The 72,089-nt window shown below is 38.6% G+C and overlaps 1 protein-coding gene and 1 non-coding gene across 2 annotated transcripts; one reads left to right on the top strand and one right to left on the bottom strand.

Annotated features, from left to right (window-relative positions):
* Positions 1-22,766: 22,766 nt before the first annotated feature.
* Positions 22,767-22,873, bottom strand: LOC141635186 (small nucleolar RNA R71). The gene has a single exon (XR_012539890.1). It is a non-coding gene; the product is annotated as a small nucleolar RNA R71 (small nucleolar RNA).
* Positions 22,874-24,396: 1,523 nt separating this feature from the next.
* Positions 24,397-43,131, top strand: LOC141631728 (uncharacterized). Its single transcript, XM_074444358.1, has 2 exons — positions 24,397-25,071; positions 42,787-43,131. The coding sequence occupies exons 1-2, from the start codon at positions 24,397-24,399 to the stop codon at positions 43,129-43,131; spliced, it is 1,020 nt and encodes a 339-aa protein (XP_074300459.1).
* The last annotated feature ends 28,958 nt before the right edge of the window (positions 43,132-72,089 follow it).

Here is a 72,089-nt window from a genome sequence, read left to right as displayed (position 1 = left end):
TATTAGTAGAATCGTATATGCATATCTACGAGTTTTCGTTAAATATTTGCTGAACGTGAGACTTGACTTTGAAAATTGGCAAACTACATCATATTTCAGAGATTTAGAGCCTATAACTGGTGACATCTATGACCAGTTTATCTAGGATGTGAGTAGTACTCCTTATGAGACATGTCAAATCAATTTGCATAAATATGAACTTGATCTGCTTAATACCTGTATGCATTCGGTTTGTGGTTTGTTGACACATGTGGTAGAGGTCCCCTTTTCTCATTTTACCCATGAGCCTCTCATAGCCAAATTTAGCCTTTTGTCCCTTAACTACATCCTATATTTAGCCTGCCATCGTCAAGCTAGTAGTATTAGTCTTTGGGAATGTGTTTGTTGCGGTTTGGTTATTATGCTCTTATTGAGATGATGTTGGATGAAAGAATGAAGGAGGAAAAGGATTTGAGAAAGTTGAAAAGAAAGAAAAAAAATAGAAAAGAAAAGAGAAGAAAAGAGAAGAAAAATGATTCGAAAAAAAAAAAGAGAAACAAGTTCGATACATGGTCGATCGACTGGACTCATTAGTCGATCGACTGAAGCCCGAGAAAAGAAAATAAATCACATGGTTGGAGTTTTGATTAGTTGGTGATTTTATTCCCATGCTTTATTATCATCATTTGGGGAATTACAATTATATCGGAGTTTGTGAGATTTGTGCTACATTTTGCACCGTTTCATCGATTTAATTTTGAGTAAGGAAGTGGATGTTGTCATATGGTTTTGTTTGGGTACTAGCTTGGCCGCCTATACCTCCACATTCTCATAATTGATTTGCCCTTCTTACCCATAGCCTCACAAATCCATATTTACCTCGGCATGTGTCATGGTCATTTGTTTGGTTGGAATGCATATGTACGGTTGTAGAGATCATTTTCATATTAGATTGCAGGCATGTTCTTATAGGTCGTAGTTAGGTGAGAGTCTTCACAAAATTACTTCTTTCTATCTTTACATATATTCACCTGTGCTTATTTGAGTGATTTGAGCGGCCCGTGAGAGTCCAATGTGATAAGTCACTATAGTTGACGGTTCAGCAGTTTTTTTAACGACTTCATAAGTCGTTTGCATGATTCATATGATAATTGATTGTTAGTTGTGCATTAAATTGGTTTAGGCTTTACTTATTGCATTTCGCTCTGAGATTGAACTCGTTCCATTAGGATTTAGGATCGAGTCTAGTTCTTGCTTGGGGACAAGCAAGGGTTTGGTTTGGGGAAGTTTGATGCGTGTATAATATATGATGTTTTACACCCTATTTTACACGCATTTCAAAGCTCAATTGATTAGTTTATGCTACTATTTCCCTTGTTTCGTGTATTTCTTCCTTTTCTTGTGATTTTGTAGGGATATGAAGATTTCAGCGGAAAATAAGCCAAATCCGTCCCTAAGTACTTAGCATTGCATTTGACATGGAGTATTGACTCGAGGAATGAGCTTGGTGCGCGTTTCAAGGCCTAAAGATAGCAAAAGTAAGGGTGCGTACGAGTTTAACAAGCAAAGAAGCATTTCACGATATTGCAGCCTCATTCAGATGGCTATATCTCGAGTTCTAGAGCAGATAATCGAGTGATTCCAATTGGCGGTGAAAGCTTATCCTCTTAGATTTCCAACGCCGCGTAGAACGCCTGATTTGACCAAGTAACGAAAAAATGGCAGCTGTTTTAAGATCGGTGCGCACTGTAGGAATCGTCAGAATGCAATTTTGTACAGCATCTTTGGTCGATCGACTGGCCTCATTGGTCGATCGACCACCACGCGAGCTGATACGCAAATTAAAAGTCGAGAATAGTTCAAGCCCATATTGTAATTAGGTTTTAGGAAGGAGTTACGTTATTTTCTTATATAACGTAACTTCAGTTTATCAGAGGGATTATCATCTAGTTCCTAACATACAGTAGCTATTTTCGTAGTTTAGAATTCTCAATAAAGTTCGCACCTTATTTCCGGATTCATCGCTTGTTCCTTAGCTTTGGTAATTCTAATCCTTTAATTTCAGTATTGTTATTTCGTTTCAGTAGTATTATTTCTTGCTAGATAGAATCCCAAACCCTAGTTATAATTTTATGCAAATTTATTCATCATTTATTTCAATTATGCAATTCTTTATGCCTATTATCAAATTAGTTCTTGTTATTTGCATAAGTATGAGTAGCTAAACACCCCTTGCTAGGATGTAGGGGATCTATGGCGTAAATGGCATTAGAATAGGTGACCCCGCATTAGGGCTTGGTCGATCGACTGGCTTAACTAGTCGATCGACTGAGCCGGTTAGTCGATCGACTGGGGTAGCTGGTCGATCGACTGACTTCGCATCTGGTTTTGCTTTGTTTGTTTCGTTAAGTGCTTTATCTTTCAATGAGACCGAGAGGAGACTTGATAGATGCTTAAACTTGACCATCCCGTAGATCGAGAGATAGGAATGGACAATAATTAACGAGTTAAAACGACTAAATTGCTAAGATCGAGAGATAATGTGATTTAGTTTGCATTAGGAATCATTAATCAAGAACGAGAGTTAGTATTAATGAGACTTAGGGATTATTAGCATAGGCCGAGAGGTAGCTACTATTTAACATGGACCGAGAGGACTTGTTTTCCCCATGCTTCGCGACTGTTTTTCGAAGTTACCTAGGATTATGTGCCATCGCAGCTATAGTGAACCGACCGTCTTAGCATTTCTTTTTTCATTGTTTACCGTCCATATTTACTTTTACTTGTTTATTTAGTTTATGTTATTATATTTAGTTATAATTTACATCAAAACCCCCCGTCGTTGTTACTGTTAGACTAAAATTAGAAACAACTATTATCTCCCTTCCTCCCTGCGGATCGACCCTTACTACCGCTTGCTAGTTGTAGTTTGGAAAATTATAAATATTATTTTTGGTACTCACTTCGACAGGTATCACATAGATTACAGGGAACTGAACCGAGTGACAGTGAAGAACAAGTATCCTTTGCCAAGGATAGATGACATGTTTGATCAGTTGAGTGGTGCATCAGTCTTTTCTAAGATTGATTTGAGATCGGGGTACCATCAAGTGAAGATTAGAGAGGTGGACATACCAAAGACAGCTTTCACGTCGAGGTATGGCCATTATGAGTATGTGGTGATGCCGTTTGGGTTATCTAATGCACCGGTAGTGTTTATGGATTTGATGAATAGGATCTTCAGACAGTTTTTGGATAAGTTTGTGGTGGTGTTTATCGATGATATCTTAGTCAACTCTAAGACTAAGGAGGAGCATGAGGAGCATCTGAGGATCGTGTTGTAAACTTTGAGGGAGCATGAGTTGTATGCTAAGCTGTCCAAGTGTGAGTTCTGGTTAGAGAAAGTTGCGTTTCTGGGGCATGTGATCTCTAAGGAGGGAGTAGCTGTGGATCCGGCGAAGATTGAGGCAGTGACAAAGTGGGAAGCACCAAAGAATGTTGCTGAGATTAGGAGTTTCTTGGGTTTAGCTGGATACTACAGACGGTTCGTGAAGGATTTCTCCAAGATAGCTAGACCTATGACAGCGTTGATGAGGAAAGAGAACAGGTTTTGTTGGGATGAGAGTTGTGAGACGGCGTTCCAAACATTAAAGGAGCGTTTGACCACAGCTCCTATCTTAGCATTGCCTGAAGGGATCGAGAACTTTAAGGTTTATACAGATGCCTCAAAGAATGGGTTGGGATGTGTGTTGATGCAGAACGGTAAAGTGATTGCCTATGCTTCTAAGCAATTGAAGCCTTATGAAGAGAACTACCCTACTCATGATCTGGAGTTGGGTGCAGTGGTGTTTGCTCTCAAGATATGGAGACATTACCTTTATGGAGCAATCTTTAAGGTATTTTTTTATCACAAGAGTCTCGAGTATATTTTCACTCAAAAGGAGTTGAACATGAGACAGAGGAGGTGGATGGAGCTGATTGGCGGTTATGACATGGAAATTATCTACCATGAAGGGAAGGCCAATGTAGTTGTTGATGCTTTAAGTAGGAAGAGTGTACATTCTCTGTGTAGAGCTCTATCTTTGATGAGGCTGAGAGATGAGGTAGCGAGGTTTGGGATACATATGATGCAGAAAGGAGATGCCATGGGTGATCTGACAGTGCAGCTTGAGTTTTATGATGACATTCGAGGTAAGCAGGCGTTGGATCCTAAGATAGTGGAGTGGAGAGCTGGAGTAGAGAAAGGGACAGTGTCGCGATTCTCCATTCACACAGATGGTAGTTTGAGGTTTGATGGTAGGTAGTGTGTTCCTAATGATGAGGAGTTGAAAAAGACTATCATGACAGAGGCACATTGCACACCGTATTCAGTACATCCAGGTGGTGACAAGCTATACAAGGATTTGAAGAACACGTTTTGGTGGCCTGAGATGAAGAAAGAAACAACAGAGTTTGTGGCCCATTGTTTGACATGCCAGAGAGTAAAAGGGGAACAGTGACGACCACAAGGTAAGATTCAGTCTTTAACGGTACCTGAGTGGAAGTGGGAATCCATTTCCATGGATTTTATCGTGGGTTTGCCAAAGAGTCAACAAGGTAACAACATGATTTGGGTGATAGTGGATCGACTAACCAAGTCAGCTCACTTTGTTCCAATGAAAGATACATGGACTAAAGCACAATTGGCTATGGCCTATCTAAAGAATGTGCTTAAGTTACATGGATTCCCTAAGGACATAGTGTCTGACAGAGATGCGAGATTTATATCAAGGTTTTGGAAAGAGTTGCAGGAATCGTTGGGAACAACTTTGAAGATGAGTACAGGATTTCATCCGGCGACAGACGGACAGACTGAGAGAACAATCAAAACACTTGAGGATATGTTGCGAGCTTGTGTGATGGACTTTGGTGGTAGCTGGGAACAGAGGTTGGATTTGATAGAGTTCTCTTACAACAACAGCTATCACACTAGTATTGGTATGACACCGTTTGAGGCTTTGTATGGGAGGAGATGTAGGAGTCCGATTTGTTGGGACGATAGTGCTGAGGCAGTGGTTTTAGGACCAGAGATGGTGCATGAGATGGTGGAACAGATTAAGATGATCAGGGAACGGATGAGAGCAGCTCAGGATAGGCAAAAGAGTTATGCAGATCTACATCGCCGGGACATAGAGTTTCAAGTTGGGGACAAGGTTCTTTTGAAAGTGTCTCCTATGCGTGGGGTTATGAGATTTGGGAAGAAAGGCAAGCTAAGTCAGAATTTTATTGGGCCTTATGAGATATTAGAGCGAGTTAGGGAAGTTGCATATCTTCTGGCTTTACCAGCTGCGCTAGAGAGAGTGCATAATGTGTTTTATGTATCGCAGCTGCGGAAGTATGTGAGTGACCCGTCACATGTGTTAGAGGCAGAGAGCTTAGAGCTAGATGAGTCCTTATCATATCTTGAGGTGCCTAAGCAGATTCTTGACCGAAAGGTCAGGAAGACTAGGAGTGGTGAGACAGTTTTGCTTAAGATCCTTTGGTCTAACCACGAGACTGAGGAAGCTACATGGGAGCCAGAGGAAGCTATGAAAGAGCGTTACCCTTTTCTTTTTGATCAGGTATGTATGGTTACGGGGACGTAACCTTGTTTCTTTTAGGGGGGTAGGAGATGATCGCGAAGAGTTTTTAAGAGTTTTATACCCTTTTGGTATGTCGTGTCGTTATGTTTGTCGGGATGAGTTGGGTTAGTAACATGTTTTATGTTGAGTTTCGTTTTGATTGTTGAGTCGGAGGTGTTGTGGGAGTACCTTTGTTTAGTTGTGGTTGGAACTTCGGGGACGAAGTTCTTTTTAAAGACGGAAGACTGTAATACTCCGTATTTATGAGTCTTTGGGTACTCTATCGAGTAGGCCTTAATCTGTCGAGTAAGGGTAAGTTGCGCTTTAAAATAGTTTCTGACCTGTTGGGTACTCGATCGAGTAGCTATGATACTCGATCGAGTAAGGGGGTACTCGATCGAGTACCTTAGATACTCGATCGAGTAGCCGGTTTACGGGGAGTTTTTCTTGGGTTTTGTTAATTATGCGATTAAGATATATAATCTTTTCCGTCATCATTCTAAACACTTTTGCAAAACCTAATTTACTGTCAAAGAGAGAAAGCAAGTACGTTCATCATCTTAATCGCATTGTTAGCAAATCTCGGAGTTTGGAAGGTCGGTTTTCATCGTTTGTTATACCGTTGAGATCCTTGCGTCAAGGGTAAGATCTATGTACCCTTTTTGTTGTCTTTCCTTTAAGTTAGTTAAACCCTAATCTAGGGATTTGGGGGTTTTTGAGTAGTTTGTGATTTGGTAGCATTTGTATGTTGTATGATAGGAGGAGGTTTCGTAGAAGAAGCTTTTTGATACAGCTGTAGAGACCGTCTGATAGTTGTGCTTTCCAGGTAGGATTTCCTACTCAGTATTAGTCCCATAATGGGATGATTGTTGATGTGTTATGGTTGATTGAATAATATAGTAATTGCATTGTGACGGTTTGTTGATTGTGATTGTTTATCTCTAGTTCTCGAGGCGTGTCCTCGGCTGAGTGGGGTCACTTGCGGGAGTGGCTTCACGCCCTAGTTTCGCCCTTCGTGGAACCCGCCACGGAAGGGGATGTGCACATTAATGGACAGGGTTATCGCTCACTATGAGGAGCGGGGCTTTGGTGGGTACGGCTGCGGTCCCCCACTGGCAGGGCTGGTTTAGTGGACAGTCGGTGATTGAGATTGTTGGGATTTGTGTGGTTGTGTGTGTGTGACGGTTAAGCTGTCTGTTTATCTTATTGTTGATATATTGAGTTGTGTGATTAGTACTGACCCCGGTTGTTGTTTTGTAAACCTGCGGTGATCCATTCGGGGATGGTGAGCAGTAATTGAGCAGTTTTGAGTTGAGTACAGGGATAGCTGGGATGTGCCACCGTCTGACGATAGAAGTCTTCTGCTATAGTCTTTTAGTTTTATCACATTTCAGTATTTCAGTAGACAATTGGTTTTAAGAACTTGTACCCGTATTTTGGGATTTGGTTTCAGTTGTACTTTTCACTAAAGTTATATCATTTAAGTTGTTTCATTATTGTCTTATGAATATCATGCCTCGGGTAACCGAGATGGTAATATCTTCATACCTGAGTGGTCCTGGTAAGGCACTTGGAGTATGGGGGTGTTACATCAACATTGTCTCAACAACCTATTTGGATATAACAAAGTAATAAAAAAAAGTTTTTAAATAAAACTCAAATGATAAATGTGATTATCATATATCAGTAATCAATACAATATTATTACTACACATCTTATAATCTAAAGCATATAAAATCTATGAAACTTCATGATGATTTCGTCAAGCTTGCAAAAATAATTTGTTTGGAAAGTACATCATCCATTCCAACTCCGAAAAACTATAATTTCCTTCTATCGATGTAATCTCGAATGAAATTTTCTAAGTACATATCTAGTCTTGTAACTAGACTTTAGATTCTTTAACTTGAAAGATACTCCCACTGTTATCACATAACTTATGATGGGATCTTTGGTGGAAAGACCTACTAATGGTTTCTTTATAAACCACTTTATCCTGATCACAATGTACTCAGACTCCATTCGTAAAATTTCAATGACTGACTCTTTAAGGTCTCTCTAGCTATTTGAACTTTTGATAATCATCAAAAAGTCCAGCCTGAGATCTCAAATCATCTCAATAAGTTTGGAAACTTAAGTTAGTGTATTCTTCAACACATAATTCAACATCTCTTCCAAACATAAGAATGAACCCTTAGTCCTCCTAGAGAACTCAAGGATGTCCTTGACGGCTATCTGATGATCTTCACTTGAATTGACTTGTTATTGACTTGCCATGCACTAGGCATACAATTCATCAAGTTGTGTGCACATATTATGGTATACATGATTAATCCAATAGCGGAAACATTAGAATTCAACTTCATGCGTCGATCAACTCTCAGGTTCAGTAGGTGATTTTACTACTAGCTCTAAGTAATCCCACTTTCATTAATATGAAAAACCTTCTTGATATGTTGATGTTTATGATATGAAAGATCTTATCATAAGGCTCTCGACTCTATGCCAATATTCTTTCAAATTTAACACATAGATTCGGAAATCTAGAATACATCGCACCTTTTCCTAGTCTCCCAATCACTCTTTCACAGGGGAGAGCATTGGTACATTATTCTCAATGAGTAATATGTTATCAACATATAAGACATGGGAAAAATAATTCTGGCTCCCACTTAACTTCATGTATAAACATGATTCTTCAACAATGTGAATGAAACCATTCTCAATTATTATATGAACGAAAAGTATGATTATTACAATCCTTTGATGCTTGCTTAAGACCATTCTAGGATCGCTTAAGTAAGCTTTGCATAATATGTTAGGATTCTTAGATCTTTATCTAAGGTTTTGTGTTCCGTACACATCATTCTCTAAATTCCCATTTTAGAAAAGTAAATTTTTAATATCATTTACCATTCTTTATCAAAATGAAATGTGGCAATTCCTAACATGATTTATCTTGATTAACATCTTCATGTCGATCTACGCTTTTAGGTACTCTAAAGCTCTATTTACTTTAAAGAGACCATCGCCTTAAAGTAAATCTACTCTTTAGTATAAATTTTTTTTTTTGAATTGTAATGCTATGGCTTTTATGCAACAAAGTCGATTTAGGACTACTCACAATTGATCATTCAATAGGTCATAATTCCATTACTTTCGAAAAGTAACATATTAACAATAAGACATGTGTACTTTACTCTCACTCTATCTCAATAGATTATAGTTCCATTACTTTCAAAAAGTAATACATTAACTATAAGACATGTTTGTGACGATGTACTCCCACTCTATCTCTTAGAAATACTTCTATCTTCTTAAGAGATAGCTTTGTGAGTTACAAACGTATATGGTGAAGTAATACAAGTTCGTCTAGACTGACGTGTTAGCTCATAAATAGACCAGCTCTATTATGGCAGTTTGATGTTGGAGCTTGTGTCCTCCACAAATTAGTGTGATAACATTTATAAATCTCTTATAGGTCCACAAGGGTATACTTCGTATTTTATCAGTTGATTAACGATTACCTAATAACGGTTGGCTTGCTAGAAAGTTTGACGTTATTATCATACTGATGGCGGTAATCAACTGGTCCCTAAAAGTCACACCTAAAGGATGTGTTTGAGAGATGTGATTATGGAAATGTAATCACATTGATGCCTAATTGAAAGAAATGTAGATCTTTATACATAAACATACTCATATATGTTATAAATTAATTTGTCATAAAATTAAATACGGATTTTATGCATGCAAACAAATAATAAAATAGAGGAGAAATCATGTTCTTACATTGGTGATTTCGGTTTTATTGGGCACAAAAGAAATCTCCTTTTCTTTTGTTCTTGAGCTTTCCTAAGATGGAAGAAACAAGATCCAAGTGTAGGATCTCTCCTTAGGATTAATACCCAAAGCTTACCCTTAATTAAGATTAATATTATGAGAACTAGTACAATATTAATCTAAGAAAAATGACCCAAAAAATATTATAATACACTTAATATTTTCGGTTTATAGAGAGAAGAAGAGGAGGATTATTATTCTCTCTAGAATTATATTTTGGATGAGTGAATGAATGAATTTTGTTACACAACATTTTGTATATTATTAGGTAAAAATATGAAAAAACCATGATGGTTTTTGCCTTCTCAAAACCGGGTGGAAGGGGGGCTCTTTGGGGAGCCAATGCATGCAATTGTTGCTCTTAACAATAAACATTAGGTTTGCATGGCTAAATAGTAGGTAATCATTGTGTTTCCATTATCTTAATCAAACACAATATTAGCCCATTTCTTCCCCTAATTTCGGCACACATGGATAACAAGTAATCCATTTTATTTTTGTCAATTGTAAATATGTCACATGTCATATGTGACATAAATTTGTTATGTATTTTTAACATATTAAAAAACAACGTATTATTAAAAATACGTCACATACAAAAATCGACTTAGTAATTTCATAATTACTTGTACCAAAATATTTTACCATTTATAAATCACAACAGATTGTATTTATAATAATTCATTCAATTCCGATTGTTTCTTTAAACAATAATTTCATCCGAGTAATGATACAATTCAATTACTCGCATCAGTATCTCATTTAATCACATTTTAATGTGATACGTAAATTTTACTTCCAAAATCGTCCGTCAATTTTTCAAGTAATTTAATTAACTCGTAACATTATACGATTAATTAAATAATCAATTAAGAGTGTTGCCCTATAGGTATGACCTAGGGGGTCAACTGATCACCACCGTCGTTGAGTAATGTCAAACTCTAGTCGACCCAATCATTACCGATATATGTTGACCGGTTTGACAAGTAACAATATTACTTCCCAATTGTATTCTTTATAATGAGATTTAAACATGTGATCATCATGATCAACAGTCGTGATCGCATTATTGTCGGAGGACACATATTCCAACACTAATATAACTAAACAGTTAGTCAACGTGTTGATGAGACGATTATTTAATGCCGATTAAATAATATTAGCTTAGACGAATTAACTGTCAATTCGTAAATTGAATATAATATGTTATATTTAATTATTGTATATAATGTTAAGCTTGGATGAATTAATATGTTAATTCGTAATTAAATGTAATCAGTTATATTTAATTAGCAAGTTAAAGTATATATTATACGATATTGTCACAGACCGGCATTAATAAATCCACTGCAAGTTGTTGTGTGTAGACTTATTAATACGGAATGATATAAATGACAATTTATAAATAATGCATTATCTACATGGTCGATCGACCGGGTGTGTCAGTCGATCGACTGATGTACCTGTTTCGGATTAATGGGCCGAAAATTTAAAAAAGAAAATCTACCCTAATCACTCTACTTACACGGTTTATAGGGTGATTAAGAGGTGTTTTTTTTCTGACCTAATTTTTCTAACTCATTCTTGCCTCTCATCTAAAAAACACAAAAACGAAAAACCCTAGCAATTTACAGAAAAGGGGATCGATTCTAGCAAAATCAAAAGGACATATCTCATATCATCTTGGGTGCAACTGATAGGAGAATATCATTGCGATATTGTTCTTAGGCCATATTTGCTAGGACCGAAGGTTATTTCCTTATTCTCTAATTTTGTTTATGCAATTTATTTTATGACTAGCTTTCATCATTATAAATTTCGTTATAATCCTTAATATTAAGGGAAGTATACAGATTATTTCCCACATTTGATTCATGTAATATGGAAGTCTGATCCATGTCATTTGTTAAATAGACTTGCTATTTTAGGTATCTCCAGGTTGACCTTTCGTTTAAAATAATGTGTCCGTTTTGGATTGCAAATTCCCAAAAGTGAGTTCGACAACTCAACCCGACTCATATTAGTTTGATATTATAGGTAGTGACACAAGGTCATAATCCATAAGTGAGAATCAAATTCATTACTTAGATATTCGCCACCACGATCGGATCGTAATGCTTTAATTTTCTTGTTCAATTGGTTCGTTACTTCCTTTTGAAATTCTTTAAATTTCTCAAAAGTTTCACTTTTATATTTGATTAAGTAAACATACCCATATCTACTTAAATCGTCGGTAAAAGTGACGAAGTAGTCATAATTTCCCCTAGCGGTGATACTCATTGGACCACATACATCGGTATGTATTAGTCCCAATAAATCACTTGCTCGTGTCCCTTTACCACTAAAGGGAGCACGAATCATTTTGCCAAGGAGACAAGATTCGCATATTCCATATGATTGAAAATAAAATGGCCCAATAATTTCAGTCGACACTAGCCTTTTGATGCGTTTCTCGTTTACGTGACCTAATCGACAATGCCAAATGTATGATTCATTTGGATCACTTGATTTTAGTCTTTTGGATTGTATGTTATAGATATCTTTGCTCGAGTTTAAAGTTTCAAGAACATAAATGCCATTAATTGCCTTGGCCTATGGCCAAGTTATTCTTAGAAATTTCATACCAATTATTCTTAATAGCAAAAGAAAATTCTTCCATGTCTAACATGGCAACGGAAACGATGTTCTTCGATAAAGAAGGTACAAAATAACAATTATGTAAGTACAACTCAACGCCATTGGCTAAAACAAGTTCATAAGTCCCTCTTGAAGTGGCGGCTACCCTAGCTCCATTTCCTAGTCGGAGATCTACATCACCCTTGTTTAGCTTTTCCACATTTCTAAGCCCCTGTAAATGATTACAAAGGTGAGAACCACAACCGGTATCCAATACCCACATTGAGGTGGAAGTATAATTTATATCAATAACAAATATTTCGGAAGAAATATTACCAAGTGGAGCGTCAAGTCCAACATTGATATCTCCCAAGTACTTGGGGCAATTTCGCTTTCAATGGCCCATGACATTACAATAATGACATTCATCGTAGGATTGGGCACCCTTCTTGGTTTTGGTTGTGGTAGTCTCACTATCCACTTCCAATCCATTATTGGGTTTGGGTTTCTTACCCTTCTTTGCCTTTCCTTTAATAATACCATTACTCCTTTCAGTTGCAAGGACATTTTTGCTAGAACTCCCACTCAATATAATATTTCTCCTTGCTTCTACAAACAAGGATGCCATGGAATTTGTGAGATTCTCCTCACAAGATTCTCTTACCAAAGAGATAGGCATGAATATGGGAGTGGGAGGTGTGGAAGTGGTAAGGTAGCAAAGATTTCTATCCTCACCAATGCCAAAGCGTAGTTCTCTAGTCGTATCATTATCATACAAGGAGCATTTTTCATTGAATGATTGGAGCCAGGAATAAATGGTGATCGGTGTAAGAGTATTAGATGAATCCATTGCGGAAAAATAACTACAAAAATGGAGATGAAGGAAACAATTAACATTTATCGTTATAATACTTGTAAATACAAGTATAGCATTTATATAGTGACCTCTACCCAACTATAATAAATGATTCGGAGATCCAAAATTCATATTAACTTGGATGTGAGCCAACTGGCCCTCTGCACCTTTACTAATGTAACTCGGTGGGTTAACCTTCTTAACCGATTCTACTGTTAGAACTCTCGGTCGATGAATTTACGTTAATATCATCTTTAGCCCGAACCTATTGCGGCTACGGTCGCAAAATACCTTCGTTGAGATCAACCAAAATTTCGAAGTGTAATAACTACTTATTACCCCACTTACCCAACGTAAATAGAAGCACCCCGAAAAATCGTATTGTACCCCTTATGAAATTGAGATTCATGGGCTCCTACTATTTGGTAAGGCTAAGTCTCAATGTTTTGAAAGTAAAGGTCTTGTCAATTTATTATCTATCAATTTTAAGTGAGCTAAAAGTCGAATTATCAATAATTATAATTAACATGGTCGAAGACTCGATATGATATGCATGTATTGTTATGGCGATTTGGCAATGCATGCAACATATTAAAAGAAATGCAAGGCAAATAATAAATTCCTAGTATGGCCATCCTAAAATAGAAAATCAAATAATCTATTACAAATTCGAAAACCAACTCCTTTGGTCCCTTGAATCTTCAAGTGTCACACCTCCCAAGAACACCGTCTTTGTCGGAACGCTTTTCCGAATGGCACCGTCTTGAAGGAACTCCGGAATTACAAATGATAATAAAATACATAGCTATTCCTATTATACATTTGTAATGTGGAAAAACTAGTAAAAAATAAAAGTGATACGAGATCACATTAAATTACAACCGAATCGATATTCCCATTCATTAATGGTAATTGTGGACATAGCCACCTACACGCCAAGCCAATCTGTGGATATGCAGCGGTCTGAAAGCCACGCTCGGTGGCGTAAAAATGCTTTCGACCGGATCACTTTAGATCGGTCGGTTTCGTCTCGGTAAAGGTCTCGAAACGATGCAGAGATGTTCAGAGTCGCCACCAAGCATTCGTGGGATGCTTGGAACCCGTTCGAATCCACTTTATACCTAGCTCAATCAAGGCAAAAAGCGGTGCTTGACACATGTACTAAAGATAAGGACTCGTCCCCCTTTTAGTATTCTATGCCTAAAATGACTCTCGTATGCCCTGGATAAGGCCATCCACTATCCAAAGGTTCTGAGTAAGGGGTAAGGGTACGTATTGGGAAGACCTTTAATCGGACACCCAATCCCGCCCGCGTTAGCGGCCTCTACTGATCGATCGTGGTTGTTTAAGTGCAAAAGTTGATAAAACGGTGTAAATGCATGAATGCACATCCAAAAGTTTTAACCTAACATGTGAGAATTTCCTAAGTCGGTTGTTTATGCATGTACCAAGAAATTGGTGTCAAGTTGGATTTAGATTGGTTTGCATGTGAAAACGGAAATTAAACATCCATTTACCAAATTCGGATTATGATGCTTAACACGATCCATTATTTGAAAAAGAGTGTCAAATGACAAAGTGTAAAAACGCAAACTTGTCAATCTAATCCGTCATGTATTCAGATTAACCGTAATCGGGATCGTCCTAGACAAATGCTAAAACGAAATAGAACAGTGCCAGGCAGCCCCCATTGGGGCGCGAGCCTATTGGCGACGGAAAGGACTCTGCCCAGGTTTATAAAGATGAAAACAGACGGCCTCTTGGAGCGCGAGTCATGAGCCGAACCAAGAGGCGTCTCCTGGTTGTTAAAATGGTTGTTTAAAACCGTATTTGTGAATAAATGATTTGCAAGTATTGTTTGCATGACTCGGAATAATTACTATTATGTTAGTAATATTCGTTGTCAGATTTGCATGTTTGAAAAGCATAAGTTACAAATAGAAATGTAAAATGTTTGATTTGAACTAAATATGTTAAGTTCATTTCTTTGTAATTAGTCAAGTTTGTCATCGTACTCGGATTAAACCGACATGGTATAAAGAACCAAGGATGATTATGAATTATGACTAATATATTTGCAAATGTAAGCAAATGAGAAAAATGGTAAATAAAATGAAAGGGGGTTAAAATACCCTTTAATTTGTAATTAACCAATAATATCATCGAGTCACGGAATAAACCGTCATGGTATAAACAACCAAGGATGATTTTTGTAATGGTCAAAATATGTTTATCATAAAAATGAATTAAAATGCTAAATAAAAGAAAAGGATTTCCTTTAAAATTTAATCAACCAATTAATATCACCGAGTCACGGATTAAACCGTCATGGTACATGGAACCAAGGGTGATTATAATTTATGGCTAAAGAGTTTGTCATAAAAATGATTTGAAACATTCGAAATGGTAAAAACCGATTGCAAATAAGAAATGAAATAAAGAGGAAAGACGAGAACAAACACATTTGAGTCTGACCTGGACACCCACAAGAGGCGCGAGCCTCCCTGCATAGCAAGGAGCTCCTGTCTCAGGCCAAAATTCGGTTTTGGATCGTCTAACCTATGTTTGAATCGTGTTATGCATTGTTCATGCATATAAACTCATAAAAACAGTAAAGACATGAAATAAATGAGTTGTTTACACCCTCAAACTTACATGTATTGATGTTTGCGACATAGACGACCTTAGAGATGGTTTTCTTGTAGCGACAACTCACGATCAAAGAAGTTTAAAAGAATGCCTTAAAAAAGGATTTTGTTTTGAAAATATGTTGAAAATATGCTAATTAAAACATGTTGATTGATGAATTGAGTTGGTCAAATGGGTCGGTCTAATGGACGGCGACGGTACCAAACAATATGTATAAGGCTTGTGTTTACGATCGGTAGGTCGTAAACACGTGTCAATTTTATGACTTAGGGAGTCGGGTCTAGAAGTTTAAGGGAGAAGGAGGGGGCGGACTCTCGCGTGAGGATTGTGTTGTGTGAAGGGTGGTATTTATAGATAAATATGGGGAGGTAGGTCGGTTGTGTTTGCTTAGAGGCTAAGCAGACACCCTAAAGAGGCGCGAGCTACCTTGAGATACAAGTGGGTATATTGTCCCTTTCAATTTGGACTTGGCCTTTGCTCCATCCATTGTTTGGTTTGTGGTATTGAAATGAGATGTCGTGTAACAATATGGGCATCTAATAAGAAGATTTTAGTGTTACTTGGGGTAGGTAATTTATGTGCTTGACTCGGGTTTGACCCATGTGAGTCGGGATTTGAATTTCGAGTCGGTTTTTGGCTCGGTGTCGGTTTTGACTCTAACTAGGGTCATTTTAATGGAAATGACATGATAAAGACATTCATGGCATTATTTTCAACATTCGAGATTTGGGTTGACTCGATTTGACTCAGGTTGACTCGAGTTGCGGGTTTCTGAGTCGGTTTTGGGTCCGAAGACGGTTTTAACTCTAAATAGTGTTATTTTAATGCAAATGAAGTTAGAAAACTTTTGAAATCATTTTTCATATTCGAGTAGTGCATTAAACCGTCTCATGTATAGCCAATTCACGCACGCATATCAAAAACACGTTATAGTCCGATCATCATCGGGTGGTTTTTGGAAGGTGCAGATACTGGGTATCTACAGTAATATCGATTAAAAACTAAGGTCATACTAAGATAAAATTACATAATTCAAAATTACATAAATAAAATATGACATTCAACAATGAAATATGCAGCATTATAATATGTGTCTATCATGCCAAATTATGTGCCAAATCGCCATATTTAACTTATATCGATCATATAACCCGGTTTTATGGAAATTCACGACCTTTAACTTATTAAAATCGTAAATTAATACTAAAATCTAATTTTAGTCCAAGTTAATTATCCTAACACTCTTAGGTCTCAAAAATTAGTCATTACTCAATTTTTGACAATAATTCAACTTGATATAATTTTATGCTCATTTTGACCCCAAAATCATAACATTTATGAAATAAATCCCAATTTAATTACAATAATTTCAAAATTTGAATTTTAAATTTTTGAACATTCTGGAATATATTCATGACACTCATAATGTCAAAAATCATGGTTAAAATTTTCGAATTTATTTCGAGAAAAATGTAGTCGAAATTTATCGGTTTTATCAAATAAAACATCTCAAGTATACAAAAATTAATCTAATCAATTTTAAAACTTTAGATATGATAATTGGGATATAAATTCAACCTAAAATAATTTTCTCATACCATGTAATTTGTTTTAGCTATTTTTTCTAAAATAGTCACTATTTATGTTATTTTTACTCCAAAAATTCATAAATCATGCAAAATGAATCAAGTTCATCTTAAATTTTACACATAGTGAATAACATATTCATGTGACAACATATTAAAATTTCATGGTCTGTTTCGAAGTTTAACTATTTTTAACCATTTTACTTCCATTTAATTCATTTTTATCTCATAAAAAACATAAATCATGCAAAATAAATCAAATTTAAACGAAATTTTACATACAATGATTAAAATATGCATGTGAGGTCATATAAAAATTCCAAGGTCAGAGACTATGTTTAACTAATTTTAGCATTTTAAATACCATTTTAATCATAAAAATGTAATAAAATTACTAAAAATCATTAAAATGAGCAATAAAATACCATAAATCATAAAAATGACCTAAATATATTTTAGGACCAGCATATATAACATACATTAATATTTCGTGGCTTTATCTAATAAATCACAATTTTTTAGTTTTAATTAAGTTACTAATAACTCGAAAAAACAATAAATCGATTATGCATGCAATATTCTATACTCTGATAACAATTGTTAGATTCATATACCTATTATTAGACATTTCTAATAGTGATTTAATCAATATATTAAATTTGTCATAGTGGATCTAGTGCATGCATAATAAAATGAAAGAATAAGGAAGGAAAAACAATGTTCCTTACATTGTTGTATGACACAAAATGGGCACAAGTAAGGTCTCCTACCTTCACTTGTTCTTGAGCTATGATAAGTATTAGGATGATCCTCCAAAACTCTATATTAGGAAACCTCCTTTTGATTCCACCCAAGATTTGACCCAAAATTACTACTAATATTAACTAGACATTAGGTAGTAATATTCCCTTAATATAACTAATATTACTACAGTAGTAATATTTGCTAAACATTAGTAAAATGAGTATATATGAGTTTAGAGGATTTGCATGTGTGATATTTTGAGATAAAGGTAGAGTAAAAATGAGAACAAGGATTATTCTCCTCTTGTTACATACATGTGCCATCCAAATGCTCCTTATGTAGAGCATTTTGGTTTTCTCATTTTGTCTTATGCAATATTCTTTATGTGTAGGTAGTAGGCTAGCATGAATAAAACATGTCATAAGAAGTTGGAGCATCTTTCCAACAACAAAATGACAAAACCAAAAACTCAAGCATGCTCACCATTTTGGACGGTGCATTTGAGAATATATGGGTCCATTTTTGTTTTATAATATTTGTTCCACAAATGATTAATAGTCTTATGTTTAATTATCTTACATAATCAAGTATTAATTTAATCACATAACAATTATGTGACAAATTAATAAACATATATCGGAACATATATTCACTCAACTTATTGAGTAATATTTTACTATTATATCAACATATAATGGGTCCCATAATAGCTAGTTAGTTAAATTTACAACCTCTTGTAAATGTAAATAACTAATTACCTCTACCTCGAAATATTTATAAAACCTCAACATAATTTAGTTATTTAATATATTAATCCACTAAATCGAATCTTATTTAATCACATTACAATAAGATACAAAATCCAACTCATATAAATAAGGGATTAATTAATCTGTATCGAATACAATTAATTAATTATTTATTTGGGTCTCATCCTTTAAGTGTGACCTTAAGGGATCAACTGATCACCACCGCCAACACCACAGTAACGTCAAACTCTAGTCAGCCAATCGTTACGATTAATGTTGATCAGTTGACTATACAATTTATCATCCCTTCCGTATTCTTATTATGAGATTTAATTAGGTGATCGCACTATTGTTGAGGACACATACTCCAACACTCAATACAAGATAATGCAACACCAACAAGTACTAAGTACCAAGAAACAATTAAGTCATGTTTTGAGTGCAAGAATCAAAATCATTCATTTTAAAATGAAATTTCAAAAGATTTGGACAACATTTTAAGATGAAATTTGATTCAAAGTAATACATGCCGTTACTAACAAAGAAAAGTCAAAACTTAATCGCGACAAGATTCCCGAGCCTCTTTGGTCAACTAAACTAGGTTTTTAACCACGAAAAATCAAAACTTACGCATGAACATTAAAGTTCAAAATTTTCAGGAGAAAATTTTCAAGACAAAATTTCTTACGTATGACAAGAGTTAGAAAAAGCAACCAAACTTTAGTCCTTGTTAAACAATTAACCATTCAACAAACACCAAATCAAATTATAGGCTCGAGAATACATATTTTCGGGTTCATAAATTTTTTGTGCAAAATTCAATATAAAATTTTATACTTGACATCATAAATGTTATGAAAAGGTGATTAATATCATGAATCAAACAAAACATGCAATTAATTGACAAAATTTGGAGGAATTAGCGTAGATTTAAACAAAATCAAATTGGAAAAAATTAAGAGCAAGGAGAAAACCACTCACATTGTTTGATTAGCAAGAGTTACGAGGATAAAATGGAGTATAAATGTTAAGTCCAAGCAAAAAAACATCAACAATGGAGTTTTGGAAAGAATTTAAAGAGATTTTGTTAACTTTTGTTATGAAAAATGATGAAGAAATGCAAGAGATAAGGTATTTATACAAATCTCGCGAAATTCACAACCCAGAAAATGGCACTTGGTCGAGTGCCCGTCCACTCGGTCGAGTGCCTTCTTCACTCGGTCGAGTGATCCACTTCTAGAAATTTTCAAGTTTCTGGAAAATGGTCCACTCGGTCGAGTGCTAGGGTTCACTCAGTCGAGTGACAGGTACTCGGCCGAGTATTAGCTCACACTCGGTTGGGTGCCTCTCTTTGGTTTGCAATTTCCGACTAAGGAATAATGTTCTTATATTAGCGACTATTCTACTAACAACTATTACCGATCACGCTCTAGCTATGGCAATAGGGAAAGCCAAACATATATGCGGTATTAAAATGCCAAAGGACAAGGCTAAGGCCCCTCACACACCAACACGTAACAATCATTCTCAAAACATGTCATACGTATCATTACTTTCATCCAACTTCTACATGTTATCACATACCATATGAACAATTATATCATGCAAGAAGCATATTAACTGGCTACAACACACATGATAATTATAGCTTTAAAACTCATCATATTCAAACACGCAACGCTCACACAAATAAATGCATTTCACATGAAACAATCCTCTAGTCATATCACATATACCTCACTCAGTGATATATGATTTATTTAGACCATTTCCCCGCCTTATTTTCATGTATTTCGACTCCGTTTGAGTCGGTTTTGTGTATCATACCTTGCATTTTGTACCCCGATTCCCTAGCCTACGATATCACGTCTGTCTTACAGGATTTGGGGCGGAAATAGAGGAATCGGAGCAAGGGAGGCTGTCCGAGAAGCTAAGCATGAAGAGAAGAGGATGGAAAGCTGAGAAGAGGTTCCCAGCCGGTAGGCCGGCAGCAAGTCAGCCGGCTGGGACTCCCCCCTTACACTTAGCCAAGAAAAAAGGTGGAAATGTTACAGCAAACTCCCAGCTGGGCAGGCCACCGACAGTCGGTCAGCCGGCTGGGAGTACAAGAAGAAGGAAGAAAAGAGCCAAAGGTTACAGAGAACTCCCAGCCGGGCAGCCTGTCGGCAGCCAGTCCACCGGCCAAGCACACATGCTGACCTGATTTCCCCTTAATTCTTACAAAGAACTCTCAACCGGGCAGACCACCGACGGCCGGTCCACCGGCTGGGACTCCCCTTCCGCATTTTGACTTGGCTTGTAATTTCCAACCTAATTTCGGTGTAAACTATAAATACCGCATCCCTTAATCATTTGTACACACAACCCTAGATCTGAAATTATTTCCCTAATTTTATGCAAACTCTCTTAAGCAAGCTTTAATCTTTCCTTAATCAAGCCTTAATTACTTGATAAATTAGCTTAGACTTAGTTGTTCTCAATTGTTTACATTTAGTATTGGGTTGTAAATTGAAGATTGGTGAAGATTATTCTTTTATTTAATCCAAGATTGCAACTTTGTCTTCCACATGGTATAATTCTTCTCTTATTATTGTTCATCTTCAATTGTTTATATTTCAAGTTGCTTGATTAGTTTATCTTATAAACATGATTTTCTCTACTTGTTTCATGCCAAAGTTTCCATCTTTTGTGTTAGTTATTACAAGTATGTGTGAGTAGTGCCTTACTAGGATGGAGAGGGATCTCTTGTAGAATTGTAGGGGAGGATTAAGGCATAGGAAGAATGAAACTATTGAGTTTATGCTTGTTGATTTTATCATGCACACAAGGTGTTTGTGAGAATGTTTAAGTGAGAATTTGAGCATTCAATCTATCTTTCAACTTGTTGGGTGAGAGCTTGACTAGTAATTAGGAAACACATATTAAAATCAAGGTTGGGTTAATTAGGTGAGAGCTTAATCAATCTTATATTAGGGGTTAGTCTCACATCGAAAGATCGAGTCTTCCTCTTGCATATGCTCTTGGTTTTACCCTTATATGTTCTTGTCCTCCCTTCCCTATATGAGTGAACCCGATATCCTAGTTCTCTTAACCATCGTATTTACCATCTTAAGCTTTTAGTCGTCTTTCTATTGTTTTAGTCTAGTTTCTTAGTTAGTTTAAATCAACCTACTTCCTATTATCGAACTAAACTAGTAGCTTAAACAAACAATCTTAGAGCCATAATTCCGTCCCTTGGGTTCGACCTTTGCAAGCAACATCATTCATTCGTACACTTGTGGAGCTATTACAAATAAAAAGCATAACAAGTTTTTGGCACCGTTGCTGGGGACGGCGATATTGGATAGGATTATTTGTTTTCATCGAGGCTTAGTTCTTTTATTTGTTGTTTGTTTTCTCCTTTTGTCCTAGTGAAATCTTTTCATTAGGACTATTTGATCTTTTGTTGAGTGCATGAATAGGTGTTGTATCGGACCTCTTCTCCCACTTGATCGTGTGATCGAGAAAATATTTCGGGCAAGAAGAAGACTAGCTCTATCGGCAATACGAGGATCTCCACCTTTTGCTAACCCACCAAACACTCAAACTTTCACAATTGAGCATCTAAATACACCACCCTCTTCCTCTACCCTATCACCTCTTCACATTCCACACAACTCTCCACCACACAATTCTCCAATCAACTCATCTCAAAATTCACCAACTCATTCACAACACTCCACCCATACCAATGATACCGAGTCTCCACGAAACAACCTAGTAAACGACAATATGGCGGATCAACCTATGGGATACTACAATAGGCCGGATCCCAACCGGGCTTGTTTGGCAATTGACTATGGAGCCCTTGCTCCCAACACTTTTGAGCTTCGACACCATGTGATAAATTACATACAACAAGATGTGTTCCATGGGATGAAAAGTGAGGATGCCTATCAACATCTCACAACATTCAAAGAGAAAGCGGGTTCTATCAAGCACAATGGTGTACCCGAAGAGCAAATACTCCTAATGCTCTTTCTTATCACCTTGAAAGACAATGCTAAGAAATGGTTGAATTCTCATGAGCCGAGTACATTTATCACTTGGGAGGCTTTATCCAAAGCTTTCATCAACAAGTTCTACCCAAAATCTAAAACCGCAAGAATTAGCCATGAGATTCAAACCTTCAAACAAAGACCCATGAAAACTCTAAGTGAAGCTTGGGAACGCTTTAAGGATCTTCTCACATATTGCCCACACCATGGTATCCCAAAATGGATGACCACCCAAACTTTTTCCAAACTCTTGAGCAAAGGTTCCGGGACATGATCGTGGCGGCATCCGGTGGCAATTTTGACAACATGAACAATGCTCAACTCACGGAAATGATCTAAAACATTTCCGAGATGGAGGGTAGCTATGCAAGAGATATGGAGTACACGAGTGAGGGGCCTTCTAGGATAGAAGTTGAGTACAAGGCTAAGTTGGATGACTTGACCAAGAAGTTTGAGGAGTTCAAGATGGAAAAGAAGCAAGGGGAATTAAAGCAAGTCCAAGAGGGCGGACATAGTCATTCCAAGGTCTACTATGTCCAAGAACCTAGGTCCCCTCCTAGACACTATCCACCCCAAATGAATTGTGACTATTGTGGCGGTGTGGGGCATACAATTGAGTATTGCTCATATATTCCACAAGATGACCACCAAGAATGTTTTGCTCTTCAAGGACAAGGTGCACCGAGGGTCTCTTACCAACGCCATGAGACCTTCTACCGTGCCTTCCCTAACCAAGATCCCAAACTTTCTTATGCGGGGCAACCATTGGACCCCAAGTATCAACAACCACAATACATGCCTCCACCAAAGCCCGATCATTCTAGACAATACAATCAAAACCAAGGCCAAGGTTCCAACTATCGGGGTAAAATACAACATGACAACACCAATTACATCCCACCTCATCAAAGAGACAATTACCGCAACCAACAACAAAACCCTCCATACCAACAACAAGGATACCAACAACAAGGGTACCACCAACAACAAAATCCACCATTTCAACAACCTTTCAACCAACAACAAGGGTATCAACAACAACAAAACTCTTACCTATCTCCACAAAACCAACAACAATACATTGAACCACAAAGCCCCAACTCCTCTCTTGAGAAATTGTTAAGGGAAATGGATGCAAAGGCCGAGAGAAGAGAGGCTTAAGTTGACCAACAATTCAAAACCTTGAAGACCGAGCTCTCAAAAGTCCAAGCACATAAAAGGACATTTGACTCATATATGGCCAACCAAAGCCCCTCTTCCTCACAAAGAGCTCCACATTCATTGCCTCCTCAAGGTTCTCATCCTAGGGATGGGCCACCACCACACCAACAAGTTCATGTGGTAAGCTTGAAGAGCGGGAAATATTTAGAGGATCCTTACAAGGATTATGAACCAAAGAGAAAGAGAGATGTGATGAAAGATGGTGAGGAGAGTCCACCTCCCTCACCCACAAGTAGAGTTGACAACACCAAGAGGGGGAAGGTGAGTAAATACCTTGAAGATGACGAGAACTTTGTGTTGGAGGAAATAGTGGTTGAAAGAGACCAAGGGAAAGCAAAAGAATCAAATGAAGTAGTTGACACCACGCAAGCCTCAACCTCCGAAAAGACCAACAACCCTCCAATACCATTCCCTAATAGGAGTAGAGTAATGGATGAGGAGAGGAAATTCTCCAAATTCTTGGATATTTGAAGAAACTTGAAGTTTCTTTACCTTTCACCGAGGTAGTGACACAAATGCCACTCTACACCAAATTCTTTAAGGATGTGTTGACAAAGAAGTGGAGTATTGGAGGAGATGGTCTAGTGGCCCTTAGAGGCCAATGTAGCGCGGTCTTACTCAATCCCATGCTAGAAAAACTACAAGATCCGGGTAGTTTTTATATTCCATGCATGGTGGATAATGTGAGTATCAAGAAGGCACTTTGTGATCTTGGTGCTAGTGCTAGCATACTTCCGCTCCCTATTGTAAGAAAAGTTGGTTTACATGACATGATTCCTACTTCTATGACCGTGCAACTAGCCGATAGATTGGTACAAAGACCAATGGGTGTTATTGAAGATGTTCCGGTTAAAGTGTGCAATTTCTATATTCCGGCGGACTTTGTGGTTCTAAACATTCCGGAAGACCAACAAATTCCTATTATCCTTGGGAGACCCTTCTTGGCAATCGGAGATGTCAACATAAGTGTCAAGGAAAGGAAGCTCACTTTCAAGGTGAGGGGAAATGTGGTTGAATTCTCTTTGACCGGAGCAATATCACAACGAATGTTTGAGAGTGTCTATTCCATAGACATGTTAGAAGAAGCAATTAAAGATGCAAAGGATAAATGCCCGGGGGAGCATTTGGAGGAAGATTATGAAGCTTTACCACCAATTCTTGATGAAGATGAGGGTAAGAACCCTCCAAAGGTAAATATTAAACCTTTTACCCCCCCCCCCCCCCCCTTGAGTATGCCTACCTTGATGAGGCAAACTCCTTCCCCGTTATCATCAATGCAACCCTAATGACATCTCAAAAGGAAAAACTTTTAAATGTCCTTGATGTGACCATAATTAGAGCATATTTAGTCCCCGAATTAGCCTTGTTCCCATGCTTTTTAGTGCATATTTGGGTCATTTATTATCTTTAGTCCTTTGTTTTGCATATTCTTTGAGGTTTTGTGTCCTTGGCAGGAAAGGACTGCAAACCTTGCATTTTCATGGCAAAATGAAGCTAAATTGATTGAATTCAATGACCAAGCATCAAAGAGAAGACAAGATTAGAAGGCCTTTGTACATACTATAGTAGATGGGCAATGATGAGAAAAGATCCTTGCATCCCTGAGGAAATCCCCAAGGATTTTATGAAGAAAAAGGAAGAAAAGAAGAAAGAAAGAAGCTGTAAGACAATCCGAGCGGATTGTCCACAAGACGCCCGTCTAGCAACCACAATCCGAGCGTCTTCCCCCTGCGGACGCCCGTCCAAAACACCCCAAATCAGCCCGTCTTCCTCATCTGGACGCCAGTCCAGAATCACCAGAATCCGCCCGTCCCGTGCCCTGGACGCTCGGATTCTCCAACAGCTATTTCGTCTTCTACAAGCTTCGAGGAAGGATGCGCATATTTTTCTAAGACCGGCAAAAAGGAGACCGGAGTCTCCCTAGACCGGCGATTCCTCAAGGACTTAATCGTCATTTAAGCCCTTAGTAAACCCTAATATATGTAACTAATCCCCGCTATAAATACCCCATTAGTCTAATTAGAAGAGCATGTTCTTCTTAGCAATATCTAATGTAGTTAATATCAATCAAATCTCTCTTTAATCTTGTAATCAACATTTAATCAAGTTTTAATACAAGTTTTATTTCCTTAATCTCTCTCTTGTTCATCCTTTGTTTTGGGTAATTGAAGATTATTTGGGTTATTATTGGGAGATTGACAACCTTCCAATCTATCATCAAGTACTTCTATTATTCTTTGCTTTATTATTGGAATCATTAGTAGGTATAATTCTCTTAATCCCTTTTTAATTATTGTTAATCACTTTCATTTATTCATCATGTTTTACTTTATTGGTATGATTGACAACCTTGCTAGCATGTTCAACATGATAATGAGTGAGTAGTTTCCTTAGCTAGGGTTAATGGGTAATTAGGGGAAACCAACATGGGGGATGATTCATGCTTAAATTAATATGTTTTCAAAGTTTATTTGCTTGCTTGTTGTGATCTCAACTTATGCACATGTTATGTTTGAAGAAATGCGAGCCTATGAATCCTTGCATTTTTTACCCATCACCTATCTTTTTAATGAGACTTGTAAGACATAAACCAACTCGAGTCTCATTAGAACATGCATATAGTTGAGTAGGGAAGATTAAGTCGACTTGTAGGTGTTGTACAATCTAATCGATTCGGCTTCGGGACCCAAACTTTCCTAGGATTGTAAGATATAAACCAACTCGATCCATCACAACAATAATTGCTTGCTTATAATTTGAGAATATGTTTGTATGATCAATTCCCATGAATCCCCTATGACCCCGACACCCTAGTGCCTTTTATCAATTGTTTACATCCCTTTCAATTCATCTTGCTTGTTTACTTTTATTGCTATTTAGTTTAGTGATCTTCTATTTTAAACCCCAATTTGTGACACCCTTAGACACCACTAGTTGCAATAGAAAGTCTCATCTCAATTCCCGTCTCTTGGGATCCGGCCTTTACTTGCCTCTTTACTAATTGTAGAGTTGTTTGTGAAGTTATAAATTGTGTTTTGGTCTAGGTGCTCCTAACGACAAGTACCGAAATGTAAACCTCCTCGAGAGTCCGACCAAAAATGGCGCCGTTGCCGGGGACAGTGTTAACTTGATTTAGATTTTCTTATATTGTTATTAGTTGTGTCTTTATTTGCCTTGGGGAAGTAAAACTCCTCAAGGTTTGTTCTAACTATTTTCAAGTTGTTCGATATTTTGCAAGATGGACCTTATAGATTGTTTTGTAGAGGACCACTTAAGTATACCTTTCTTCAAAGATCCCATGCAAGCATTGGAAGCCTTGGAAGCAAGTGAGGCTAAAAATATGTATTGGGAATTGGAGGTAGATCTTTTTGAGGCCGCTCTAGCTAACAAAGAACTTACTCATGCACAATCCGAATTAGTACATAACATCCTTGTGGAAGCATGTCAACCTATAGAAGATGAGAAATCCATCCTAGAAGACATCTTACAAGAGCAAGAGGAATTCGTCATGAAATTCGAATGTGATGAGGTTGATGAGAATGAAGAACAAGTTCAATATGCAATGAGAATGGAATGTCTAATGGAGATGGAGCAAATTCTCAATGAACCTCCAAAGGAGGAAAGTGAGGTACAAGCCCCTACTCTAAAACCCCTTCCCCCAAATTTGAAATATGCTTACCTTGATAAATCAAAGACCAAACCCGTGATTGTTAATGATAGACTTGATGAAAACCAATTGGGAAAATTGCTTGATGTGTTGAAACAACATGAGAAGGTTATAGGTTATAGTCTAGATGACCTTAAGGGGATACGTCCCAACTTTTGCATGCATAGAATTCATCTAGAGGAGGACCATAGACCTACCATTCAACCACAAAGAAGATTAAACCCCCACATGCAAGAAGTTGTCAAAGGAGAGGTTATGAAATTGCTTGATATGGGAATCATATATCCCATATCGGACTCTTTGTGGGTTAGCCCCGTTCAAGTGGTACCTAAGAAAGGAGGTACCACGGTGGTGACAAACGAAAAGAACGATTTAATACCCACAAAGAAGATCACTGGTTGGCGTATGTGTATTGACTATCTAAAATTGAATTCCGCAACAAGAAAAGATCATTTCCCCCTACCATTCATTGACCAAATGCTTGAGAGGTTAGCCTCCAACAAGTTCTTTTGTTACCTTGACGGGTATTCGGGATTCTTCCAAATCCCTATACACCCGGATGACCAACATAAGACCACCTTCACATGCCCTTATGGTACTTTTTCATATAGGAGGATGCCTTTTGGCTTATATAATGCCCCCGCCACTTTCCAAAGATGCATGATGAGTGTCTTCTACGACTACCTAGAGACCATAATGGAAGTTTTTATGGATGATTTTAGCATTTATGGAAAGGACTTTGACTCATGTTTGCATAATCTTTCTCATGTATTGCAAAAATGTGAAGATGTTAGTCTTGTTTTAAATTGGGAAAAGTGTCACTTCATGGTCAATGAAGGAATTGTTTTGGGTCATTTAATCTCGGAAAAGGGCTTCGAGGTCGATAAAGCTAAAGTTGAGGTGATAGAGAAACTCCCACCTCCCGTGAATGTTAGAGGGGTGAGAAGTTTTCTCGGTCACGCGGGTTTCTATCGCCGTTTCATAAAAGATTTTTCAAAAATAGCGAAACCCCTTACTCAACTCTTACTTAAAGATGCCCAATTCCATTTCACTGATGAGTGTGTTGAAGCCTTTAATAGAATCAAGGAAGCACTAATCTCGGCACCGATCATTCAACCTCCAAATTGGGAACTACCGTTCGAGATTATGTGTGATGCTAGTAACTACGCCGTTGGAGCGGTTCTTGGCCAACGGGTAGGAAGAGCTCTTCATGCCATCTATTATATAAGCAAGACTCTTGATCCCCCCCAAGTGAATTATGATACCACCGAGAAAGAGATTCTTGCCATTGTCTATGCTTTAGACAAATTCCGTTCCAACTTACTTGGATCCAAGGTGATTGTCTTTTCGGATCACCGTGCTCTCCGACATCTCTTGATAAAGAAGGAGGCAAAACCAAAGTCGTTGAGATTGATTTTGCTTCTTCAAGAATTCGACTTGGAGATAAGAGACAAGAAAGGAGCCAAAAATGTAGTGGCGGATCAGTTATCAAGGATCCGGTTTCATGATGAACAAGGAGAAATGCCGATCAATGACTCATTTCTCGACGATATCTTGATGGCCATTCAAACACAACTTGAAAGGCACATCACCCCATGGTTTGCCGATTATGCCAATTATATTGTTGGAAGAGTACTCCCACCAAATTTGAACTACAACCAAAGGAAGAGGTTCTTATCCGAAGTAAAAAGGTACTTTTGGGATGACCCAAACCTCTACAAAGAGTGTAGTAATGGGCTCTACCGGAGATGCATCCCTCAATGGGAAGTCCAAGGAATCTTGGAAAGATGTCACTCATCACCCTACGGTGGGCACCATGGAGCAAGGAGAACCATTGCAAAAATTCTTCAATCGGGCTTCTATTGGCCTACAATGTTCCAAGACACGAAAGAATTCATCATTCATTGTGATGCTTATCAAAGAACGGGGAATATCTCTTGGAGGAATGAAATGCCACAAAGGGGCATACTAGAGATGGAGATCTTCGATGTTTGGAGGATCGACTACCAAAGTCCGTTTGTGACATCCAATGGGAATAAGTATATCCTTGTGGCCGTAGTGTAATACCCCGTATTTTAGCCTCAGTCAACGATAGTCAAACCTTGTTTTATACGCGTTTTTTCAAACGGATGTGTATAAAGTATTTTACGTAAACTGTTACTATTTTATAAATCGTAATCCTACGATTATTTCGTATTTCATAATCATTTTATATCTGACGATTATTTCATAAAATGACATTTCATTCGTATTTCTTTAATTTTGATAATATATTATAATTAAATATATTTCATATTTATATTTATTTCTCAATTATACTTGTTTTATTATTTAAGTCATAATTATATTTAAATCCTAATTTTTATATATTTTATGTTAGTTCTAATAAAATTATATTCTCATAATTAATTTAATTAGTATAAATAAATTATATGTACTCGTTTATTTTAAGTTACGAGTCGAGGACGGTAAATAGAGGTCAATTACCTAGAGATGCGTGACTGACTTTTAGTGATGGGCTTGGACTTGGATGGTGGTAGCAATGAACCGTGTAACACAACCATAAACCCGTTAACCCATCAACACACTACACGACATACAACCCTAATTCACCTATCTATCGACATTCACAAAGTTGTAACCTTCGACATTCACATTGGAAACCCTACTCCTCTATCACCTCACCTGCCTCCCCTAAACCAAACTAAACAAGAACCCTAATCTATAGTGACAACCGTGAAAAGAAGAGAAGGAGATTTAGAAGACGGAAGAACAATTAGCGATACAAGGTAAGACCGTCTCACAATTTTTATAAACTAATTAAACTAGCATATTGACCGAGTGGTTTGACCACCGTAGCAAACACCTATCAGCCGTGACCTTGACCACAGGGGGACCTTGGAACACCATGGTTAGAATTGACCGTTGACGGCTGACCGTGGGTGATTATTAGGGTTGGAATAGGTGGTGGATGCGGTAGTGTGTCGGGTTAGTAATCAGAGGATTCGAACCTTTAATCGCCACTGACTGGACTTGGGTTAGGGTGGGTTGGTTCCTGGAGGTTGGGTCGACCACGGTAGGAGTGTCGTTAGGGTGGCTGGTGGTGGTTGGTGTTGGTGGTGGCCGGGATTTCGCGAAAACAGGGGAGAGCAGGGGAATTGTCGCGGCTGGGTTAGGACGGGAATCACGGTTGATTTTGTTGCTGTACTAGGGGTTAGGGACTACCCCTGGAGTCACCGTGAGACAGTGGTGTCAACGATGGTGGCCAGAGGTGGTAATGGCGGCTGTGGTGGTGTTGGCGAGGGGTTCTTTACACGGTGTTTCTGTATGTCGGGTTTTCGGTAATTGGTTTTGTTCGTGATTGTTGTTACTAGGGCGTGAGGTTGTGAGTGGTAGGGGACGGGTAGTCTGGTGGTTAGTGGTTGTCGGGATACATCGTGGTGCGGGCTAGGAGGTGGAGGTTGTGTGGTGGTGCTAGGTGGTCGGTGATGTCATGTATGAAGAGTGTAAGGGGTGAGGTACACGGGATAAAACCGTATAGGAGGTGTGTTTGGGGTGTTGCGGATGACATGGTTTGATTAGTGGGTTTACAATAGTTTTTAATTGTTTATATAATTAGAGACGGGTTTTGAGTCGGGTTGGTTAAAATGGAAAACTGCTATATCGGGGAAGTTTCCATTTAAGGAAACTTTCCATGTTAGGAAGTTTCTATTTTTAGTAACCTTCTATTTTGGGAACGGGAATAGTTAAGTAATCCCTTATCATTTATTTATCTTTCAGAGGGCGAATTTGTTGTGGAATATTATTGAGCATCTGTCCATTTGACTGCAGTACTGAGGTAGGGAATACACTGATTGAGTTCTTACGATTATAAAGAGTTGGCATGTTCGGTGATTTTATGACATATCTGTTTATCTTATTTATCTCGCTGAGCATTATTGTTTCATATATTTTATACTTTTCTTATGCATTGGAGTTGGAGTTGGAGGAGATGAGATTATCGTGATTAAGGCCCGTATGTTCTGCAGACTTGCCCTGGTGTCCTCGACTACATTTAGTGGTATATCGACGACGGTCGATTTGTATAGTCTGCCGGGGATCGGTATGGCTGGGCGTTTCGGGGATGTGTGTGATGGAGTTGAGATTGGAGGATCATATCATTGCATTCTTTATTATATCGTATTACCTACTCAACCTCGCGGTTGACCCTGTGTATTCGTGTACGCTGTGATGATCCCTTTCTTGGGGAGCAGATTGTGAGTTGTTGAGACATATGGAGTGGCAGGGGAGAGAGCATGGATCACCTGACTTAGAGCTAGCCCACTTTTATTTCAGTTTAGCTATCAGACATTATTTTCAGTTTTGGGACATGTTCCATTTGAGTTGTAAACATTTATAACTTTCAACTTAAAGTACTATTTATTTTTCCTTTGTTATCTACTGCCTCGGGTTTCCGAGATGGTAACACCCTTCTTTATCTGAGGAGTCCTAGTCCAGGCCCTTAAATAAATGGGGGTGTTACAAAGTGGTATTAGAGCGAACGATCCTCAGGCCTAAAAACAAATGAACAAAAATAATGAACATAGGAAGAGTCAAATAAAATGAACCCAGGCTAGTAACTGTTAGGAGCCCCCAGGATTGGAATGAGTTAGGGGCCCCCTCAAACCAAGCCACTGGCCCTTTCAGTCTAACCTAGTAACCCTTGAGTGATGCAGAGAGTGGGTAGTAACAAAATAAAGGATCAGACCTTGCCTATATTATACTAGCAGTTTTGCAGGAGCGGAATGAGGTAAGTAATGATGTGATACATGGTTAAAGATGTGCAATGAAAGAATATGGTTGATATTGGCATGCTGACTTATTTGAATAATTGAGTGAAATTTTAGTGTATGGATGACATGAGTTGTGAATTATGAATTATATGATGATATGCATGCGGCTTTTCGATCCTCGAACCCTTAGGTAGAGATATAATATAATTATATGTTTAATGAGTTGATCATAGAGGCACCATAAGCTATAGCTACCTAAGAGGTTAGATGTAGGAGGGATATGACCATGATTGACTGGAATGGTTAGTAGAGCCAACCAGGCTATGTTGTTACAGGATGAAGAATAAGTTAAGTCCTATGTGTAAAGCTAGTAGACCGAATCGGGTGTCGTGTCCGTTGATAATTGTTTTGCTGTTATTCTAAGTGTGTATATACTTCTTGTTGAAAGTCTTATTCTTTGCAAGAGTTTACTGTTTTGCTTACTAGGCAAATGTGATCGAATTTTGAGATTTTTGATTGTTATTATTTTACTAATTGCCTTAGCAATCCATGTCTAGTGGTATGTGGAATGTGTTGCCCTAAGCCATGAATGTTATATAGTTGTGTGTTGAAAATTTCATGCCAATTTTTTACGTCTAATTATATACATTTAATTTAGTTATAAGGTTAGTATTCAATAAGTGACACCTTAGTGATTTCTAGGATATATTTTCGTATTTAAATAAGTTGTGATTGTTACGATGAGAAACTAATGCATTGTCTATACATACATGATTATTGAGTTATTTAGTTGATTTTATTTTTGGTTTCGCAATCTTTACCGTTTTCTAGATGGCAATTACATGTATATGGTGCAACGTGATTTCTATGCCTCAAATGATATGTAACATGTGTTGGAGGAAGAATGGTTGTGTGATAATGTGAAGTAATTTAAAGGAACCAAAAATTTTAATAAATTCCAGAATGTTACCTTGTTTGTACAGGCCTCAAATCATAAAATTATGAAAATTTACAGGTCATCAAAAGATAATATATGTGAAAACATATCCAAAAAACACTGGAAAAAACGAAGTTTAGCTAAATTTAGCCCAAAAATAACATTTTTATCATAAAAATCACATTTTAATGCCAATATTATATAAAATGAACAATAAAAATCCATAAATAAACCAAAATGTCCTAAAAATCACTTAGGACCAGAAACTTTTAACATGCAAAATTATTTCATGATTTATCTTCATAAATCCTAAATAACAAGTTTTATATGTTAATTAAATTAACTCGGAAAAACTAACCCGATTTTGCATGCAAAAACCGTGATGCTCTGATACCACTTGTTGAAAATCATATTTTAAATATCACATATTTTAGTTTAAAGTTTTAGTCATAAAAACTTAAAGATCTTATGCATGCAAAACAAATAAGAAGAGATAAGAAAATTGTTTTCTCACCATCAAAAATTCGGTTAAATGGGCACAAATGAAGTCTCCTACTTCACTTGTTCTTGAGCTATAATGAATATTAGGATGATCCTCCAAAAATCCCAAAGTAGAGATTCTCCTCTTGATTGCACCCAAGATTATCCCTTATCCCCACTAAATAATATTAGCTAGATATTGGTTTAGTAGTTTACCTTAAAATTGATTACTAATACTCATATATTACACTAATAATTTTAGTAATCTTTTATGAACAATTTCAATCAAAAATCTCATGTTTTGATGAAGAAAAAGAATGAATATGTGAGAGGAAAAACTATGCATGTCATTTGAATGGACAAGCATTAAGAGATTAATTAGAGAAAAAACATCCACTAAGGAGGAGGGAGGGAGCACGGTTTTTAGGAGGAGGAGACCAATATATGGTCTTTTACTTTTAAGCTTTTTGTCTTCTCAAAACCTTAGGCATGTAAGGCTAGTGTAGTGTAGGCTTATTATTTAAATTCTATCACATAAAATAATATAAGCACATCCCACTACATACTCCTCCAATTCGGTCCACCTACTTAAAATGGACTACCATTTTATTTTGTCAATTTGTCATTTGTCACACAATATGTCACATGTAGTCTTATACATGTTATTAATTAATTTAATGCATATTCATCACATAAATATCATTTTACAAATTAATTAAATTACATGCAACAAATTGACTAGTGATACTTGATCACATAAATAAAATGGGTCATAAAATTATAATTCACAACATCTTATAATTATAATTAACAATTCATCCTTATTTCTATCGTTTCTCAAACAATAAACAATTTTAGTAATAAAGCATTTTATTACCAAAATAAATCTTATTTAATCTCATTAAAATAAGAAATCAATATTCTCTCTCACAAACGAATTATTCAATTTTAAGGAATTGATCAACTTGTATCGTCATACAATTAATCAACTTTACGGATAAGGGCATCATCCTTTAGGTGTGACCTTAAGGGATCAACTGACCACCACCGTCCCACGACAGTAACGTCAAACTCTAGCAAGCCAATCGTTACCGATTAATGTTGATCAGTTGACTATAAAATGAATCATCCCTTACGTATTCTTAAAATGAGATTTAAACATGTGATCAATATGATCAACAATTGTGATCGCATTATTGTCGGAGGACACATATTCCAACAGAGGCAATTTCCACTCCAAACGATAATGCAAAAACGGTCACCGAGCTCTTCAAGAAAATAATCTTCCCAAGATTTGGAGTTCCTAGAGCAATCATAAGTGATGGAGGAACACATTTTCATGAAAAGAAGCCCGCATCTCTTTTGACCAAGTATGATGTTCAACATAGAACCGGCTTGGGATACCACCCTCAAACAAGCGGTCAAGTTGAAGTTTCGAATTGAGAGATCAAGCAAATTCTTGAGAAAATGGTGAACAAGACACGAAAGGATTGGAGCACAAAGCTTGATGACGATCTTTGGGCTTATAGGACGGCCTATAAGACTCCCATATGAGCCTCCCCTTACAAGCTTGTCTATGGAAAAGCATGCCACTTGCCAATCGAATTGGAGTACAAAGCTTTTTGGGCAATCCGAGCACTTAATCTTGATCTCAAATTAAGTGGTCAAAAGAGGATGATTCAAATTCAAGAGTTGGAGGAATTCCGACTACAATCTTATGAGAATGCCAAGATCTACAAGGAAAGGACAAGATTGCTCCATGACAAGAGGATTAAGCAAAAAGCCTTGCACAAAGGGGATAAAGTCCTTCTATTCAATTCCCGCTATCGACTCTTTCCGGGAAAGTTGAACTCTAGATGGATGGGTCCCTATGTGATCACCGAAGTTGGAAAATATGGGGATTTTGAAATCAAGGCGGAAGATGGAAGCAAATTCAAGGTCAATGGTCAAAGATTGAAGCCATACTATGAGGGAGCGTTTATTGGAGAGGTCACTAATGAATTTTGAATGAAGGAAGGAACCAATTTTCAAGTGTGGGGAAGCTTTTATCGGAATCAAGGAAATCAAAAGAAATCCGCAGCAAGGAACCCGAGCGTCCAAAGAGAGAATCCGCTCGGATTGAACAAAGACGTCCATATTTCTGAGAATCCGCTCGTCCTGCTACAATTCGAGCGTCTGAAAATGAATCCGCTCCTCTTTTTGCCAGTGCATTTTAAGAAAAGTTCCTGACACAGAATCCGCCCGTCTTTGAGAAAAGACGCTCGTCCTGCTCCAGAAAAGACGCTCGTCTTATGTTGGATTCGCTCGTCTTATGCTGCGTCAATTTTTTGCAAAAATTAGCTGTAAGAGAATCTGAGCGTCTTCCCTGGAATTCGCTCGTCCCAAAATGACAGAATCCGAGCGTCTTGTGCCCGAGTCCGCTCGTCTTCCTGCGTTATTCAATCCCGATTTTTCCTAATTTTAAAACACCCCACCACACAATTTGTGACACATCACCCTTCCTTCCACTTGTATTATAAAAATCCACCTCCTTATGACACCAAAGCATATCCCAAACACTCTTTCATTCCACAAAATCAAAAAGCCCCAAATTTCTAGGGTTTCAAAAGCAACATTCAATCCACAAAGAACATCTTTATACTTTAACAAACCAAAAATTCCAGCCCAACAATCAAAGAATGGCACCAAAGGGATCTTCCTTTAGGGATAGAAGAAGACCAAGGGTAAGAGGAAGCTCTTATACCTCTCATATCAACACCTTAAGGAGGGAGCATGAGGAAATTGTGGATCTTACAAGGCTTGATGACTTCTCAAATTTTGAATTCGTCAATGATGTGCAAAGGCTCGTTTTTCACCGGCTTCTTCGTAAGAACATTCTCCCTACTAAGTTTTTATGTCATAGAACTTTAAGGAAACTTGGGATTTATCACCAAATGGAAGCTCTTTTTGAGTTGTTTGGTCTCTCTACCCTTTTCCACATGCACGAGCAAACTTACCGATCCCTTGTGCTTGAATCTTTAAGCTTCTTGAAAATCACAACCTTGAATAAGACGATATGCATAGAATTTAGGTTGGAGAGTGTTTCAAGAATGATGACTCTAGTGGAATTTGCTAAATGTGCTTGGTCTCGATGTCTCGCCTACCCGGACATCAAAACGGAAAAGATATAGTGTTGCACCCCTATGGAGGGCCATGACCGGCCGATATTTCATGTACATCAAGGAGTGTCTAGCTTTCCACATTCACAATCCTATTTTGAGACTTACTTACCGGTTCCTTTCCGGCACTCTACTTGTTCGCCGAGACCCGGCAATAGTGAACGAACTTGACCTTGTGTTCATGGAGTCTTATCTCAATATCCAAGGAAGGGGTGGGTACCGCTTTAATGCGCCTCTTGTGCTACTCGAAAAATAGGCAAAGTTTAGGAACGGTGATGATGATGGGATGAAACACATTGTTAATGGAGGGCTCATTACAAAGATTGCAAAGCATTTCAATCCGAGATTCAATGAGAATAATGAGTATGCTCCTCTTTTCGGAAATACAAGGATGAATGAAGACCTTCTTCTTATTCATAATCATTGGATAACCCTTGAGGGGGTTGATAAAAGGGTCAAGTGGATTACAAAAGAAAGTGACCCAATCTACCTACCAATGACCGGACTACCAAGAATCTCAACAAGAAGGGGACCTTTATCACCAATCCCATCCTACCTCATCCCTCCAAACCCAACCCAAGCAAAGCAAGCACCACCACCTCCAAATCCCCAACAACAACAACAACAACAACAACAACAACAAGTGCAACAACCACAAGATGAGAAAATCAAAGTGCCTCCCTACCCTTTTCCATATCAACCGTACAACCACCCCAACCCCTTTATCCTTCCCCGTGATGACTTTGTAACGGGAATTCTACAAGATTTGCACTTCCGACAATATGAAGCTACCGTGGACAATTATTATGCACTCTACCCTCAATACCACGATATGATTCAAAGGGGTAAGATTAGTGAGGAGGGAGCATTTCCCTCTTGGGCACAATTGGATATACTCTTCTCCAATTAGGAGAGGGCAAATAAAGGGGCAAACGGGCGACAAGAGAAAGGGAACGACAAATCTTGCGGTGGGGATACGGTGGAGCTTGGTAGCGAAGAGGATGAGTTCATGGACCCGAATACAAGTGATGCATCCAAGGAAATATGGGACAGTGATCTAGAGGGAGATGACGGCGATCTCTAAAGGATCTCTTCATAGCTAGATGGAGCGGGCGTGAGGCACCCATCTCAAGCTTAAGTAAAGTTTCCTCATCTCCTCTCTTTATTTTCAATTTTCATGAAAGAAGTTTATGTTTTGTTAACGTGTACAATATTTGACTTTGTCTTTGGTTGGAGGGTCCTAGCAACATAGAGGACTAACACCTCGGCCCCATTGAGGTGTTCTTATTTCATTGTTCCCACTTTTGAAAATCCAAAATGACAATTTAGTTTCATGCATTGCATCTTGTGTGCATGAACTACCCTATACTTTAGGACATTAGAAATAATGTCTATCTCGGTTTGGGGAAGTACATGCATACGCAACGGGAGGTAATCTAAATTACGCTCTCCGTCATAAACAAAAAACCATGCATCATGTAGTGTAGATTAGTGTAGCTTGCATTTAGTGTAGAATAAATGCATCATGCTTGCATAGTTTCGCATCATTTTGGCCATTGAGGACAATGCCCATATTAGTGTGGGGATGGGGAATTCTAACTTAACTTTTATTCAAAAACCCAAAAAAATCAAAAATTTTCGAAAAAATCAAAAAAATTGAAAAATTTGAAAATCCAAAAACAAGTTCATTTCCGTTGTAGTGTAGACTTGTATATATTGTTGTATATATTGTATTTGTTCTATCCTTGTTCACATTGAATAACTATGCCACATCCGAGACATGAGGATATTGAAGACCGCATGGTATGATCTTTCCAATCTCCTTTTTCCTCTTTATGTTTATGACTATGTGGCTTTATTTTGATTGATGCGGTATAACAATGTGAATTTAGGACTTGCATTTAGTTTATATGGCATATTAGTTGGTAGAATCATTTGCATTAGGATGTTTATATGATTAGCTGCATCATGGCATGTAGTTTGCATATTAGAAAAATTTTGCGAAACCGTCTACTTGGGAAACTTGACAAGTGTATATAGGCCCTAGTAGATGCTTTTTCTTCTTAAGACTTTGCTTGTTTGAATACTTGTAAAACACCCTAGGATGTGTCATGCTAGTATCCTTTGACCCATGGATTAAGGCCTAGTCAAGAGTACCTTGTGGTGTGATAACTCCTTGGCTACCGTTTATTCCAAGGTGACCCTTGAAACCATGCATCCATCATCCATGTTCTACCACATTTTTGTCATCAAAGGGAATGGGCACAAAAAGAAATTGATTTGAGTTCAAGGAAATGAAATGAAAAGTGAAAGAAAGTTTGCAAAATGCATCAAATGAAAAGAGGAGCAAAAATAGACTCCTAAAGCTTCAAATATAAGGCACCCTCACTACATATGGGGTGACTTTGAAAATGTTCAAAAAATAAATGCAAAGAAAAGTTGAAAAGTTGTCAAGTATTGAAATGCCAAACATCAAAGAAATGGCAAAAGAAAGTGTTCTCAAATGTTATATGCCACAAGAATTTGGGGGGAAAAACAACAACAAAGCAAACTCCCAAAATGAAACTCAAATATCTATTGATCCCTTTATCCATCGTATCCATTTTTGTGCATGGTAGAGAGGGGACGACCCTTCTTCTTGTCTAGGCAATAGGGGGAATTCTGCGATCCTCCAGTGTTTCTAACACCATAGGGAGTCTACTCTTGACAAAAGCATTTAACGATTGAGGACAAAGGTACCCTAGCTTGACACAACTTGGAGGTGATTTATTGGTATCCTTCTAGGCTTAGTAGTTTGAAGAAATTGCATCTATGAAGGAGTGTGTACCCTTGAATTTCTTCCCTTGTAGATAATTTCCGCCACTTAGATGAGGAAAGTCGCTATTCTTTTGTAGATGCATCCATTACTTGATTTTGTGTGCTTAATGTTTGGATGTATCGCCATTTTGGCAAGACCCACCTTGCCTTGCAAGAAGGCATCCTACCTCATGGTTGTCTTGTTGTGAGTTGAAGGGGCGGAATGAGACCCGCTAATTGTCTCATATCGGCTATGCTATTAGGTTAGTTTAAATAATGGTCCTAGTCTTTGTCACCTCTTTACTCGGGACGAGCAAAGGTTCGGTTTGGGGATATTTGATGTGACCATAATTAGAGCATATTTAGTCCCCGAATTAGCCTTGTTCCCATGCTTTTTAGTGCATATTTGGGTCATTTATTGTCTTTAGTCCTTTGTTTTGCATATTCTTTGAAGTTTTGTGTCCTTGGTAGGAAAGGAGTGCAAACCTTGCATTTTCATGGCAAAATGAAGCTAAATTGATTGAATTCAATGACCAAGCATCAAAGAGAAGACAAGATTAGAAGGCCTTTGTACATACTATAGTAGATGGGCAATGATGAGAAAAGATCCTTGCATCCCCGAGGAAATCCTCAAGGATTTTATGAAGAAAAAGGAAGAAAAGAAGAAAGAAAGAAGTTGTAAGACAATCCGAGCGGATTGTCCACAAGACGCCCGTCCACCAACCACAATCCGAGCGTCTTCCCCCTGTGGACGCCCGTCCAAAACACCCCAAATCCGCCCGTCTTCCCCATCTGGACGCCCGTCCAGAATCACCAGAATCCGCCCGTCCCGTGCCCTGGACGCCCGGATTCTCTAACAGCTATTTCGTCTTCTACAAGCTTCGAGGAAGGATGCGCATATTTTTCTAAGACCAGCAAAAAGGAGACCGGAGTCTCCCTAGAGACCGGCGATTCCTCAAGGACTTAATCGTCATTTAAGCCCTTAGTAAACCCTAATTTATGTAACTAATCCCCACTATAAATACCCTATTAGTCTAATTAGAAGAGCATGTTCTTCTTAGCAATCTCTAGTGTAGTTAATATCAATCAAATCTCTCTTTAATCTTGTAATCAACATTTAATCAAGTTTTAATACAAGTTTCATTTCCTTAATCTCTCTCTTGTTCATCCTTTGTTTTGGGTAATTGAAGATTATTTGGGTTATTATTGGGATATTGACAACCTTCCAATCTATCATCAAGTACTTCTATTATTCTTTGCTTTATTATTGTAATCATTAGTAGGTATAATTCTCTTAATCCCTTTTTAATTATTGTTAATCACTTTCATTTATTCATCATGTTTTACTTTGTTGGTATGATTGACAACCTTGCTAGCATGTTCAACATGATAATGAGTGAGTAGTTTCCTTAGCTAGGGTTAATGGGTAATTAGGGGAAACCAACATGGGGGATGATTCATGCTTAAATTAATATGTTTTCATAGTTTATTTGCTTGCTTGTTGTGATCTCAACTTATGCACATGTTATGTTTGATGAAATGCGAGCCTATGAATCCTTGCATTTTTTATCCATCACCTATCTTTTTAATGAGACTTGTAAGACATAAACCAACTCGGGTCTCATTAGACTATGCATATAGTTGAGTAGGGAAGATTAAGTCGACTTGTAGGTGTTGTACAATCTAATCAATTCGGCTCCGGGACCCAAACTTTCCTAAGATTGTAAGATATAAACCAACTCGATCCATCACAACAATAATTGCTTGCTTATAATTTGAGAATATGTTTGTATGATCAATTCCCATGAATCCCCTATGACCCCATGACACCCTAGTGCCTTTTATCAATTATTTACATCCCTTTCAATTCATCTTGCTTGTTTACTTTTATTGCTATTTAGTTTAGTGATCTTCTATTTCAAACCCCAATTTGTGACACCCTTAGACACCACTAGTTGCAATAGAAAATCTCATCTCAATTCCCGTCCCTTGGGATCCGACCTTTACTTGCCTCTTTACTAATTGTAGAGTTGTTTGTGAAGTTATAAATTGTGTTTTGGTCTAGGTGCTCCAAACGACAAGTACCGAAAACTAAACCTCCTCGAGAGTCCGACCAGTCCTCAAATAAAATAAGAAAGCCATTGGGTATAGCCTTGATTATCTCACGGGAATCGATCCTCGAATATGCATGCACCGCATCACACTTGAGGATGGATTCACTCCTTCCGCTCAACCTATGAGGAGGTTGAATGAGAAATTGTAGGAGGTGGTATGGAAGGAAGTTGATAAGTTACTTGAGGACGAAATTATATACTCCATCTCGGGAAGCGATTAGGTAAGCCCTATTCAAATCGTCCCCAAAAAGGGCGGTATGACCGTGGTTGAGAATGAGGAAGGTGAACTCATCTCCAGTAGATCGGTCACGGGATAAAGGATGTGTCGTGATTATCGAAAACTCAATTCCGCCTCAATCAAAGATCACTTTCCATTGCCATTCATCGATCAAATGCTCGAGAGACTTTCAAACCATGAGTATTTTTGCTTTCTTGACGGGTACTCCGGGTTCTTTCAAATACCCATGCACCCGGATGATCAAGCAAAGACTACCTTTACTTGTCCTTATGGCATCTTCGCATATCGAAAAATGCCGATTGGACTTTGCAATGCTCCCGAGACATTCCAACGGGCTATGATGTCTATCTTTTCCAATTATATTGAGAAGTCTATGGAGGTGTTTATGGACGACTTTAGTGTCCATGGCACCTCATTGATGATTGTTTGAATAACCTCTCCCAAGTGCTCCAAACTTGCATCCAATAAAATCTTAAGTTAAATTGGGAAAAATGTCATTTCATGGTGCAAGAGGGAGTGGTTCTTGGTCATGTCATTTATAAGAAAGGGATCTAAGTGGACAAGGTAAGTGTTGAGGTGATTGAGAAACTTCCCCTACCCACCAATGTCAAGGGTGTGAGGAGTTTCTTGGGTCATGCGAGGTTTTATCGACGGTTTATCAAAGATTTTTCAAAAATTTCTAAACCCTCACCTCACTTCTTAACAAGGACACTCCCTTCATATTTGATGAATCTTGTGCTCAGAGCTTTTGTAGGCTCAAGCAAGCCTTGATATCGCCTCCAATAGTGCAACCACCCAATTGGGACCTCCCCTTTGAGTTGATGTGTGATGCAAGTGACTTTTCATTAGGGGCGGTCTTGGGTCAAAGACAAGACAAAAAACTCCATGTGATAGCCTATATAAGCAAGACCTTGGACAATACTCAATGCAATTACACTACCACAGAGAAAGAAATGTTGGCGGTGGTGTATGCTTTTGAGAAGTTCCGGCCTTACCTCCTATGTTCCAAAGTCATTGTCTACACGGATCACACAGCTATCAAGCAACTTACGGTCAAGAAGGATGCTAAGCCGAGGTTGATCTGTTAGGTATTGTTGCTACAAGAGTTCGATGTCACAATCAAAGATAAATCGGGATCCAAAAATCTTGTTGCGGATCACTTGTCAAGGTTGACTAAATAAGCCCGGGGAGATGTTGATGATGGGATACCCATTGATGAATGGCTACCCGATGACTTTATTTTAGCTATCATGCACTCTGATCCTTGGTATGCGAATATTGCTATCTACTTGAGCTCTAGCTTTATTCCAGAAGAACTTGACAACCAAGCTAGGAAGAAGTTGAGATATGAGTCGAGGAGGTATATGTGGGAAGATCCTTTCCTATATAAGAGATGCAATGATGGAATTTATAGAATATGTGTCACTCATGAAGAAGGGAAAGCAATCCTTCAAGCTTGCCATGCTACGACCTATGGAGGCCATTTGTCCACCTCTAGGACCCAAGCTCGGGTCCTTCATTGTGGATTTTATTGGCCCTCTCTATTTAAGGATGCTTATGCTTTGGTCCACTCACGTGATTCTTGCCAAAGAAGAGGTAACATTGGGAGGCGAGATGAGATGCCTTTGAACAATATCTTAGAAGTTGAACTCTTTGACGTATGGGGTGTGGACTTTATGGGGCCATTTCCGCCATCATTTGGCAACCAATATATTTTGGTTGTGGTGGACTACGTGTCTAAGTGGATAGAAGCAATCGCCGCTCCTACTAACAATTCACGAGTGGTTTCCAAACTTTTCAAGGAGTACATATTACCCCGCTTTGGAGTACCTCTTGCCGTCATAAGCGATGGTGGGTCACACATCATCAACTGCACCATTTATGCTCTACTAAAGAAATATGGCTTCCGACATAAAGTGGCTCTTGCCGACCACCCCCAAACCAATGGGCAAGTGGAGGTGTCAAATCGGAAAATCAAAGTTATTCTATAGCGCGTGGTAAATAGGTCTAGGAAGGATTGGAGCACCAAACTCAATGATGTGCTATGGTCTTTAAGGACCGCCTACAAGACCCCGATAGGCACTACTCCCTATTGCTTGGTCTTTGGCAAGTCTTGTCATCTACCTCTCGAGTTGGAACACCGGGCAAGATGGGCTCTAAAGGAGCTCAACTATGACTTAGATGTTGCGGGAAACAAGCGGTTCCTCCAAATCAATGAGCTAGATGAGTTGAGGTTGGATGCTTATGAGAACACCAAACTCTACAAGGAGCGGACTAAGTAATGGCACGATTACAAGATCACAAGAAAAGAAATAGGAGTGGGAGATAAGGTCTTACTCTTCAGCTCCCGATTTCAATTGTTTCCCGGGAAGTTGAGATCCCGATGGTCGGTACCCTTTGAGGTAGTGATCGTGTTTTCCTATGGCTCCTTTGAATTTAAGAACAACAAGGGTGAGTGCTTCAAAGTGAATGGACAACGAGTGAAATTTTTCTATGAGGGTCAACCTATTGAGAGCAGAGGTGAAATTGAGTTGGAAGAACCCCCATCCCTGGGGGATGAGTAATTTTAATCATGAACAAGAAATGGTTTGGTGGAGTTCCACAAGAACCACCATTTGTGCATAGCATGCATTTAGATAGGTAATGGGAATTTTGGAACATTTATACTTGGCAAATTTGATTGATGACGGGACATTGTGAAGAAGATCGGGGCTCAATGGAGAACAAGAGCATAACCCTCAATTGGCAGAATCCCAACTTGATGAATCGGCTAAGAAAGAGGAAAACACGCAATTCAAGGCCAATTGAAGAAGAGGTTTTTGAAGAGAAATGAAGAAAACACGAAGTAATGTATTCCCAACCTCTGGGCAGGCAGTCTACACTTGCACAGGCTGGGAATTTTCTAACTTTGTTTTGATTAAAAGGAAGGGAATTTAGAGCAAGTGTACTCCCAGCCTGCCCACCGGTCGCCGATGCATGTACCGGCTGGGAAGCTTCTGCCTAAATTCAAAGAAAAATTTGAGGAAATACTGTGAAGGATCTCCCAGCCGGTAGGCCGGCAGCCGGTTCCCCGGCTGGGAAAGCAGATCTTGGAAAAGTGGTAAAAAATGACGTGGATGGAGGTGTGAGCCGGTAGGCCGGCAGCCAGTCCACCGGCTGGGAACACCCCCCTTTGAGGAGAAAAGGAGGAAATACGAGGAAAGGTAGCTCCCTGCCGGTCGGTCGGCAGCCGGTCCACCAGCTGGGAGAACAATTGAGAAGAAAAGGGGTTTGAGATGTATTCCCAGCCGGGGCACCGACGGCCGGTCCTTGGACCGGCTGGGAGTTTTCTGACCATTTTTGAAAATTTTTTGAAATACTCGTACTCCCAGCCGAGGCATCGGCGGCCAGTCCTTGAACCGGCTGGGAGTACTCTGACGGGTTTAAGACATCAAAAATCATACACAAACCCTCATAATATCACGACACTCTTCCCTCTCTAAAACGCCACTTTATCCCTCAAAACTCCACTAATCCCTCACCAACTCCCTTCCTTTCCCTAACCCTCTCATCCAATCAACCATGGCACCAAAGAAGAGAGTCTAAAAGGGTTATTTGGCGCTTTAACAAGCCAAACTAGTGGCGGCCGCGGCTAGTGACATGAGTCCCAATCCGGCTTTTTCGGGACTCCAATTCAGTTCCGTCACCATGAAAGGTAAGTTTGTGCTTTTCAAACAACGTCCCCTTCACCCAACTCGATTTATTGATCGCCAATCTATGAGAGACTTAGGGTTAGATCGTGTCACCCTTGAATTATTTGATGGAGTTCAAATGAAACGAATGTATGATTTACATGAGAAGACTTATTCTAGACTTACTTGGGAATTCCTTAGTTCCCTTAGGATAGATAAGCACCGTCAAAATCAAAATTTCGTATTCTTTCATTTCCGTCTTATGAACAAAGACTTCTCATTGACCTTACCGACCTTTGCCGCGCATTTTGGGCTAGACCCGAGCCTACCTCACAAAGCGCCCAAAATTTTTTATCACGGACTCCTTTGAAAGGCTATAACCGGCCTTGATGACAACCCGTGGGTAAAGAGAGCGGCAAACACTTCTCATAATGCCGCCATCCAAATTCGGCTTAGATACATGGGTTGGACTGTTTTCGGGCGAGATGAAAATCACAAATTACGAACGGAGGAGTTGGAAATTCTCGGCTCTTACCTTTGCTCCAACCCCTCAACCTTCAAAATTTTTGTGGCTCACCATATGGCCCTCCACCTTCACCGATTAAGCAATTCACCGGGGCAATTGACCCCAATTGTCGTGGGCGGGCTCATCACCAACCTTGCCAAGTGCCTTATCTGCAAATTGAATTTGAATGGCATGAACTTCATTACCGGGGAGACTATGCTCATCAAGGATTATATCAGATATACTCTTAATTGGATAAAGAAGAACCCCTAAGACCGGCAAAATTATTGGCAAATACGGGTGAACGGAGGGGATAAGAATTCCATTCCACTTCCTAACCCGGACAAAATGAAAGTGGTGCAGAATTCACTGCACTACTTGCTTGAGATTGAGGCGGATGAAGACACTTCCGCCGCCAAAACCCAAAACCCAAACATCCTCTATGCGCGTGAGCGCCCGGTCACCGCCCAACCCTCTTTGCGGTACACCATGCCTACCTCTTCTTTCTTCCCCGAACCGTTCCAACAAGGGGAAGGATCATCAAGCCAAACACCCCAACCACTCCCGCTCTATCCTCAACGTATAGAATTCATGGAGAATATGAATCTGGGAATACAAACGGCCGCAAGTGAGAGGCTTGGTTTGCAACAAAGAATGGATTGCCTCTACTTTGACCAATAAGTCGGCCAATTCCCCATTTACGATGACTATATGAGGAGGCAATAAAAGCACCCCTCCGGCCTTCACCCTTCCTATTACTTTTCTCCAGATGGTAGGCATCCTATTGACGGCAATTTTATCTACGGCGACATCAACATACTCCCGGATTATTTTAGTGCTCCGGTCTTCCCCACTCCGGCCTCTACTCAAGGGGAGGGACATGACACCCAATGGTTCGGGGGAACCCCTTCCATCTTCAGTGGAGGAGGTGATGCTAGTGGCTCGGGGGCGGGATGTGAGGTGGATATCGACTTGACGGTCGAGGGGTATGATATAGGTGGCCCAATGGCCATGAACACGGATGATTTTATCCGTTAATCCGAGTTTGGTGCCGAGAATGATGATGATGATGATGACGACGATGTGGACACCGACACCGAGGAGGCCTAGTAATGACGGCCATCCTCACTCCCATTTGATCCAAATGCCAAGTATGATCCCTTTAATCCAAATCTCCCATTCATATTTCATTTTTGTATACATTTAGTTAGTTGTAAAATATGTAGAATTTTATGTCATATATTTGCATTTCATATAGTTGCATTAGATTTAAATATTTGTAAAAAACGTCACATATAAGATTGCATTCATATAGGCTAGCTTGTATTGTATTTCAATTTGTGCATTTAGTTAAAGCATGCATTGCATTTTATTCAAAAATACAAAAAAATGAAAAAATTGAATCTCTCACAAAAACATGTTTTTCCTTTTCACAATGCCTCATATCCATACTTCATCCATCACCGGATGTTGTATATAATAAGTGTGGGGAGGAGGCCCAATAAAAACCAAAAACAAGTTATTTGATTCCAAAAAATCATAAAAATACTAAAAATATGTTTTTCATTTCGAAAATCTCAAAAATACAAAAATATGTTTTTCATTTTCGATTCTCTCCCTATACTTTGTTCCATTGAGGACAATGTAAATCTTAAGTGTGGGGAGGGAAATATCTACTTCGTATATATTTGTATATATTGCACATTTGTAAATAAATTTGTAAATTTGATAAAATTTCAAAAATTTCAAAAAAATAGAAAAACCTTCAAAAAATCAAAAAAAATATTGCATTGTATATATATGTTTGTCTAACAAGTGGCGCAGGCATATACGGAACATTTGAAGCAAAAGGAGACTAGAAGACCGCTTGGTATAACCGTTCCTATCTTTTTCTCCTTTCCTACTCTTTTCCTTTATCGTTGTATATATGGAGGAGGATGTGATTTTGCTGCTGAGGATGTTCCCTTGAGGAACTGTTGGTTTTGTGTTGATGTGCTGCTAGGATTTAGACATTTGTTGCATTTTTCCATTCATGTTATTTCCATTTCTCGCATGCATTCGTTTCACATGTATATATGTGTTGTGTTTCCTTCTTATTGCATTGAATTTGTATATAAATTTTTGAACAAAATGTGGTCTAGGAAGGGAGCATGATACCCTCTATGATGATATTGTCTTGGCCGTGTCTTCCCCCTCCTAGTGGCTTGCACCTTGTGACCTCCTTGTTATTGCTTGCAAATACCCGGGAAATGAGGCTTGACCGGAGATTATTGGCCACCATGTGAGACCAAAGACCGTAGTCTACGCCTAGACTTCGACATAGCCACTTACATGTGAGATTTAGAGCCTCCTTGAGACCGGTACATCCATACCCGATCTCCCTTAGGGTGAGAAGGCTTCTTGTGTGGCATGTCACATCACGACACATAAGCGTGACGTCTTTTTCTTGTTGACCATGAGATGTTCATTTGTGTGCATAATTTGAAACAATTTGTTGCATATCATTTTTTGAGCCTCACATTGCCAAATAAGCCTAATTTTTCACCCTTTAGACTAGGACCGATCTTGCTTACCCTTTTTGAGCATTAGCCTTTCATTTGGCATACCTACTATACTAACTACAACCCAAAAACAACCGACCTTGATCAAGAAAGTTATCTATGAGTTTTTGGTAGTATGAATAAGGGGATTTGAGTCTTGGTTTAATGGACGTGCACAATCCATTTGAGTCGAAATAATAGCCTTCATTTGGCTTGTTTTGAATAATGAGGTTTTAAAAAAGGAAAATAAAATAAAATAGAAAAGAACAGATTAATTCCCATGTATTTGTGTTATGTTGATGAGAAAAAGCCGTGCAACACTCCTTAGTCGTCATTAAGGGAGTAGAAAAAGCCGTTGCGAAATAAAGGGGCAAATGATGTTTTTCCAAATGAGTCGGATTTTCAAATTTTTGTGTGATTTAGGCAACTAATATCATGTTCTTTTTTATTCATTCATTTGTTATAATAAATTAGGACGAAATGGAATTTTGGCAACTTCTTGATTTGTAGCTCCACATTATCCAATATGGTGCTTACACCAATCCTGTTTCGGCCCATCACCTAGCCCCATTACAACCCTTATTTCCCTTTATGCACATTTCCATTTTTGCATCCCATGTATGGTCATGTAGGAGGAGATTCCACATTAGATTGCGGGCATGTCTCACGAGTCGAGTAGTTAAGTTATTTTGGTTACTTTTTGGCACAAAAAAAAATCTCCCGTTCTTCAAATGAGTAACAAGTGAAAACCGTGAGGAGTCAGTATTCTAAGTCCTCTTAGCCATGGGTTAACTTGGTCGAATCTTGAGTGTGTCATGTCAATCTTGAAGGATAGGCTTTGTTTCCCCCTCTCCCGCCTTTGAATTTGTTTCCTAGGCATTTAGTTGTCACACTTAGGTTGCTTGAGTCATCACTAGGGGGTTGATACCCCGCTAAGACTATGAGACGGTATCTCCCCACCGAAACCTTTAGTTTTCAAAACAAAACCCTCCGCTTAGATGAGGAAAGCGGTTGACTTTTTGATTGATTCATCCTATGCTTAATTATGTGCTTGAATGTTGGATATGTCTAGTTTTTCCGCAAGCCCCTACTTACCTTACAAAAGAGCGTGTACCTCATTGCGTTTCATTGTGAGTTGAAGGGACGGAGGAGGCCCGTTAATTAACTTCTATCGGATATTATTAGTATAGTTAGACTATAGTTAAATAAGGGTCTCATTTTTTCTCACTTACTTACTCGGGGACGAGTAATGATCAAGTGTGGGGAGGTCTGATATATGATTTATTTACACCATTTCCCCTCCTTATTTTCATGCATTTCGACTCCGTTTGAGTCGGTTTTATGTATCTTACCTTGAATTTTATACCCCGATTCCCTAGCTTATGATATCACGTCCGTCTTACAGGATTTGGGGTGGAAATAGAGGAATCGGAGCAAGGGAGACGGTTCGAGAACCTAAGCATATAGAGAAGAGGATGGAAAGCTGAGAAGAGGTTCCCCGCCCGGTCGGCCCGGCTGGGACCCCCCCCCCCCCTCCCTTACACTTAGCCAAGAAAAAAGGTGGAAATGTTACAGCGAAATCCCAGCCGGTCAGCCGGCTGGGAGTACAAGAAGAAAGAAGAAAACAGCCAAAGGTTACAGAGAACTCCCAGCCGGGTAGCCTGCCGGCAGCCGGTCCACCGGCCAAGCACACCTGATGACTTGATTTCACCTTAATTCTTACAGAGAACTCCCAGCCGGGCAGACCACCGGCGGCCGGTCCACTAGCTGGGACTCCCCTTCTGCATTTTGACTTGGCTTGTAATTTCCAACCTAATTTCGGTGTAAACTATAAATACCCCCTCCCTTAATCATTTGTACACACAACTCTAGATCTGAAATTATTTTCCTAATTTTATGCAAACTCTCTTAAGCAAGCTTTAATCTTTCCTTAATCAAACCTTAATTACTTGATAAATTAGGTTAGAATTAGTTGTTCTCAATTGTTTACATTTAGTATTGGGTTGTAAATTGAAATTGGTGAAGGTTATTCTTCTATTTAATCCAAGATTGCAACTTTGTCTTCCACTTGGTATAATTTTTCTCTTATTATTGTTCATCTTTCAATTGTTTACATTTCAAGTTACTTGATTAGTTTATCTTATAAACATGTTTTTCTCTACTTGTTTCACGCCAAAGTCTCCATCTTTTGTGTTTGTTGTTACAAGTATGTGTGAGTAGTGCCTTACTAGGATGGAGGGGGATATCTTGTAGAATTGTAGGGGAGGATTAAGACATAGGAAGAATGAAACTATTGAATTTATGCTTATTGATTTTATCATGCACACAATGTGTTTGTGAGAATGCTTAAGTAAGAATTTGAGCATTTAATCTATCTTTCTACTTGTTGGGTGAGAGCTTGACTAGTAATTAGGAAACACATGTTAAAATCAAGGTTGGATTAATTAGGTGAGAGCTTAATCATTCTTATTTTAAGGGTTAATCTCACATCGAGAGATCGAGTCTTCCTCTTGCATATGCTCTTGGTTTTACCCTTCTATGTTCTTGTCCCCCCTTCCCTACATGAGTGAACCCAATATCCTAGTTCTCTTAACCATCGTCTTTACCATCTTAAGCTTTTAGTCATCTTTCTGTTGTTTTAGTCTAGTTTCTTAGTTAGTTTAAATCAACTCACTTCCTATTATCGAACTAAACTAGTAGCTTAAACAAACAATCTTAGAGCCATAATTCCGTCCCTTGGGTTCGGCCTTTGCAAGCTACATCGTTCATTCATACACTTGCGGAGCTATTACAAATAAAAATCATAACACTCAGTAAACATTTACATTCCCTCATTTCAACAATCACATATTATCATACGCTAATGAAAGGTTATGTCAAGCAAGAAATCAATCAACTCGTATCCAGACATACAAAACCACGTCATGCGAGAACTTGCCAACTTAACATTGCTTCCCCCATACTCATAATTACCCACGTAGTGACCAACTGAAACAATAGGATCTAGTTTTGTGATGAGGGATCCTACTCGCCCAAAACCGACCTCCTATTATACTCATGTCGGGTTCATTTTATTAGACACACCTATATTTATTTTAGTTCATTGATTTAGGTTCCAAAATCATTGCTCTGATACACTTTCTAACACCCCCTTTTTACCCGGCCAAGGTAATTGGGAGATGTTACCATCTCGGTTTCCCAAGGCAGTGAAATCGGAATTATAATTAAGAAACTCTTTATATAAATAAAAAGTTTAGTGATTACAAACCATAAACTAATAAACGAAGGAAAGTACAACTCAAGACAACTATACTCTTCTAGCCAACTATACTCGACTCGGATGTCATCAAGCCTTGTCCCGTCTCCCACGTGCTATCAAAGATAACCTGTACTTAACCTGCTCCCTATATGATCGGAAATATCATATAAATCAACACAGGCTACCGCGGAAATAGGTGACAATTACACAGACACACAACACGTTAGTTTCAATAAATAAAGTGAGACACGACACAATATGTGTGTGTGTGTGTGTGTGTGTGTGTGTGTGTGTGTGTGTGTGTGTGTGTGTTTGTGTGTGTGTGTGTGTGTGTGTGCAAGTGTGCAACATGACAATGATGTGAATAAGACACTAATATCCAATCACCACGCCGATACCGGGACACGTCCAGACGTACCCACTGTAATCTTACGGTTTTCTGGTCTTAGCTTACTCTATCGAGTAGCCCATATTTGATCGAGTAGATGTCGAGTGTTTTTAAACAGGCTACTGGTTTGGGAACACTCGGCCGAGTTGTGAGATACTCGGCCGAGTAGGTCGTACTCGGCCGAGTACCCCAGGTACTCGACCGAGTACCCGGTCTGACGGGATTAATTTCCGCGGTTTGATTAAGGTGATTAGAGATTATATATATTTCATATTAACAGTTACTAATTCATTTTATAAAAACTAAACTACGTTCATCATTTCTCTAATCACCCTAATCACTCCCAAGGCTAATTGATCGATCGAGAGTCTACACTTCCGTCTTTTCGTACGGGTTTCGCTGGTAAGTCTCTAGTGCTTTGTTAATCAATTTGTGGTTGTCTTTTAGGGTTTTCCCTAATTGATTAGAATGGGGGTAAATGTGACACCCCCATACTCCAAGTGCCTTACCAGGACCACTTAAGGTATGAGAACGCCACCATCTCGGTTACCCAAGGCAATGATAATAAAATAGACAATAACGAAACGTACTTTAATAATAATAAAGTTTAAAGCGATACAACCAAATTCGAAACTGATAAAAGAAAATACAAAGGTTCTCAAATGTTAAACCAACTAGCTAAAGAACAACGTTCGACACAGCGGAAGACTTCTAAAACAGCTCGTGATGACTCAACCCAGCTATCCCATTCGCATTAACCATACCTGCTCAATAACTGCTCACCACTCCCGAATGGATCACCACAGTTTTTAAAACAATTAACGGGGTCAGTACTTATTACATAAAATAAATACCACAAAGGAACAATATCACAAACAGCTCAAACAGCTCAAACAAATCTCCAGTCTCCGTCTCCATCTCCAATATCCACACAACTGACTACACACTAAAGTGTGTAGCCCTGCCAAAGTACTCATCGCAATAAGTACTCCTCGCCGCCAATGGGGGACCACAGCCGTACCCACCAAATCCCCGCTCATCTCCATCGAGCGATAAACCCAAGTTCATTAATGTGCACATCCCCCTTGTGACGGGAACCACAAGGGGCAACTCAAGGGCGTGAAGCCACTCTCGCAAGTGACTCCACTCAGCCAGGGACGCACCCCGAAGATCACAGACAGTTACACAATCAATCAACAATATACTATCAACATCACTAAAACCAATCCAACGTTATAATCATTCAACAATCACAACAACAATCACCAACAATTTATGTAGCCAATACTGAGTAGGGAAACCCTACCTGGAAAGCAAACACCACAGTCAGTCTAGCAGCTAGGGCTGAGCAAAACCGTATACCCGATACGGATTTGAAAACCGTATCGGGTATACGGTTTTTAAATTCACAATTTTGTCGATACGAATCCGACCCGGTTTAACCGTATACCAGGTTTTCGTATACCCGGTTTTTCCGTATATCCTGTTTTCATATACCCGGATACGGATTTCAGCCGTTAGTTGTTCAATTTGTTACATATGCGATAAAACCAGCCTAACTTAAATTTAATAATAGGTTACATACTAAAATAATCAAAATTTCAATATTCATTATACAAATGCATTAGGGAAAAAAAAGGTGGACAAGTTAAAGTGATTTTGGTTAAATTACTTAGTTTTTGTAATATATTTTTGGTTTTTTTTATTTCTTTTCAAAAACCGTATCAGAAACCATATACCCGGTTTTGTTTTTTCCCGACCCGGATACGATACGGTTTTTTGAAAACCGTATCGTATATACGTAAATCCGTATCGTATATACGGAAATTCGTTTAACTGAAACCGTATACCGTATCGTATCCGTATATTAAAACCGTTTCGTATATTTTTGCTCACCCCTACTAGCAGCTAATCAGAATCTTTCCTCAACGAAACCTCCTCCTATAACAAACATACATACAATTACTACCACAGCCATACAAATCACCCAAAACCCCCAATATTATCCAATTAGAGGTTTAAAGAAAATCAAGGAAATAATATAAAAACTATACAAGGATCTTACCCTCGACACGACGAACTCAACGGTATAACGAACAAGACGATCCGACGAACCTAGCCTTGGGATTTGCCAATAACGCGAAGAATGAGAATGACGTAACTCTTTTCCTCTCTTGAAAGGTTTTAGAAAAGTGAAAACTGATTAAGAAAGATAACGAAATCCTTTTATACTATTCACGCGTTATTAACAAAACCCGGCTAAAAAAACCCGTAAGACTCACTTACTCGATCGAGTAAGTGACATACTCGATCGAGTGCCCCTTACTCGATCGAGTGCCACACGTACTCGATCGAATACCCATCAGGCAGACTACTGTTTTGCGTAAAAACATACTTACTCGACAGAGTAAGCCCCACTCGATAGAGTACCCATAGACATAGAAAACCGTAGTATTACAGTCTTCCCTTCTTACAAGGAACTTCGTCCCCGAAGTTCAACCCATACATAAAAACAAACATACTAACTCGATTAAGACACAACAACGCAACTACGAACTCAAAACAAAACCCCAACCTATAAAACATGAACTCTTAACACCTACTCCACCAACTATGCCTACCTCCACAACACGGCTCACGATATCGTATCAACTACATTATAGTCTCTCTCGACACCAACTCCAAACACTACCAACCACTATCCACAAACGCTGCTAACTCCGTAACATATTATCCACTAGAAAATGCAATATCAAGACACTCATAACATCAAACGAAATGTTACATTTTACTACCCTTAAAAGGAACTTCGTCCTCGAAGTTTACTCACACTCATAAACATCATCATCCAACTGCCAAAACTATCGAACTCATAAGCATCATCATCCAACTGTCAACACTATCGAAATATTCTCACACTCCTAGACATCACATTACTACAAGCACGGCCATGACCTTTAATAAAATCAATCACAACAAAGATCCATCCTTAATGCTACACTAACACTCTACTTCCAATTATACTACAACATGCACAACCATCAACTCTCTTTTGTCGCATCCTACTCCTCTTAAGACAAATGTTACGTCCTCATAACACACTAATACTAAATCCTTACTATACTTCCCAAAATCCTCATTACCACCGCATGTTGACGATAACTGACTATAACCTCAACACCTACAACCATTCCCATCTTCAGGTCTCTTGTCTTCTAACAGTTCCCATACCTCAATCCATTCGGCACACCACCTAACCTATACCACAAAATCCTTAGCATAACCAATACTCCAACTTTTCCACATTACCGCAAAACGACATACCTCACTATAGAAAGCACATATTACCAAAGCATACTCACGGTCCACACTTATTACATACACTCACACTAGGTCCTCAAGTTCTTTTCTTTCATTACCTCAAAACGCATCCATAGCTTAACATGATACTAATTCCCAACACCCTACACTCATTGTCCCAATAAAAGATTATGAACTATCTGCAGCTTCCAGATCAGTACAACACATGTTCCACAAATCACTTACCATTACTATGTAAACCAATGCCTCCTCTAAAAGAAGATCACAAATACTCCAACAACCTCTCGCAACTGTGTCCCATCAACATATTACTATCTCATAACAACAATGGAAACATACCCAACTCTCTTTCATATCATATTCTACCCTCACTTCCCAAGCTGAAACTGGTAAGTTACATCAATAAATAAAACAACAGTCTATATGTCCCAACGAAACTTGCAAGAAACAGCAGTAAACAAAACAACTATTACTTGTACACACTTTTGAAAACTCGTATCATAATCATCCCGCCTACTCCACCACAATCGATGATGGCATCGCAACACCGCCACCAACAGCCGCACCGCAGCGCGAAATACCCGCATCACCACACGAAGTAACGTGCCCGGACCACCACCCGAGGCACAACAACCACATCAATAGACATCACAACTTAAACAATTCCCATAAACACTGACTCAATATAACTTCCCGGACAAGAAAACTTACTCAAAACTGCTTTACTAGATCACAACGCAACATATTACACGGAATAAACAGATACCAACCTTATGAATATCACCCATACCATTACACGGAATAAACATATATCATGAATACACACACAAGTATAACTAGCCATGCCAGATTACTCCAATTATCACTTTTGAACATCATTCCATTAGTTTACCATTCCCAACATATACCACAAAACATTCATGTAACAACTTTATAACTATCACACCATACCATTTCTCGTGAGGTCGGAACCTCACACAAACATTTATACACATCATAGATCCGTAATCACATCCAACTAGTCAATTCTGAACACGTAAGTTACCACCTGATAAAGGTTACCTCTCGCCCGAGCTTAACTCGTATGCCCCTCATAACATATTCTCTCATTCGCATAACCATCACCCCCTGCCAAATATAACCATACAGCTAATACTCAACTACTAGCAATCGTCTCCTAAGACCACATCTTATAATCCTCACAAACGTATATATCAATCCGGCCTCTACAAAATCAACCTCTTTAGAATTTTTATCTTTCTTATCTATCATCACCCTTAACCACTAGTGACAACACCACAATACCACCACTGCTCGTATAACAAACCTCTTACACTCATCTCTAAACATTACGGTTTCTTTCTTATCTTTGGCTAACATCCCAAATAACGAACATCAAATCTATCAACAAAATTACCTCAACACTATTTCCAATTCCATCCTTAATTATATCGTCACCCAACTCACCACCAAGATCTCATATCATGCAAATTCTTTACCCGGCTTCTTACTTTCCTTAATTCTCCGAAACTCATGACTAATCATGTTGTCCTGAAAATCCTATATAACCATTAACTAACATCCTTATGATAGTATCATACATGTGGGTGATTCCTGACTTCTATATCACATAACTCCGATCGACATCTTTCTCAGCTTACTTTTATCCTTCTTTTCTCTTTACACTCAACAATACCAATTAATAATGCAACTCCTTATTCCTTCTACCTAACTCTTTAGTGCTCCGGTTACCTTCTCATTGCTCCAAAACTCAAATCCCATTATTTCATATCAGTATCATCTCACTCTTTCTTACTATGGAACTTCTCTTATCATGCTATCACTCACACTTATCACCAATCAGTCCAGACCATCTCATGCTATCTCTCACACTGATTTTTTTTTTTTTTTTGAATCCCAAAACTCATATCATACCGTTACCTGCCCAAGGAAATCACACATTAGTTTCACCTCTTGATACTACAAATTCCCAAACTCACTCACTACCTGCAAATCCACGTCGCGACATGTCTCCACTAAGTTCACTATATACCCCTCTTCTCCATCCCTCTACATCGAGATCTTTCATTACATACATTCTTAACCAACACAATCTAACCATCTCTCTCCATAATTCCTTGCACCTCTCAAGTTGCTACTATCCACATCCTTCCTTTCAATCTTTTCATTCTCACGTTCCTTAGACTCACATCATCCCTTGCCCACATTCACTTACTTTTACATTACTCAACACCCAATCATATCACTCATCCCGTCTCACAAAACATGTTTCATGCCTCAATAAGCCATACCGATCTTCCTTTTCTTTTTCCACTATCTATCACAACCACATATAAATCATGTCCTCCCCTCCGAACTCATACTCACCATAGGTGCCACACTTTACATCATAAGATTGGTTAACTTACGCATTAGGACCAACACATACGTAAAACAATGCATAAAGAAGCAAAAGGATGCCTTTGAATTAAACATAATAGGCAACGAAGTCAAAAGATAAGCATGTGACCCAAAATAGGGGTCATTAGATCGAGTACAGGTCACTCGATCGAGTAAGTGACTTACTCGATCGAGTAGGTGAAGGTTAGAGACACGCATAACAAATTACCAGGGCTACTCGATCGAGTAAGGGTTACTCGATCGAGTAACAAGAGGTGCACTCGATCGAGTGAGGGCCACTCGATCGAGCACCCTACGCATTTCTCAACACTGTCCAATTTTCGTAAAATGGTCATATGTCACTCATTTCTTGATCATTTTGGGCGTGTGACCTATCGTTAGAATCGTAAAAGAACAAGCTATCACCTCCAATTGAAATCATATCAAAATCATATATACATCTCAAGTTATAATAGTTTAAAGACAACCTCTCTATAATCGAACAACATAACTATTTTATTTTCTCTTTCAAACAACTTAAACATCAACAAGGTGAACAAAAGCGACACGATACTTGTAAAAGCACTATCCCTAACCACATGTTACTACCTACCAAAAGCCAAACAATAACATCTATCATGCTTATATAATATTCAACTTATCAATCATATACTACCCGCATGCTTTAACTTTATAACTTTTCGTAACACAAAACATACTCATACATTACAAATCCTATTTCCATGTTACTAATACAACAATATTACAAATCCACTTCGTCACCTAAACATATTCATAATCACGAAATTCATATTCTCGTGTAACTCCTTACTTCATCTTTTCAAACCAATTCATAGATCATATTCATACACGTATTCATACAATTTATTCATCCAATCATATGCATATAAGCAATAGTAACTAGTAGCAATCCCAACCACAATGCATGTTATCATAAACAATTATCTTCATCTTTTCCACCACACCTCCATTCAACCACATGACACCCATCCATCCAACATATTCATACATCACATCATTCAACATACGCAAAAGAACATTAGTAAACACATAGCGATCCCATGACACCCCATAGTGACCGGTTTAAAGTTGTAGGGCGAGTTCACGACTTTAGGACGTCTCCCAAGTCTTTGCATTAGCTCCTAACAATTCCTACCCGGGTTCATTTTATTTTGACTCTCTAGATTCATTAGGTTCATTAGTTACAGGTTTCAAGATCGTCTCTCTGATACCACTTTGTGACACCCCCATACTCCAAGTGCCTTACCAGGACCACTTAAGGTATGAGAACGCCACCATCTCAGTTACCCAAGGCAATGATAATCAAATAGACAATAACGAAACGTACTTTAATAATAATAAAGTTTAAAGCGATACAACCAAATCCGAAACTGATAAAAGAAAATACAAAGGTTCTCAAATGTTAAACCAACTAGCTAAAGAACAACGTTCGACACAGCGGAAGACTTCTAAAACAGCTCGTGATGACTCAACCCAGTTATCCCATGCGCATTAACCATACCTGCTCAATAACTGCTCACCATCCCCGAATGGATCACCACAGTTTTTAAAATAATTAACGGGGTCAGTACTGATTACATAAAACAAATACCACAAAGGAATAATATCACAAACATCTCAAACAAATCTCCAGTCTCCAGTCTCCGTCTCTATCTCCAATCTCCACACAACTGACTACACACTAAAGTGTGTAGCCCTACCAGAGTACCCATCGCAACAAGTACTCCTCGCCGCCAATGGGGGGCCGCAACCGTACCCACTAAATCCCCGCTCATCTTCATCGAGCGATAAACCCAAGTTCATTAATGTTGTAACACCCCCATTTATTCAGGAGCCTTTAGCTAGACATTCCCAAATAAATAGGACTGTTATCATCTCGGTTTCCCGAGGTAGTGAATAACAAAGTACAACAAAACCAAAGTACTTTACATTAATACTTAGCGATTACATGTTTATTACAAATTTAACTAACTAAAACTTAATATAAAATATTTACAACTCGCAGCGGAAATAAATAAAGTGATATAATTATTCTATGTGATCTAGTCATCAACTATGGTCCAAGTCGAGCTCTCATCCCAATGCTCCCGAGTCAGCTAATCTTTAGTACCTGTCAAATCTGCTCCCCATAAAACGGTTCACCGCAGGTGTTCACGAATACACGGTCAACCGCGAGGTTGAGTAGGAATAAATACTAACAACAAAAACATACGATAAACAATCCAATTTCCTTTTTAATTGCACAACCCCCCGACAACGTACTCCTTTCATTTACTACTCGTTACACTAATCATCCCGCCAATCCCTGGTCGGGGCAGCCTCAACCCGAAGGTGAGTAAACACAAACTACATTACCAAAGGTAATGTCTGCCTCAACATATAGTTGATTAAATATCCACGGATGGCCTGCGACCAACTGGGCCCGCCTCGAGAAATCACGATTTAAAATCGCCGCGAATAAATCAAATACGTCACCCGAAGGCTCTTACACGACGCCCGCCAAGATAACCATCCGTCATAACTAAACCAACCACCAAAGGCTTAAATCAAATCCAACGTATATTCCAAAGACAAAATGTCATATAAATAACCGATATTCAATTTACTTCTCCCTTCCAACAATTACGATTATATCAACCAACACAATTCTCATATGATCAATTCACTTTAATACAAACCATCCAACAAACATTATCGAGTAAAAGTTGAGTAGGATTTATCCCTACCTGGCAAGAAATTCCAATTACGCAGCTCAAGCAATCCAATAAATAAAGCAATCCGATTCGATTATAATTCTTCACAACCGTCACCTAATCAAAATATTATAATTCAATTCAATTCAATTATTTACTTTATTTATACTTCATTAATAATTATCATTATTAATTATCATATTTTATTCACAGCCTATTATGACTAATTATTATGATATACGAAAACCCGCATCAAATCCAACTTAGAAACCCGACTCAACGATTATTAATTAATTAATTAATCCCGACTCAACTAAAGATATACCCATTTATTAAATTCAAAACCCGATTACCCACCAAAACCCGAGTCAACCCGTCTTAATTATTAAAAAACCAACCCATCCACCAAAACTCAAAACCCACGATAACATAAACACCCAACCATACACGACACCTATGACAACTATAAACATGATAAACACGATAAACACAACCCGTGCACCTCCCTTTGAACCCGATTTCCGACCACCAAACACCACTCGTACCACCAGCCATGACAACCACCATGATCCCCTCACTACCCACAACAATAACCACCCAAAGTCTCCCCAACTAGGCCATGGCAACAAGGGTAACAATCTGTCTTAAGAGGTCTTAACACAACACCCATTAATTCCCCTGTTTCGCGAATTTCGGCCACCACCCGCAAAAAACCACCACCTGCCGCCACGCCAACACCAAACATGGTCGACTACCTCCCCCCATCACAACCCCACCATGCCCATGTCAACTCTTGGCCATTAGAGGGTTCAATTACTCCCTAAAACTACCCACGACCTAACCCGCAACACCCCCTGACCAGCCACCTTTAGCCGCTTGCCACCGCCACCCTAGGCCTGCCCAGACACCACCACTACACCCATTCCAACCCTTTCAAACCCACGAACCACCTCCCAAAGTTTGGTCTCATTCCGTCAAGGTTTGGGTCAGTTTCCAAGTGTCTTAAGATCGTCTGACATTCTGCTGTATAAGAAAATAAAACAAGATTAGAAATTGTTACCTATTAATTACCGCTTGCTAATTCCGTCTCCAAAAGCTCCTTCTTTTAATTTATGAATTATTTCTCAGATTTAAGGTGGTATTTATAGTGTAAGATTATAGAGAAAACGAGTTCGATTAGGAAACTATCTTAATTTACCTATTCCAATTAATATAGTAATTACTATTATTATAATTATCATTATATTATTATTATCACAATTATATTATTATTATTATTACATATATCACAGGTAGGATTCCCTTATTTTATCTTTACTAATTTATTATTGTCATAAATTATTATTAGTAATAATATAATTACTACCTTTCCACATTATATTATAATTATTTTCCGATGCAAATCCCGATTATACTCTAACCTTATTATACTAAATTTCAGTCCAATTACTTAATGTCACATGGTCCAATACCCAATTATTAGCTAAGCCCAATTCCCGACTTGTTTTACTTATTTTATTATTTAATTATCGTCTTATTTGTAATTCATTATTAGAAATGCCTTTAATTAATTATTAAATTACATAAACTATTCTCATAACTTATCATTAAAATATGGGGTATTACAGTCTTCCTCCCTTAAAATGAACTTCGTCCCGAAGTTCGCCCATAACTACAACCACAACATTCACAACATCACACCATTCAACATTACTAAGCAACTTCGATTATCAACTACATCAATCTCATCAAAACAATAATTCAAAATTTATGTAGTATTACATTCTTTCCCCCTAAAAATAAACTTCGTCCTCGAAGTTTGGAATACTAAAAATAGGAACAATCAATTCATTATTATAATGCCACAAAACCATGAAACACATATTGTAATATAGAACACTTATCGCTTCCAACATGAATTAACGATTGAATAAATAACAAAATTTTAATTACTAGCAAATCACATCATATAAGATATTCGAATTAATCTTTATTCCAACTTATTGCTTAACTACTGGCGAATACAAGCCAAAATAAATAATAGTCTATAACAAAATACACATAATGGTTTAGTCTTTTCTTAATAATGATATCTAACATAAACATGCATGCAACTAATATAAATATTTGGGCTTAGGGAAACACATTCCGCATATCACTAGACATGTCATCCTACTTCACATAATTGACAACATCATAGTATCAAGTGCAAAAGACAAGAAACAAGACTTACATATTTCCCAAAGGCTAAGAAAACATGTTGTTACTTCTAAAAATCATAAATAAATAATAACATAATTAAGTCTAAAGAACTTATACTTTTTAGAAAATATAGAGAGTTAATAAACCATGAGAAAAATAACCAAGTCAAAAACTCAAAAGATCCATTTATAATGCATTTTACAAACAACTTTGTCGAAACAGAAATTTTACAGCAATTTGTCAGAAACTTAGGTCAACTTGTAAAAATCACTATTAATTATCAAAAATTTAACTTGTAACGTGGCTTATCAATTTAGAAACATATAAGAATCTTTTAAACAATGGAGTTGAAATTACACTAAATCGACAGGTAGTTTTTAAATGGCAAATTTTACAAAAACATGGCGCAAACACATCACTGTACAGGAATATTTCGACTACTGTTCACTAAAATATTTATTTCTCCTAAACCGTATATTATTTGATCATGAGACCAGTGGCATATGAAAGCTAACTCACAAGGGTATCACACATAAAAATGTCGGGCACGAATTTTAAACCGACAGTAAATAGCAGCCAAAAAAATCAAGCGATAAAATTTCGAGAAACCAACCAAAATCACATTCTTTTCACTTTCACACAATTTCCGTAATACTTCACATGTTAATCATGATTACACTTCCCACATACTTACCAACACACTTTTCCATACCCCTACACTTTATATCCATACTTAAAATCAATTATTATCACATTCCGTTCCTCATAAAAGCAAGGTTACGTCTTCGTAACCGCAATCATCAATAACAACAACACTCATCCAAAGCAAATAATTAACTCCTAAGAAAAGAAACAACATTCATTTTAAATTACCCCACACTTCAATATCTCTCAAGGTAACTGGTTCAAAACTGTAAGGGCCAGATCAAGGACGTCTCCCTAACCTAATAAGGGGCTCCTAAACAGTGTCTACCCGGATTCATTTTATTAGACACATCCTAAGTTCATTATTATTCATTAGTTAGGCCTGAGGATCGTTCTGCTCTGATACCACTTTGTAACACCCCCATTTATTCAGGAGCCTTTAGCTAGACATTTCCAAATAAATAGGACTGTTATCATCTCGGTTTCCCGAGGTAGTGAATAACAAAGTACAACAAAACCAAAGTACTTTACATTAATACTTAGCGATTACATGTTTATTACAAATTTAACTAACTAAAACTTAATATAAAATATTTACAACTCGCAGCGGAAATAAATAAAGTGATATAATTATTCTATGTGATCTAGTCATCAACTATGGTCCAAGTCGAGCTCTCATCCCAATGCTCCCGAGTCAGCTAATCTTTAGTACCTGTCAAATCTGCTCCCCATAAAACGGTTCACCGCAGGTGTTCACGAATACACAGTCAACCGCGAGGTTGAGTAGGAATAAATACTAACAACAAAAACATACGATAAACAATCCAATTTCCTTTTTCATTGCACAACCCCTGACAACGTGCTCCTTTCATTTACTACTCGTTACACTAATCATCCCGCCAATCCCTGGCGGAGGCGACCTCAACCGGAAGGTGAGTAAACACAAACTACATTACCAAAGGTAATGTCTGCCTCAACATATAGTTGATTAAATATCCACGGATGGCTGCGGACCAATCGGGGCTGCCTCGAGAAATCACGATTTAAAAATCGTCGCGAGAATAAATCGAAATACGTCACCCGAAGGCTCTTACACGACGTCGCGCCAAGATAACCATCCGTCATAACTAAACCAACCAGCCAAAGGCTTAAATCCGCCCAACGTATATTCCAGCACAAAATGTCATATAAATAACCGATATTCAATTTACTTCTCCCTTCCAACAATTACGATTATATCAACCAACACAATTCTCATATGATCAATTCACTTTAATACAAACCATCCAACAAACATTATCGAGTAAAAGTTGAGTAGGATTTATCCCTTCCTGGCAAGAAATTCCAATTACGCAGCTCAAGCAATCCAATAAATAAAGCAATCTGATTCGATTATAATTCTTCACAACCGTCACCTAATCAAAATATTATAATTCAATTCAATTCAATTATTTACTTTATTTATACTTCATTAATAATTATCATTATTAATTATCATATTTTATTCACAACCTATTATGATTAATTATTATGATATACGAAAACCCGCATCAAATCCAACTTAGAAACCCGACTCAACGATTATTAATTAATTAATTAATCCCGACTCAACTAAAGATATACCCATTTATTAAATTCAAAACCCGATTACCCACCAAAACCCGAGTCAACCCGTCTTAATTATTAAATAACCAACCCATCCACCAAAACCCAAAACCCACGATAACATAAACACCCAACCATACACGACACCTATGACAACTATAAACACGATAAACACGGTAAACACAACCCGTGCACCTCCCTTTGAACCCGATTTCCGACCACCAAACACCACTTGTACCACCAGCCATGACAACCACCATGATCCCCTCACTACCCACAACAATAACCACCCAAAGTCTCCCCAACTAGGCCATAGCAACAACGGTAACAATCTGTCTTAAGAGGTCTTAACACAACACCCATTAATTCCCCTGTTTCGCGAATTTCGGCCACCACCCGCAAAAAACCACCACCTGCCACCACGCCAACACCAAACATGGTCGACTACCTCCCCCCATCACAACCCCACCATGCCCATGTCAACTCTTGGCCATTAGAGGGTTCAATTACTCCCTAAAACTACCCACGACCTAAACCGCAACACCCCCTGACCAGCCACCTTTAGCCGCTTGCCACCGCCACCCTAGGCCTGCCCAGACACCACCACTATACCCATTCCAACCCTTGAAACCCCACGAACCACCTCCCAAAGTTTGGTCTCATTCCGTCAAGGTTTGGGTCAGTTTCCAAGTGTCTTAAGATCGTCTGACATTCTGCTGTATAAGAAAATAAAACAAGATTAGAAATTGTTACCTATTAATTACCGCTTGCTAATTCCGTCTCCAAAAGCTCCTTCTTTTAATTTATGAATTATTTCTCAGATTTAAGGTGGTATTTATAGTGTAAGATTATAGAGAAAGCGAGTTCGATTAGGAAACTATCTTAATTTACCTATTCCAATTAATATAGGAATTACTATTATTATAATTATCATTATATTATTATTATCACAATTATATTATTATTATTATTACATATATCACAGGTAGGATTCCCTTATTTTATCTTTACTAATTTATTATTGTCATAAATTATTATTAGTAATAATATAATTACTACCTTTCCACATTATATTATAATTATTTTCCGATGCAAATCCCGATTATACTCTAACCTTATTATACTAAATTTCAGTCCAATTACTTAATGTCACATGGTCCAATACCCAATTATTAGCTAAGCCCAATTCCCGACTTGTTTTACTTATTTTATTATTTAATTATCGTCTTATTTGTAATTCATTATTAGAAATGCCTTTAATTAATTATTAAATTACATAAACTATTCTCATAACTTATCATTAAAATACGGGGTATTACAAATGTGCACATCCCCCTTGTGACGGGAACCACAAGGGGCGAATCAAGGGTATGAAACCACTCCCGCAAGTGACTCCACTCAGCCAGGGACGCACCCCGAAGATCACAGACAGTTACACAATCAATCAACAATATACTATCAACATCACTAAAACCAATCCAACGTTATAATCATTCAACAATCAAAACAACAATCACCAACAATTTATGTAGCCAATACTGAGTAGGGAAACCCTACCTGGAAAGCAAACACCACAAACGGTCTAGCAGCTAATCAGAATCTTTCCTCAACGAAACCTCCTCCTATAACAAACATACATACAATTACTACCACATCCATACAAATCACCTAAAACCTCTAATATTATCCAATTAAGGTTTTAAAGAAAATCAAGGAAACAATATAAAAACTATACAAGGATCTTACCCTCGGCACGATGAACTCAACAGTATAACGAACGAGACGATCCGACGAACCTAGCTTTGGGATTTGCCAATAACGCGAAGAATGAGAATGACGTAACTCTTTTCCTCTTTTGAAAGGTTTTAGAAAAGTGAAAACTGATTAAGAAAGATGACGGAATCCTTTTATACTATTCACGCGTTATTAACAAAACCCGGCTAAAAAAACCCGTAAGACTCACTTACTCGATCGAGTAAGTGACATACTCGATCGAGTGCCCCTTACTCGATCGAGTGCCACACGTACTCGATCGAGTACCCATCAGGCAGACTACTGTTTTGCGTAAAAACATACTTACTCGACAGAGTAAGCCCCACTCGATAGAGTACCCATAGACATAGAAAACCGTAGTATTACAGTAAAGGTTGATTAGTATAGTTTGTGATATTGTATTGTTGTGATTCTTACTAGGTGACGAGTTCGTAAAAGAACAATTCTAGTATCCTTATTGTATTTGATTCATATTTTAGAATAAGGTAAGGTTTCCTTACTCAGTCGATTGCGCAATTAATTTGAGATTGTTTGTGATTGATTGATTAATATGTTGTGTTGAATTGATATTGGCTAAGTAATATTTTGATTGGTGTTGTTGTGCTGGGACCATGTTCGGGAGATGGTTCAAACCCCATGTTCGCCTCTTGTGGCTCCCGTTACAAGGGGGATGTGCACTTTAAGGATCTGGGTGCGCTCGTTGCGAGGAGCGGGGCTTGGGTGGGAAAGGCTGCGGTCCCCCACTAGCGGTGAGGGTTACCTGTTGTGATGGGTAATCTGGTATGACCACACATTTAAGTGTAGTCGGTTATTGATTATTAATGGAGTTTGGAGAGTGATACTACAATTGGTTGGTTGTATTGTTTGTGTTGTGAATCTTTATCTTGATTATACAGTTGACTGACCCCATTATTGTTTTCAAAACTGTGGTGATCCATTCGGGGATGGTGAGCAGTTGATTGAGCAGGTATGGTTGTGCATAGCTTGCGGGTTTGGATGGGGGTCGAGTCATCACCGATCGCTTAGCTAGCTTCCGTTGACAGTTATACTTTAATCTTTTTGGTTTTTTTGTTGTAAACAATTTTGGTTAAACTTTTGATTGTATCCTTGTTATACAATTTGTTATCTTTTAATAAACGTTTTTGGATGGTCTATTTGATATACTTCGCCTCGGGCAACTGTGGACATGGGCCCACCTGCGTATGCCCAGCCGATATGTGGACAACGGCAGCGGTCTTTTTAAAAGCCACGCTCGGCAGCGTAAAGGTGCTTTCGACCGGATCGTTTTAGATCGGTCGGTTTCGTCTCGGTAAGGGTCTCGAAACGATTAGAGATGTTCGGAGTCGCCACCAAGCATTTGTGGGATGCCTGGAACCCGTTCGAATTCCACTTTATACCTCGGTCAAATCGAAGCACAAAGCAGCGTTTTGACATAGGTACTAAAGATAAGGAAATCATCCCTCTTTAGCATCCTATCTCTAGAATGACTCTCGTACGCCCTGGATAAGGTCATCCACTATCCAAAGTTTCTGAGTAAGAGGTGAAGGTACGTATTGGGAAGCCCTTTAATCGGACACCCAATCCCGCCCGCGTTTAGCGGCCTCTACTGATCGATCTTGGTTGGTTGAATGCAAAAGTTGATAAAACGGTTTAAATGCATGAATGCGCATCCAATGATTTAAACCTAACATGTGAGCTTTCTAAGTCGGTTGATTTAATCCAAGTATCAAGTATAAGATGTCGAGTTGGATTAATGATTGATTTGCATGCAAGACGGAAATTAAACATCCATTTACCGTATTAGGTTTAGGGTGCATAACATGATCCATTTGTCTTAGTAAGGCATTTGGCAAATATGGTTTGAATAGTCATCTGATCCGTCCTATATCCGGGTTAACCGGAGTCGGGATCGTCCTAGACTAATGCAGACAGAACAGCCCCTGTACTGCAGGACGGCTATAAGAGGCGCGAGCCAGCCGGCGGTGTAAGGGGCCTCCCTCTGGTTTTGAAAATGAGAAATGAGGAGCCTGCTTGAGGCGCGGGTTAGCCAACGGCTGTATGCCGTGTTATGACTGTTTAGAAAACGTTATGAAACGTATTGAAAATGGGTATTTGAACCCGGTTTGATTTTGAAAGGGTCGTTTAGACCGCATTTGTTGATTTGGAGAACTAGACTCGGATAATCATCATTGTTTGATAATATTCGATGTCGGGTTCGATTTGACAAGCTTGACATGAATAGTTTTGAAAATGATTATGGACTAATTGTTTTAAGTTCATTTTGAATGTAATTAGTCGTTACTCATCATCGTACCCGGGTTAAAATCCGGTATGGTATATGGAACCAAGGATGATTTCGTGTTGGTGACTAATATGCATGTTTTGCAAATGTAAAGAAATGAAATAAAAGGCTTTAAAATACCTCTTAAATGTCATTAACCAAATATTATCACCGAAACACGGATTTAACCGTCATGGTATGAAGAACCAAGGGTGAAAAATGCTTTATGGTTAAAACATGTGAAATGAAACAAAAAGGTTTCGAAAATACTTGAAATGGTAAAAACCGATTACAAATATGAAAATGGATTAAGGGAAATGACGAGAACAAACACGGTTGATCTCTGGTCTGAACACCCCTTTTAGGCGCGAGCCAGTTGGCGACCTAAGGGGCTTCTGTCTCAGACCAAAAATCAGTTTTGGCTCGTTTATTCTATGTTTTGGTTCATGTTATGCATGTTTTAGCATGTTAAAGTCATGAAACGAATGAAAACATAATAAAAGAGGATTTTTACACCCTCATACTTACATGTTTGGTTGTGGCGAGTGACCGACATAAGTGTAACAACTTGTTTGATCGGAAAAAACTCGGTTTAAAACCGTTTTGGTAAGTAAAAGAGTGTTTTAAATGTTTAGTGATGGTGTAGTGGTCAAAGTGGTCGGACAAGTAGTTTAATGCACGATGACGGTACCAAACAATGTGTAAGGCTCGTGTTTACGATCGGTAGGTCGTAAACACGCGTCGGATTGTGACTTTAGAAGTCGAGTCGAGAATTTTAAGGGAGAAAAGAGGGGGCGGGCACTCGCGCAAGACTCAAATGGGCGACATTTGAGGGGTATTTATAGGAGAATGAGTGGTTGTGTGAGTTTTGAGCGACGTGGCCACCTGGGCTGGTCAAAGAGGCGCGAGCCAAGTCGCGGCACTTCGAGTTGTGTTGTCACTATCACAACAAACGCAATCATGATTTGTTCTATCCTAGGTTTTGAAGTCACATGTTTGGTACTTGACCATTCATGAATCCGGGAAAACTTAGTATAGAAGGCTTGAGATATTTTGTTTTTGTGGTTGACTCGGTTTGACTCGTTGTTGGAGTCGGGATTTTGAATTTTCGAGTCGGTTTTTGGCTCGGTGTCGGTTTTAACTCTAGTTAGTGTCATCGCGACCCCGTCGTTGTGCATTAAACACTCCAGGTATTTTTGAAATGTTTTGAAATATTTTGTTTTCGAAATCGTTTTAAGTTTTCCGACGTAAAGTTGTACACAAACTGTCGATCAAACGCTGCGATCCCAAAACATGTTGTAATCCGATAATCATCGGGTGTTTGTTGGAGTCTCAGCAGATACTGGGTATCTACAGCAACCGAGATGGTAGCATCTTAATATGCTAAGGTGGTCTTGGTAAGGCGCCTTGGTATATGGGGGTGTTACACCCACAACCACCGATGCCAGGGACACGCCCACGACACCACAACTCACAAACAGGTACCGGGACACACCCAGACGTACCGGGTCCAGAAGCCAACTGGATCCACTGCCAGACGTCGTGTCTCAACCACACGAGCTCCTCCGTACTCAAGTAATTAATGTGCACATCCCTCTTGGAGTGGGAAGCTCCAAGAGGCGACCCGAGCGTGAAACGGTCTCCCAACCGCCTCACGTCTCCTCAACAACAAGTAACCAATCACAATCCACCATGTCCTCCAATATACGAGACAACACATTAATGCACGATACCATATAACATGCCAATTACCGACTCATCAAGTCGTCTCAACCAATATCATGTTATAATGCATTTCTAGTAACATATGAATTTACGACAACATGTTGTAATACAATGACTACCAATGACGACTCATATGACCATTTAAACATATTGAAACTGAGTAGGATTAACCTACCTTTTAGCAATCCCGTCAAATAATAAAGCAAACGGACACAAATGTGCTCCTCCACAAAATCGTCACCTAATTAAATACAATTACACATAATTACTACTAATTTAATTACTAACTAATCTAATTAAATTACGGTTATATAATTTAATATAATTAAATTCAAATTCGACTCGTACCCATTATACAATAATTAAATCCCGACTCACTCACACTCGTACCCCTTCCTTCACCACGGCAGTCACCACCTCTGCTGCCACCATGGACCACCACCACCAGCCGTGGTGGAACATGGCCAGCAGCCCACCACCCGCAACAACACGGCAACAAACACTCACCGCACCGACACACAACCACACTCGCCCTCACCAACCCCTATCCACAACTAGCCGACACCAACCACTACTAGCCGGCACCAGCCACCACCGACACCACCTACACCAGCCCAAACGCCTAACACGACAACCACAACACCTAACAACAACAATAACACACAACCTGAAACCCTCCCAAAACAGTCCATTTAATACCACTTGCCGCTACCTAAACCACCACCCACGACCAACACCGTGCCCCCCCCCCCCCCCCCCCTCCCCAACACCCCACGACAATAACCACCCAAAGCCTCCCTAAGTCAGCCACGAAAACAAGGGTAAAATCCCGTCTTAAGATGGTATAAAAAAACAGCAACACAAGCCCTAATCTACTCGGTTAAACCCATTTTAGGGTGGTCAAATGACGGGTCAACTATGGCCAGAGGTGAGTCGGGGTTAAGGCGGGTTAACGGTATAAATTAATTGATATATAAGCTAGTATAAGACGGTCTT

The sequence above is a fragment of the Silene latifolia genome, chromosome Y (genome assembly GCF_048544455.1).
Source record: "Silene latifolia isolate original U9 population chromosome Y, ASM4854445v1, whole genome shotgun sequence".
NCBI classification, from domain to species: domain Eukaryota; kingdom Viridiplantae; phylum Streptophyta; class Magnoliopsida; order Caryophyllales; family Caryophyllaceae; genus Silene; species Silene latifolia.
Note: the sequence above shows the minus strand (reverse complement) of the source record. Positions and strands in the feature narration are given on the sequence as shown.

Excerpts from the sequence above, each read along its gene's own strand:
- LOC141631728 (XM_074444358.1), top strand. The coding sequence starts at position 24,397 with ATGCCACTCTACACCAAATTCTTTAAGGATGTGTTGACAAAGAAGTGG. Across the intron at positions 25,072-42,786 it reads AGGGTAAGAACCCTCCAAAG|AGCTTTTGTAGGCTCAAGCA; the intron begins GTAAATATTAAA and ends TCTTGTGCTCAG.